The following is a 72,089-nucleotide window of genomic DNA, read 5'->3' as shown; positions in this document are numbered from 1 at the left end:
TTGTAAAATTGCAAGACCAGATAGATTCCTCCCCAGCCATACCCCTCCAAAACGGATATGGCCGAGACCTCCTCACTGCAGAGAGGGGAGGCTGTGTTGGTTCCTGCATGAGGAATGCTGCTTGTCAGGACACGTCAGAAAGGTCTGCTAACCTCTGAAGACAAAAAGAGAACTCCTGGCAATCTTGTTTGACTCACAAAGTTGGCTCCCTGGGGTCCTACCTATAAATACCCCTTTAATTCCTTTATTCTTTGTGTCTCCCTAGGTCAGCTCCTTATACCAACTGTAATCCAGCTCATTCGGAACACAGTTCGGAGCTTCACCCAACAACACATCCCCCAGGTCCTTCCTCTAAAGGAGACTCGTTGAAGACAACACCAAAATACCTCCAACCCCTAAACTCCTTTCTGTACCCCTTCCTCTCCAGTAGGAAGCAGTTTTCAGAGATTACAGCACCCTCATTCCTTAAAATAAAAAGTGGGAAAGAAACCCTCAGAACTCTGACAAACGTACAGCTATTTGGAAGACAGAGAAAGAAAGAAAGGCAGAAACCAAGTTGCATGCTTGCAGCCACCCCTTCCCATACTCCTGTAAATCCTCATGACCATAACAAGGGTCCCTCGAAACTGTGTGAGAGGGGCTGACTTCCGGTCAGACTCCACTCTGCTCCAGTAAAATAAAACCTGTCTTTCATCCCTGAACTGGCCTCCTCTCCTTGCGGACTCTGGCAGGACTCTATCCCTAAACCTCATGGAAAGTGGAATTATGCTCTCTTCCTCTCTGTCTCATAGTTGAGGTACCACATTTACCTCAAATGATGAACATATGCTCCGTGCTTAGGCTAATGGCATTAATAAGTGGGAAGTAAAGTCAATTTAGAGAAGAGAGACCAGCAGGAGCCCAGTCAGGAGACACTGTCCTAGAGATGTGGTCCAGACCCGTGTGGACCCATCCAGGGAGTGAGAAGTGGCCACACACTGTGTCTGATCAGAAGTTCCTGCTGTCAGCTTGGGTGCAGAACATGAGGTGATTAGTCAGGTTTCTGGTGGGTGCTAGGAACTGTGTGCATGTCTTAGTCAGGGTAGAGAAAGATTAAGGAATCACTGACCTAAAGTTAAATATTACAGATAAAATTCCTAAATAAATGCATAAAAATGGCAATAAAAGTCTAAATTATTTTTCAGCCAAAGTACAGAGAATAGGTACTACACATGTGAAGATAAACAATTAGTTTTCTGTTCATTCTATTAACAAAACAAGCCACAGGGATTAAAGATAGCGCAGTCAAAATACAAAAATCTAAAAATATTTAAAAATATGTGTGCCTATACATCCCTAATTTTTGAGAACAGAATGTACATGGGGAATGAATAGTCTCTTCAATAAATGGTGTTGCTAAGACCTAATATTCACATACAAAAAAAATTGAACTTGGACTCATATATTAAATCATACCAAAAAAATCAACTCAAAATGGATTACAGACTTACATGTAAGACATGAGGACATATAACTCCTGGGGAAAAAGCACAGGGGAACGTCACAGACACTGGTATTGGCAGGGATGTCATGGCTATGACACCAACAGAACAGGCACCAACAGCAGAAATAAAGAGGACTGAATCAAACCAAGAGGGTTCTACACATCAAAAGAAACACCCAACAAAATGGAAAGACAAGCCAAGGAATGGAAGAAAATATTTGCAATCCACACATCCATTAAGGGGGTAATATTCAAATGCTTAGGGAAAGCAGACTCATTTGAAAAATAGGGAAAGGAACTGAAGCAACATGTTCCCATGACAAATGGAGAGTTGTCACAGAAGCACAAAGCATGTGTAACAGCTCTCCTCATCAGGGGGTTGTTGATTTTGCAAATCAAAACCTCTGTGGTGTGGACTCACACCTGGAAGGGGGCTTTTTAGAAAGGTAAAGGATAAGTGCTATCAGGATGTGAAGAAAGGGGAATACTGAAAAATTCACAGGATGGAAAACAATATGGAGAATCCTCCAATAAAAATAAACTAGTGTATGATGTGGTAATCCCATTTTGGGGTGGGAAATAAGAAAATAAAATCACCATCTCTAATAGGTTACCTACGTTTCCATGTCCATTTCAGCATAATTCACAGTAGCCAAGATAGGGGAACTATTGAAGCTGCTCCAGCAGATTAATGGGTAAGGAAAATGTGATGTGGGTATAGAATAGAATTTTATCCGAATGGATGGACCTAGAGAACATTATGCAAAGTGCCATATACCAGTTTATACAGGACAAAGCAGCCTGAGATTTGCGATATAACCTGTTCTTCCTAAGATATCTTACATAAGCTTTATTAATTTCATGACACTTTTGTAAACTATGATCTAGCCCATCCCTAAAGAACTGAAGGTCCTGGGAATGTAACCATGACAATTCATTGTTTATCTGAAGAAAAATGGGTGCTCTTCAGAGATTCAAAGGTTTGTTTGTTTGTTTGTTTGTTTTTAAACAGAGCTTTATGTTGCTGGGCTCTAGTATTCCTCATTTCTCAGCCTTCTGGGTACCTGAACTGCAGGCAAGAGCCCCCACACTAGATTTTGTTTTTAAAATTAGAAGCTAAATTGGGACCAGGAAAGTGTTGCTTAAACATTTCCCATTAAAACTCATGAAATGCATATCCTTGATGAGTGGACAGAGCGGAGTAGGGTCGTGGTGGAGATAGACAGGTAGTGAAACCTCTAGGCATTATTCTGTTAAAACTTTGGCTACCTTTGTCCAAACACTCCTATAATAAGCAGATGTCTTCTTTAGCCTTCTAGAAAGCCAATCAATGAAATGCCTTGAGCAGCTCAAAATACTATCGTCATGCCCTTTCTCCTCCGCTGGCCTGCTTTTGCTGGGACTGGGCCATGGCCTTCTCTGCGTTCCTGTGTACTTAACTGTGCTCCTTTGTCTTAGTAGCCATCAGTTTGCTTGGGAAGCCATGTTTCATGGTGTGTTGCACTTCCTTGAAGAAATGCGTCAGGATCCTATTCCATCTGTTTCAAATTTCCCTTGAAAGCTCCGCTCTTGTCTATAGCTGATCTAGGTGTAGTGGTTTTGGCAACCATCAAGTGGAAAGGTTGCTCAACTTTAATTTTCCAGTCAGAATTGTGAAAGCTGAACGAGTTGAGATCCTTGTGATGGTAGATATTATTTCTACAGTCAATCATCAATCCTCTTGAAGAAGGGCATGAGGTTAATTTTTCCTTGATGTGGATGGTCTGCTCAGGCAAGTTGCATGTTCAACGTAGTTTCATTCCTTCTTAAAGCAACTGCTTTTTAGGGGACATTGTCAACATCTGGAAAAGTTCAGAGGGCCTCAGCCTCTGGTTTGCTGTTATGGACCTGACAAACATGCTTTATTCTGCATGAACTTTAGAGGAAGATCAGACACAGATCACCTTCACATTTGAAGGCCAGGGATACATACCTCAAGAATTTTTGAGAGGATATTGTTGAGAGGCTCAACAATTGTCACTTGCTCATGGTCTGTGTCAACAGGGTCTAGCTTCACTCCCACTGCACCTGACACACACCTGTACAACTATAGAGGACGTCCTTCTGGCCAATAGCCCCTAGAGGAAGTTGTAAGTTGTACAAGGCAACCTCTCCTTGTCCAGAAGGTTGCCTTATAATATGTGAGTCATCCTCTCCTCAGCTAAACACTATTAAATTTAATGTGTCTAAGGTTTTTCTTTAAAGACACTCTTGAGAAGATAAACTAGTAAAGGTTTTGCTATGTAGGGATATAGTCTGTTCATGGGACAGGCTGTGAGACCATCCTGGGTAAAGGAGAGCATTATATCATAAGCACAGCATTCCCTAACAAGGAGAAGATTCTGAAATAGGCAGAGAATTCTATAATAGGGAGAGCATTTTGTAATAGGCAGAGTTTTATATAGTAGGCAAATCATTCTGTAATAGGGAGTACATTCTGAAATAAGCAGAGTTTTCTGTAATAGGGAAAATATTCTGTAATAGGCAGAGCATTCTGTAATACGGACAACATTATGTAATAGGGAGAACATTTTATAATAGGCAGAGCTTTCTGTAATAGGGAGAGAATTCTGTAATAGAGCATTCTATAATAGGGAGAACATTGTGTAATAGGGAGAACATCTGTAATACACAGAGCATTCTGTAATAGGCAGAGATTTCTGAAATAGAGCATTCTGTAATATGGAGAGCATTCCATAATAGGCAGAACATTCTGTAATAGGGAGAGCATTTTATAATAGAACTTTCTGTAATAGGTAGAGCATTCTGTAATAGGGAGAACATTCTGTAATAGGAAGAGCATTTTGTAATAGAGATTTCTGTAATAGAGCATTCTGTAATAGGGAGACCATTCTATAATAGGGAGAACATTCTGTAATAGGCAAAGCATTCTGCAATAGGCAGAGCATTCAATAACAGGGATAACATTATCTCATAGGAAGAGCATTCTGTAATAGAAAGAGCATTCTGTAATAGGTAGAGAATTTTGTAATAGGCAGAGCATTCTGTAACAGGCAGAGCATTCTCTAATAGGGAGAGCAAAGTATTCTCCCTATTACAATACCCTCTTCTAATACAAAGGCCTCCAGACTCCTTATTGCAAACAGGCTTTTTGAATAGTTTATTTCCTCTTACCTAAGTCCAGTTATTTTTTAAAAATTTATTAAATTTGAGTTCCTTGAGTTTCAGAGAAAGCTGTGCTGTGAAAGAAATGAAATATATTACCTAGATAAAATATAGGTTTTATACTTTTTTTTTTTTTGAGACAGAGTCTCATTCTGTCACCCTGAGTAGAGTACCAAGGTGTCATCATAGCTCACAACAACCTCAAACTCTTGGGCTCAAGAAATCATCCTCTTAAGCCTCCCTAGTAGTTGGGACTACAGGCACCCATCATAACACCCAGCTAGTTTTTCTAGTTTTGATAGAGACAGGATCTCAGTCTTTCTCAGGCTGCTCTTAAACTCCTGAGCTCAGGTCATCTACCAGCCTTAGCTTCAAACAGTGGTAGGATTACAGGCGTGAGCCACTGTGCCCAGTCTATAGATTTCACAAGTAATGAACTGTATATAGAAAGCCTTTTTGAAAATACCTAAATTCTCCAAAGGAATTCTAATATTTTTCTTTTAAACGATCTATGAACCAAGTGTATGGTGCCCCATGATCATACTAATGTACACAGCTATGATTTAATAAAAAGAAAGAAAGAAAGAAAGAAAGAAAGAAAGAAAGAAAGAAAGAAAGAAAGAAAGAAAGAAAGAAAGAATTTTAGCTGGCAAAAGTTCTATGCTAAATGTCTCAAGCAGTCAATATTTTTGGCTTGAAATGTTAATATGACTTTTTGAATGTTAGAAATCAAACCTGAATTAAAATGACATAACATCATGTATCATAGCAGTAAGTTGAAATATTGAAAGAGATTTCAGAAGTCTAATTATCCTTAAATGATTATGCTGTGCTTATTTTTTATGTTTTATGCATCCTATTTCACTCTTGTCAGATACTAGGTATTTGTATCTTGTCAGATACTGAGTATTTTTATTTCCCCTGAGACAAGAGGCAGACTCCCAGGATGCAGGTCTCAGGCCACTGAAAATGGCCACATGGGATAAATGCATCCAACACCTGCTCCCACTGCTGCCTGAGATCTCAGTCTGTGCCCCTTGCTCACATCGGTGACTGGTCCACCCATCCTTCCTCTGCCTTTACTCCCGAGTGTACTATGGCATCGAGTTAGGTTCTCCCCCAAATATGACCACAGAGACTACTGTTCCTCTGTCACTCTTAATTTGCTGAATTTTGAGAGCAGAAGAGACCCTGTTCTCCTGATGGCACCAAGCTCATAAGCAACTGCCAAGAGTTTTTGATGATCATGTTAAAAAGTGAAATCGAGACAGACAGCAGTGATTTTTCAGTCACAGCCTAGGCAAGTGGTTACCTACTGACTCCAAAAATTATCTGGAGATAAACTGCCTTTCCCAGAGTGCCTGCCAAATACACCCACACCCTTCTCTGTGTTTTTACATGCAAATCTCTTATGCATCTTGTCCAGACAAGGCAAACATCTGCAGCATTTTGCTTTTTTATATCTTGATTTTCTTTTAAATTCTGATTTAGATGTTCAGTTCAACTTTATTGTATTTGTAAAAGAGTCATAAAATTCCTCTAATAAGAATGGTCACAAGCTGCATTTTGTTGGTTTCTCAAATCATGCTAAGGACAACCTTGAGCTCCTGCCTCTTAGTGTAGGGTATTGACGGTTCGCATTTATTCTTTTTATTTTTTATTAAATCATAGCTGTGTACATTAATGCAATTAGAGGGTTTTATATACAATTTGAAATACTTTCAACAAACTAGTTAATATAGCCTTCTCTGCATTTTCTTAGTTATTGTGTTAAGACATTTATATGCTACATTTAGTAGATTTCACATGTACCCTTGTAAAATGTACCATAGGTGTGGTCCCACCAATTACCCTCCCTCCACACAACCTACCCCCTCCCGTTCTCTCCCCTTCATCTTTCCCCTTCATCTTGGGCTGTAGTTGGGTTGAAGCATTCATATGGAAGTGTGGATGCTTATAAATTGGTTTCCTAGTAGGGCTGAGTACATTGGATACTTTTTCTTCCATTCTTGAGATACTTTGCTAAGAATATGTTCCAGCTCCATCCATGGAAACATAAAAGAAGTAAAGTTTCCATCTTTTTTAAGGCTGCATAAAATTCCATGGTGTACATATACCACAATTTATTGATCCATTCATGGGTCGATGGGCACTTGGGCTTCTTCCATGACTTAGCAATTATGAATTGGGCTGCAATAAACATTCTGGTGCAAATATCTTTGTTATAAAGTGATTTTTTTGGTCTTCTGAATATATACCTAGTAGAGGAATTGCAGGATGGAGTGGCAGGTCTATTTTTAGATCCCTATGTGATCTCCAAACATCTTTCCAAAAGGAACGTATTAGTTTCCACTCCCACCAGCAGTGCAGAAGTGTTCCCTTTTCTCCACATCCATGCCAACATTTATGGTTTTGGGGTTTTGTGATGTGGGCTAATCTTACTGGAGTTAGATGACATCTCAAAGTGGTTTTGATTTGCATTTCTCTGATGATCAAGGATGATGAGCATTTTTTCATATGTCTGTAGGTCGTGTGTCTCTCTTCTTCAGAGAAGTTTATATTCAAGTCCCTTGCCCACACTGAAGTGGGATCACTTGTTCTTTTTTGCTAATTGCTAATACGTTGGAGTTCTCTGTGGATCCTGCTTGTTATACCTTTATCGGAGACACAACCTGCAAATATCTTCTCCCATTCTGCTTGCTTTACTTACTGGGTTCTTGGCTGTGCAGAAGCTTTTTAGATTGATCAGATCCCAGTAATGTATTGTTGGTGTTGCTTCAATTTCCTGAAAGTTCCTCCCCATAAAATATTCTCCCAGGCCGATTTCTTCAACTGTTTTCCCTGTACTTTCTTCTGGTATATTTATAGTTTAAAGTCTTAGTTTAAATCTTTTATCCAATGAGAGTCTATCTTTGTTAAAGGTGAAAGGTATGGGTACAGTTTCAGTCTTCTACAGTTCACCAGCCAGTTCACCCAGCACCATTTGTTGAATAGGGTTTTTTCCCCCAGTGAATGTTTTTGATTGGCTTATCAAAGATCAAATGATGGTAAGTAGCTGCGTTCATCTCTTAGTTCTCAATTCTGTTCGATACATCTACCTCTCTGTTTTTGTTTCAGTACCATGCTGTTTAATTACTATCGATTTATAGTATAGTCTGAGGTCTGGTAGTGTGATTCCTCCTGATTTGTTTTTATTTCTGAGTAATGTCTTGGCTAATTGAGGTCTTTTTTTTTTTCTGATTCCATTTAAAATAAAGTATTGTTTTTTGAAGGTCTTTAAAATGTGACAGTGGTGCTTTAATAGGAATTGCATTAAAATTGTATATTGCTTTGGGTAGTATGGACATTTTAACAATGTTGATTCTTCCCAGTCATGAACATGGTATGTTTTTCCATTTGTTAACATCTTCAGCTATTTCTTTTCTTAGAGTATCATAGTTCTCTTTATAGAGAGCTTTCACGTGCCTTGTTAGGTAAACTCCCAAATATTTCATCTTCTTTGGCATTACTGTAAAAGGAATAGAGTCCTTGACTGTTTTTTCAGCTTGACTATTGTTGGTATATATAAAGTCTACAGATTTATGAGTATTGAGTATGTAACCTGAGATGCTGCTGCATTCCTTGATCACTTCTAAGAGTTTTGTAGTCGAATCCCTGGAGTTTTCCAGATATACAATCATATCATCTGTGAAGAGTGAAAATTTGATCTCCTCTGTTCCTAATTGGATGCCCTTGATTGTCTTTTCTTGCCTGATTGTGATGGCTAAGACTTCCATTGCAGTGTTAAAAAGCAAAGGAGACAATTGGCAACCTACCCTGGTTCCTGATCTGAGTGGAAATAATTTCAGTATAACTCCATTTAATATGATATTGACTGTGGTTTTGCTGTAGATGGTCTCTATCAGTTTAAGAAATGTCACTTCTACACCTATTTTCTTAAGTGTTTTGATCATAAAAGGATGCTGGATATGATCAAAAGCTTTTTCTGCATCAATGAAGAGAATCAAATGGTCTTTGTTTTTTATTTTGTTTTTGTGATGTGTCATATTTATAGATTTACATATAGTGAACCATCTTTGAGACCCTGGAATAAAACCAACTTGGTCATGGTATATAATTTGTTTGATGTGTTCCAGCATTCTGTTTGCTAGGATCTTATTGAATATTTTTGCATCTATATTCATTAAAAATATTGGTCATAATTTTCTTTTCTTGGTGGGTCTTTTCCTGGTTTGGGGATCAGGGGATATTTGTTTCATGGAATGTGTTGGGAAATATTCCTTCTTTTTCTATGCTTTGGAAAAGTTTATGTAATATAGGTACTAGTTCCTCTTTAAGGTTTGGTTGAATTTGGATGTGAAGCCATCTGGTCCCAGAACCTTCTTTTATGGAGACTTCGTATAGTTGATGCTATTTCTGTACTTGATATAGGTCTGTTCAGCATTTCTATTTCTTCCTGGGTATGTCTAAGAAGGTGGCATGCTTCCAAGTATTGATCAATTTCTTTCAGATTTTCATATTTCAAGAATAGAAGTTTTTGTAGTATTCATTAAGATTTTTTGAATTTCTGAGGTGTCTGTTTTTATTTCGTCTTTGTCATTTCTGATTGATGAAATTATGGATTTTAATTTTCTATTTCTGGTTAGGCTATCTATAGGTTTATCAATTTTGTAAAACTTTTCCAAAAATAACTTTTTGGTTTATTGATCTTTTGAATAATTCTTTTGTTGTCGATTTCATTGAGTTCAGCTCAAATTTGGTTATTGCTTTTATTCTGCTGGGTTTGGAGTTGGAGTGTTCTTTCTTTTCCAGTTTCTTGAGATGTCCCATTAAGTTGTTGACTTCCTCTCTTTCAGATCTCTTAAGGAAGGCTTTCAGCACTATAAATTTCCCTCTGAGGACTGCCTTTGCAGTATCATAGAGGTTCTGAAAATTTCTGTCTTTATTATCATTCTGTTCCAAAAACTTGGTTATTTCCTTCTTAATCTCGTCTTTGACCCAGCTATCTTTCAGCAGAAGGTTGTTTAATTTCCATGTCTTTGTATAAATATTAAGATTCCTGTTATTGGTGAGTTCAATTTTTATTCCATGATGATCTGAGAAAAGACAAGGAATAATTTCTATTCTTTTAAATTTGCTGAGGCTAGCCTTCGGGCCTAAGATGTGATTAATTTTGGATGATGTTCCATGGGCTGATGAGAAAAATGTGTATTGAGTTTTGTTAGGATCAAATGCTCTGTAGATGTCTATTAAATTCAATTGTTGTCTTGGGAAGTTTAATTCCAAAATTTCCTTGTTTAGTTTATTCTTGGAGGATCTTTCCAGCACTGCAAAAGGGGTGTTAGGGTCTTCGTTATGAATTGAGGAGCATTTTGATTGGGTGCATATATGTTAATAACTGATATCTCATCATGTTGAGTGTTTCCCTTAATAAATATGAAGTGACCATCCTTGTCTTTCCTTACTTTTGTTGGTTTAAAGCCTAATCTATCTGTAAATATATTTTCAACCCTTTTTTTGTTTGTTTCTTTTCCATTTGCCTGGACTATAGATGTCTATTCCTTCACCCAGAGTCTATATATATCCTTTAAGATAAGATGAGAATCTTGTATGTGGCAGATATCTGGCCTGAGTTTTTGTGTCCAGACAGCCAAACTGTGCCTCTTTAGTGGACAATTTAAGCTATTCACGTTAATTCAGAGTATTGGTAAGCCTGCTGGTATTTTGGGTGTCAAGTTTTTTGAAAGATGAGTGGATGTTTAATCCTTTTGCCACTGTGGAAGCTAGGTTTTGATCAATAATTTCTGAGTGAGTTTACTTTGGTGCTAGAGCATTGTGGTGGTCATTATGGAGGATGGGTCTGAAAATATCTTGAAGAGCTGGTTTAGTTATGGCAAATTTCTTCAACGTGTGAATGTCATTAAAGTTTTTGACTTCTCCATCATAAATCAAACTCAGTTTAGCTGGATACAGGATCCTGGGCTGAAACTAGTTTCCTTATAGAAGATTGAAGGTTGATAATCATCCTCTTCTTGCTTGAAAAGTTTCAGCAGAAAGATCTACAGTCATTCTAATATTCTTCCCTTTGTAAGTTATGATTTTCTTGTGTCTGGCTGCTTGCAGGATTTTCTCTTTCATATAAACTTTGACAAAGTTAATTATAATGTGTCTAGAGGATGCTTTATTTGGATTGTGTCATGCAGGGGTTCTGAAGCTGTCTGTTAAATGAATTTCAGTATCTCTTGCTATGTTTGGAAAGTTTTCCTCTAAAATCTCTTGGAGTAGAGCATCTGTGCCTTTCAGATCATTCTCATCTCCTTGAGGAATTCCAATAAGGTGAATGTTTGATTTTTTGGAGCATTCCCACAACTGTCTCTGGGAATGATCCATCATTGCTCTCCACTTCTCTTCATCTCTGGGCACTTGGGAGCATTCAAAAGCTTTGCCTTCAATATCAGAGATCCTTTCTTCTGCCCGCTCGGTCCTATTTCTGAGGGATTCTGTTGTATTTCTCAGGTCTTCGAGGGATGCAACTTCTTGCCTCAATTTGTCAAAATCTTTGATGATTTTATCTTTGCATGCTTGAGACAGCTTTTGAATTGCTTCTTGAACTTCTAATTCCAATTTTACTTCAATTCTGTTAATCTTATTTGCTATCCAAATTCTGAACTCAATTTCTGTCATCTCAGCTATTTGTTTAAGAATGGATCTTCTGTGTGTCTCCCTTGTCATGCCTTGCAGGAATAGATCTACTCTGGTTATTCACGTTGCCCAAGTTTTTCTGCTGTTTCCACCCCATAATTATTTTTCACCATTTGTTTAGACAGGTAAGGTGGAATTAAATTGAGGGCTCCTGGAGATGTAATTAACCAGCCTTTTACCAGAGTTCTGGGACTGTCGACTGCAGCTTTCCCCCTATGGCTTTACCAAGGTCCCATTCAGTACTACAGCCTGAAACTCTGGGGTCCCACTTGGTATGATGTGGCTAGCTGAGTCTTTCTTGTATTTAGCTAGACTCTGACCAATCCCAGTGGGTCAGTGACTTTGGGTTGAAATCTCAAGCTGTGGAGGAATACAAGCAATTAGGACACCCTGCCCCCTACTGGCAATAACTGAGAGAGAAGAATCAGACCCTGCTCTAAAACACAACTAGGGTATAACCTTGAAGAGTCCCCAGTTGATTGCCCCAGATTAAGAGTTCCAAACCAAATGTCCTGCTCAGCACAAACACAGATCAAGTGGGAGTTTTCAAAAGGTCTCCAACAACTGACAGCAGGTATCCACTGGCAGTTCAAGTGTGACTCATCCCAGTGGTCTGTGGAGTCTGAAAGGCCTGCCCAGCAAAAGAATTATTCCAGGGAGGCTGGTGCGTCACTGTCATCCCTAGTCACTGTTTACTCCATAGGGCTGCAGCCAAGCTCTCTCTAATACTCAAGTACACCAGGTATTTGCACCTAAGTCAAAGAGGAGACAAGGCCTCCCTGACCCGGTCATCTCACTGTGTGATCTGGAGGTGGGAAGAGTTCAGTCCTAATTCCCTCCAGTGATCATTAGAAACTGGGGAGTATTCCACGTGTGTCTGTACCCAGCTGGGGGTTACCGTGGAGGAGTGTGGTTCTCTCCCTCAGAGACGATGCCTCTGCCTTGGCCACACTACACCTCTAGAATTCCTGCAGGTCAGGTCAGGTTCCCTCTGTGTTCCACAGAATTGTGAAGGTGTCTCTCCCAAATTTGACCCCTTGAGAGGGACTGTAGAGCTGCCACCACTGTCAGGGGTGGTGCTGCCGATCTCGGGTACTGCTGTATGCCAGTTGCAGAAGCTGGGCAGGGAATCAGGGAGCTTGTGGGCAGTGCCTGCTGGGAGCAGAATTGGGCGGAATCCCGGCAGTCCCTGGTGGTCGGTGGCACAGTCCTGCGCTATGCTCTTTCCAACACAGGGCAAGTTTCTTTCCCCTTGTGACTCCACACCTCTATTAAAGTTACAGTTTCAACAAAACTGCTCCACAGCCCATGAGATGCCTGCACTAGCAAAAATCTGCCAGACCCTCCAGATTCTGCAGAGCGTAGTCTTCCAGACTACTGGAGAGGGGGGGAGGGTGGACTGGTTGGGAGAATATTAGATCAACTTTTGTCCCAGGCAAGAGACTGCCTGAGCTTGCAGTGGTATCTCGCTGCGGAGAGAGTCCAGCCCTGAATCGTTCTCTCCCCTTCAGTGAAACAAAACATCCTCTGTTCACTAGTCACCTCAAGCATCTCTCATGGTGGAGGGGAATGGTTCCCATCCTCTTTGGGATGATTTTTGTACTCGAAATTTGTTTCCTTGGGATAATGGATAGGAATAATGCAAACCTATCACTCCTCTCTCCTGATCTTCCACTTTATTGAGTTGGTTCTGTCCATTACTTCTCCCATTAGACGGGAGCCTCTGCTGAAAGCTGGCTTCAGTCAGCCATCTTACCTCTTCCTGATGGTTTGCATTTAGATAAAGTTATTCCAATGCAACTATTACATCGTTTCATTATGCACTGTATATATAATTGCTGATTAGATAATAGGCAAATGCAGTATCATATACATTCATCGATAATTTTTATTTTTAGCTTGGAATAATTTCACAAAAAAGAGAGAGTATGATTCTATATTTTAATTATGCTGCTAGTTATAACTGAAATTTGTCATAAAATCTCCATTTGGATGTGTTGATGAAGAGGACTGAATAGTCCCTCAGACCCTCCTCTTCATTTAGTAGTCTTCCATGTCCCCAGCACAGAGAGCTAGCAGTGCTTTCTCATAATGCCCCGAAGCAAAGTTCTGAAAAGACAAAATATGATGCACTTGAAATAAAGTCATTTATTCTTTTTTATTAAGTCTTTTGTACATAGATCATAAATACATTTATGCCCATTTCCGTGTGTTGATTATTTGTACAAATTGGAGTGCTTACATCATACTAAACAGCAGAGCTTTCATCTCATTTACCCAATTATAGCATTAGGACATAGTGTTTCTTTAAAAGAAACTCAATTCCTCTGAGCTGCATTATGACAGAACCATGGGCTGTTAGCCTTGCCAGAATTATTTATTTTTCTCATTGAAACATTTAGTATTTCCTAAACATTAGTCTCAATGTAAGTTGTTGAAAAATAATAGCAGTTATAAGTAATAGTATGCAGTTTATATAAAGTTGATTGAATCGACTATATATCATTGTATATTTATATGAATAATAATTTGAATGAGAATTTAATCTTTTATTCAACTTAATAAGGAAGTGCCTTAAGATGATTATTATAACAAATCAGTAATTGTAATTACTAGAGAGAAAATTGACACTACGACTTAAAAGGTTTTTAAGTTTATATTTACTAATGCAGCAATTCTACCTCAAGAAATATATTAAAGAAAGTTATTATTAATGAATGATGAGAACAAATATTTACACTAAAAATATGTACAGCATAATATTATGAGTAATAGCTAAAACTGAAAAGCAATATATAAATATGAGAGGTAGTTTATATACTTTACAGTTTTATACAATGGGATACCATGGTTCAATAAAAATATCCCGGTAGTCAGTAAAACATATTATTATTTATGTGTTCTAAGAAAAAGAAGATTCAAGCTTCTGTAACAATTGTATAATCTGGGTGGCTTAGAAACAGTAGGAATTTATCTCTCACAGTCCGGAGGGTGGCAAGGTCCAGGTCCAGGTCCACCAGATTGAGTTGGTGTTTCCCGAGGGCTGCTTCCTGTGGACAGCTGCCCCCTCACTCTAAATTCACAGGGCAGAGAAACGAAGGCACTGCCTTGGGCCTATCTTATAAAATAAATACTTCCATACTTCCATTTATGGTATCCACATTCATGACTTAATCATCTCCTTAAGGTCCTGTCACCTTGGGGATTATAATTTCAGCACGTCAATTTTATGGGCACACAAATATTCAGACCATAGCAGCGCCTACCAAAAAATTTTGTCAGTGATTGTCTATGATAGAAAATTAAAGAAATTTGTATTTTCTTTTTGCTGTCTTCTACGGTTTCTATATTTTCCCAAAAATTCACAGAAAAAAGTACATATTATTATAAAACTGATCTTTGTCAAAAATCAACTATCAGATTAAAGTGTTCTTTTACACAAAGTTGTGTAATTATAATTCACTACTTTCAATGCATATGGCAAGTGCATTAGTTATATCCAAATGTTAGCAGACACTGAGTTGTGCTTAATTACAGAAAACTAATCATCTAGAGGATACATTTTGTATGACAAGGATTTCTCAATGGAAAATATTTATTAACACTTGAAGAGTTCGGGGCTTTGAAGGTGCAAGTGAGGAGAGTAGACTTCTCTTCACTGCTCCATCACTTCTTACTCTTGGAGACCACTTTACCTTCCCAAGAACCTACAAAGTCTTCTGGATCATGTGGCATCTTGGTTCTTTGGTCAGTGAGTTGTTTCTGGATCACTTTTTCACTAAACTCAAAAGCCATTCCTTGCGATTAAAAATTTCAGCGGAAAACAATGTCAACAAAGTAACAGCACCTAATTATGTGCAAAATATAAGTCAGGACATGTTCTTAGGTCACTGTGCCTTCTTTAACATCTGATCATACTTCAGAATTCAGTTCTTCAAGACAATTACTGGGCATGAATACTGTACATGACTCTTTTATTTTGCTTCGAACACATCAAAGAGGAATCATTTCTGACATTGAGGTGAAGCATTTTTCTAACTTGGCACCTGTTGGTCTGGAAAGTGTCTGCAAAACTAAGGTGAATTATCCCTGTCTAAATATTTATTTAACTGTTCAGATTCCACCATGAAGTTTAAATGAAGCTCATATCTAAGTTACAAAAGAGATAAAACACAGCCAAAATAAATTATGTATAGAAGACTTACTTTGATATCATGAAATAGAGATTTTCCATATTGCTCTTTGTAATGTTTTCTTATGGTCAGCAAGTCTATTTCACTTCTGGCAATTAGAATCCTGATTATGGTTTTATTATGGAAACCAAAGTCCTACAAAATACAGAAAGTGGGGATGAAAACATGATGCCCTTAAGTAAGTGCCCAGTGGACGCACATCTTTTTTGAAGCTTCTCTCACTGTATCCCTCACCCACTAGCATCATTGTCCACCCTGCACCCAAGTCAGATCCTGAGAGCCACCTCTGTGATTCTTCTCTCTCCCTTACTATGTATTGAAAATAAATGATTCTCTTCTATTTTACTATTTAAATGCTTTTTAATCTCTATTCTAGTGCCACCACCTCGACTCTGACCAGTGCCATTTCACCCTATTCTGTAGTAGTTACTTCCTCTTTTCAGCCTTGCCAACCTTCACACTACATTACAACGTGCAAACCTGATCATGTGGGCTTTCCAGGTGAAAATTCTTCCTGGGGCGTGAGAAATCTGAACCTCAGTTAGATGCACATTGATAGGTCTAAAACTGCAATTATATTTTCGTTATTCTATTCATTATTTAAAAATTGTAAAAAAAAAAGTCCAGGCTCTTCAAATATTTGTTTATTTAAATTCAAATACTAAAAAAATGCAAACTCAATGTTTGTGCACCTACCCCAGAAGTAATGTAGCCTGATACATTCAGTTTCAAATTATCTTTCCAAATGGAGGAATGATGACATCTGGCGGCCAGAAAACATACTCTACTTTTTAAAGTTTGAATGTTTGGATGCAGATCTACTAAAAAACTTTTAATAACTTGAAGTGATTGAAATGAATGATATAGCCAAGTGTCAAAATTTAAATTATATATTATTCATTTAGACTAAACTAGAGAAAAATATGAATGTTTTCTTTGGTTTGGGGGCAGCTGAAAACAGCTTTTCAACTAATATTTGACACCTGAAAGTCTTTATATTTCAAAAATTTGATTTCTTGAATGTACAATCCCTCTGTTTATCTCCAAACAATTTATGAGTATACACATCTTACTTTCTGCCTTATATCACACGCACATGGCAAGGATGCAGTTTTTTTTATTATTAGAGTAAGTAGCCCTGAATTTGGGTAGTCACTCACAAGTAAAGCTTTATTCTGTCATCGCAGTACTTGGCTCTTTGGAGAAGGAAACTGTTGAAATCATCCTGTAGCATTGCTCAATACACTATTTCACATACATTTTTAATCAAATTAACCTTTTCTACTTGGAAATAGAAAAAAAGAAAAGCAGAGGACTGTGACCACCATTGATCATCCTCCTACATTCTGAGATTGCATAAGGTCATCTGGACATAAGATATATAATAAAAGATTCTTGGGCAGCACCTATGGCTCAGTGAGCAGGGCACCAGCCCCATATACCAAGCGTGGCAGGTTGAAACCCAGTCCCGGCCAAACTGCAACAACAACAAAAAATAGCCGGGCATTGTGGCGGGCACCTGTAATCCCAGCTACTCAGGAGGCTGAGGCAGGAGAATCGCCTAAGCCCAGGAGTTGGAGGTTGCTGTGAGCTGTGTGACGCCACGGCCCTCTACCGAGGGCAATAGAGTGAAACTCTGTCTCTACAAAAAAAAAAAAAAAAAAGATTCTTGACCAGTAGCATTCTTTCCCAGCATGTTGGCTACTTTCCAGAAGTTTTCCTGCAAAAATCAGTTTGAGAAATAAACACTCTGGTTTAGTTTGGCCTTTTTTTTTATTTTTTGGATAGAGTCTCAGTCTATTGCCCTAGGTAAAATGAATGCTCCAAAGGATGTGTGACTGACTATCATACTAAAGTATGGAAAACATCCCTATTTATTTGCAAAAATAGCTTCAGAGTTTATTGTAGTCTAGCCATCTCTTTAAGCACTTTTTGAAAAATAACACTTTATGTTTCAACCCAGCGACATTATTTTGAGGAATACAGCAATTTCTTGCTTAGAGTTAGCAATGTTTTGAATTTTCTACTTGATGCCATGCTTTGTACTTGCATATGTGTGATCTAATGGGGCTTTGGAAATACGCAAAAACATTTGAATTTACCAGTTCCTGTAGGAGTTAAGCTCTAGACTACATAGGACAATAGACCTCAGAGAACCATATTTCAATACTTTCTGTATTTTGATATAGAAAACAGACTGTCATGCTTATTTGACTGGTATTATTTTTGGTGTAGAACATAATTTTTTTCTACCTTGGGTGTATTTCCTTAGACATGCATGTGTTTATATTCAAGTTCAAAAAAAGAAATCAAAAGTTAAGTAATGGAAATAAAATTAATCTTTCGAGAAAATAGTCATAATTTCTGGAGAAATTTTAACCATATGCATGTTTCTTACTTACATGGATTGCACTATGTAATCTATTAGCAAAATAGGCTGGTTTGTCTCGAACACAAAGAACTAGAAGAAATCAGAGAGTAAAGAAGAAACATTGAGAATGATATTATGCATTTTCTTTTCTTTAACAACTTAAGAAACAACAAAAACACTTTTTTGTCTGTTAGGAACCTCGCACTGCATTGCAACTTCAACTCTTATGATAATATTAACACCTTAACCAGAGAAAAATATAAAGCAACAATACTACAATATTTCAAGAAGATTTTCACTTGGTCTATCTTCACCTCTTCAATTCCTTCATATGGTCTAATGAAAAAAAATTATCCTCTTAATCTGAAAGCTTCAAAGAGATCTAAATTTCAGCATTATTACAGATTTTTATTAGCGTAGGAGTCAGTGTGATGCAGCCCCCACACACTTCATTCTTCTTGAATGCTATTTTTAAGTTCCTGATAGATTTGTCAGTAGATCTGAAGTCTCTTAAGGAGAAACTATATGGATCATAACTGGTCTGGACCAGTTTTAGACGTCATCTAGAAGAACTGCTATGGCATTGGAGCACCTAGCACGTAATCAACAAATGTTGTTGACGAAGGTCAGTTGATGGTCATAGACATTCAATAGTGTTTATCTGAATCAATAAACAAAGTAATACTTGAATGAGTAATACACCAGAGGCTATAACTTCCGGCCAAAACAAAATCACCATAAGGGTGTTTTCTGTGTAGTTCAAGTAATAACTTTAGATAATGATGTTTTCTCTTCTTGATAGAACCCCATAATTGCTCTTAAGTTACTGTTAGAAAGTAAACTTCTCCAGGGAAGGGGCTATTGTTGTTTTGCTGTTCTCTCTGCAGTGCCTAAATCAGTGACCAGAACAGTAGGTGCTCGAAATGCTTATTGAATAACTAAATGAACCAGTTAAAACATTTCTTAGTATTTCTGATGTCTACTTTTCCTCTCTTATGCCCACTGCTTTATGGCAGTGGAAAGAGAGCAATCTTGAGATTCAGAAACCTGACTTTTAGCCATAACTTTGTTGATAAGAAGCTGATAGACTCTGGAGCAATCACTTAACTGCCTTATGGTTTGCTTGTAAAATGAGCAATTTTGATGTGATACATGTATATAATTACATTTTGTTGACAATTTGCTGGAAATGTCCATGTTATTCTCACAAAACAGACATAAATAGTCATATCTTGTATGTTATTTTAGGGTTTTCCCAAAACCCATTCAACCAATCTTGTGGAACCATTTCTAAAACTCCTCCATCAGATAAGCTATCACATTGTCGTCTCTCAGCTTCCATGTTCATGTCTGTCTCTGTCATTCTAGGAAGGGAAAGTCCCAATATTCATTTATTCAACAAATATCTGCTATGGGGATATTCTTACGATAGTAGATTATTCATCTACTATGGGGATATTTCACAAGGACTCCTGAACTTAATCCCTAAAATGTGTGCTGTCAAGCCACCGTGCAGCACAAGATAAAAGGCAGGTAGTTTTGCTGTAGTTTTTCTGATATCACCTATGGAGAGACATCTTTTTTCATTTAGGAAAGAATAGGGGTGGCAATAATGGTGCAGCTCTCCTAATAGTCTGAGGGAATCATTATGTGCCAAACCTCTTCTATGGTAGGATTTACTCCTAAAAGTAAATATATAAGAGACAGTGACAAAAACAAAAACAGACAACAAAAAGCACTTTTCTTCTTGCACAGAAGAAAACCACATGGCTAGCATTTCTCTGCTCTTGGCCAAGGGAATGGAAGTCAGTAAATGCAAAGTGTACTGAACACTCTGTGTACTGAACTGTGAGCAGCCAGGCACAGAGTGTCTGAGACCTCCATTTCCGTGTGTGACCTCTGACCCAGTTGGCAGGGAAGAGTCTCCGTTCATTACAGTCCTAGTTATCAGTCTGTGTCTTGTATCAGGAGCTGGTGAACTTTTCTTCTATAAAGTTCGCACTCCTTTTAAATAATGAAATTCAGGGGAAAATGACCTCAGTCAAGATGTTACTCATGTACTTTTCATTCAGTGAGAGCCAGGCAGTTTTGTGCATATGCAAGGGTACATGTCAAATCTATTAAGAGTAGAGCATAAATGTCTTAACTCAATAAGTGATTAAGTGAGCTAAGGCTATGTTAAGTATACGCTGTAAGTATTCCAAATTGCACATAAAATCAGAATATTGTACCCCATAAATGCAATAATGTACACAGTTATGATTTAATAAAATAAAAAGACCTGCTGTACTCCAAATAAATTATCACTTACCAATTGCAACTAGCAGCTCCTGAAAGTATCCATCATAGCATTCTCTGATGGTATCTACTATGTCTCGCCCAGAAATACTTTGAAATTCCTGGAAAACTTCACCATATTGGGTAAGTCAAAGGAGGTTTTGTAAATATTATAAATTTAAATTTATATCCATTAGCAAATATCCATTAGGTTGCTATACATAGTGAAGATATTTTCTCTAACTGAAAAACACTAAAGCTATTGGTTTTGTTTGATAGGACTATTGTCTGAAACAAACACATGAACTCTGAATCAGCAGAGTCAGCATAAATCCTGAAATTCAAAGACATGTTATTACTCTGGTCCCCTGGAGAGCAACTGCTACTTCTAGGGAGACCATTACCTCATTTAATTTAAATTGAGGGGAAGCAGGTGTCAAAACTTTAAGGACCAATTTTTTAGGGTGTATATAATAGACTTATGTCAACAGTAAACTTTCTACTATAGCTTAAATATTACAATTAAGTATAAAAGTCCTCAGAGCAATGATTGAAAGAATGATCATAAATTCCAAGAAATGGATTCTGAGAAATGGAGAATCATCAATCATCTTTAGGGCATAGATTACAGTTTCTTTTCTTTTTTTTTTTTTTTAATTTGGCCGGGGCTGGGTTTGAACCCACCACCTCAGGCATATGGGACCGGCGCCCTACCCGCTGAGCCACAGGCGCCGCCCCACAGTTTATTTTCTTAAAATTTTGCTAAACTAAGCTTCCTCATTCCAAGAACTTACTTATCCGGCTTTATCCCAGGAAACTTTTAGTTCACATTCATTCTTACAGCAAATTAGAAGCAAGGAGGTTTATTGTTATGATGATGATGATGATGATGATGTTATTACCTCTTATTCATATATAAAGTAAAGCAGTGTGACTTAGGTTAGAGGAGGCTATCTTTAGGGTTTATTTATAGAATTTTGTGTGTTTCATATACAAAAAAAAATTTAAATAAGGGAAAAAGAAAGATGCAACACTTTAAGAAAGTCAAGCAAAGTACAAAGTAATCTGACTGCATCCTCTAAGACCAACAAGTCACTACTTACACCCACAAATCAATAATAATAACCTTGATGTGTTAAATTGTATCTACTACACACTTTTCAAGATAACATATAATATGCATGATCAAAAGTAGCTTATATATTTGAGTAAGTTCTTCATCAAAAAAAGAGATAATGTGCTCAGTATTTGAATGTTACATAATTCAGTCACTGGAAAAAATGATGGAGAAAATTTTATCCCTTAGTGACATCAATAAATGGTGTGTGTCACCAATTGTAACTAGCAGCTCCCGAAAGTATCAATTGTAACATTCTCTGATGGCATCTACTGTGTCTTGCCATTGGAGATATATAAATAAAATTCAAAAATACCGTAAGTACCTTTGAGATGACTGACTTTTTTCTCTATTTCTATGCAACAATTTTATTTTTAAAAAACAATATTTAACTAGTTGCTTTTCATTATATAATCAGCTGAATGGCTTAAAAGAACCCCCCTGAATAGTTACCTAGCCACAGCTGCTGGTAGCTCTTGCTGCACAGGACTACCTGCAGCATGGTCTTATGCTCCCCTGTCTTCTGCTGGCAGGCTTCCCACAAGACCTGAAATGGCACACCCAGGCAGTAGCAAAGAAGCACGCAGACCACTGTACAGAGGTTCTCTACAGTCGGGCTGAGGGGGTTCTAGTTACCATTGCATCCTGGGCAGCCGAGGCAGGGTCTGCATAGCCTTCTTCTCTGGTTCCCTGTGAAGTAAACGCAGGTTTCCCTCATAAATGTTCTTAATACCAGACAGGATTACTGGGACGAAAATCTTTGAACCAAACTGTGGTCATCCTAAGAAAGTTCTGTCATTATTTGGAATAAGATAGTTACCATTTCTTAAATAAACTAGGAAATTTATTTTATTTTTTTGACAGGGTCTTGCTCTGTTTCCCTGGCTTGAGTGCTGTAGTGTCATAGCTCATAGTAACTTCAAATTCCTGGGCTCAGTCAAGGAGGTCTCAGCCTCCTGCCTCAGCCTCCTGAGTAGCTGGGACTACAGGTACCCGCCTCTACACCCAGGTAATTTTTCCATTTTTAGTAGAGACAGACAGGGTGATGCTCTTACTCAGGCTGGTCTCCAACTCCTGACCTGAAGTGATCTTTCCACCTCAGCCCCACAGAGTATTTAGGATTAGAGTGCTAGCCCTCATGCCCGACCTAATTTGGTGTATGTGTACAGCAACTGTGAAATTCTCTGAAAGAAGCCAAGGTGTTTCACTTTTCCAAGTCTCCCTGCAGTATCTTTCCTTTTTTTTTTTTTCTTTTTTTATTAAACCATAGCTGTGTACATTAGTATGATCATGGGGCACCATACACTTGGTTCATAGATCGTTTGACACATTTTCATCACATTAGTTAACATAGCTTTTGTAGCATTTTCTTAGTTATTTTGCTAAGACCTTTACATTCCACATTTACTAGGATTCACATATACCCTTGTAGGAGGGGGACTAATGCAGTATCTTTCCCATCAAATCAAGCACCCACTGGCTGGTAGTGGGCAACAGGAATAGGTTTTAACATTATTAGACAGAAAAGGCACAGAGAAAGAAGTCTTCCTCTAATTTACAAAGTCTGATTTATGCAACAACAAAATCCAGAAATCCAGACTTTGTGGAGAGAGAATACTTTGTAGATTTTTTTTAGCTCCTGCCCCTTTTATCATGTAAACCACAGATAGGGTCCAGTTGATCTCTCAATCAGGAGGGAAGGTGGCTAACAAATACAGGACCCAGAAGGCCCTGAGGAAAAGAGGGGAGAGGGGAGAAGGAGGAGGAGAGGCCTCCTGTTAAAATTCCATCCTCAGTGTTGGAGGTTAGGCCTGGTTGGAAGAGTCTGGGTCAAGAGGATAGCTGGCTCACGAATACCTTGGTGATGTCCTCCCTGTGATGGGTGAGTTGTTGCTTCTGAGTCTCCTGCCCCTGGAGCTCCCTGGAAAGCTGCTCATTTAGCACACTGATAGTGACACAAGAAAAAATTTTTTTTTCTTCTGGGCCACAGTGTTTTATTAGGTCAAGAGACATATGAGTTATATATGATTCATAACCCCCTGGCTCAAAACTAGTGTAAGTTAAATACAACCCACATGACAGTTCATCTATTGAAAGGAGTCTGGCACCCACTTCCCTCTCGCCTGCTTCCTTCCTCTAGCCACGCAGTGCCCACTTCCCATCCATCACCTCCACCACACCTGGAAGTTTCCAGAAGTCCTCACCAGAAGCAGATGCAAGCACCAGGCTTCTTGTGCCGCCTTCAGGACAGTCACCCAAAATAAAACTACCCAGCCTTGGGTGTTCCTTTTTGGCAACACAAACATGGGCTAAGACATCAGACATCAAAAGAAAGAGCTGAGCTTAGAAAGTAATTGGCTAGTTTGCAAGTACAAACAAAAGAGGGGGAGAGAACATTTAGAAATCTGTAGGTTCTGAGAGTTAGAAAGGAGAACCACTTCCTAATCTAAGCAATGTGAGCTCAGATTGAAGGTCATTTCAAAGGCAAAGGCCTTCATGGCTCAACCCTGCAGAAAGACCTAGCTAATTTTATTGTCTCAAAGAGCCTCCAAGGTAGTGCCTTTGAGTTGTAAAAAACAAGAAGGAGCACAGCAGGTGAGGGGTGCAAGGATGCAAAGAAATAAATCACATTTGAGAACTATATCTGGGAAAAAACTTCAGATGTGAGGTCATACAAGGAACTAAGTGGAAGCAAGCAGCGCATGAAACTTTTTAAAGTCTTTCAGGGATTCTCATTTTCAAAGATATCACAAACCCAGATTAAAGGAAAGCAGACTACTTAAGCTTTAGAAAAACTGTGAGGCTTCTAAATTTCCAAAAATTGAGCTGTGAAACAGGTATAGCTCCCAAGGAAGACATAAAGGTATTCTTTGACTTCCTTTTTTTAAGAGACAGAGTCTCACTATGTCACCCTGGGTAGAATGCGGTGGAGTCACAGCTCACAGCAACCTCCAACTCCTGGGCTTAGGCCATTCTCTTGTCTCAGCCTCCTGAGTAGCTGGGACTACAGGCGCCCGCCACAACGCCAGGCTATTTTATTGTTGCAGTTGTCATTGTTGTTTGGCCGGCCAGGCTGGGTTCACACACTTTAGCGGTAACCCCTGAGCTACAGGCTCTGCCCCTTGACTCACACGTTGATGAATGCCGCCCTTCCTTCCGCTGTGAAGTTGAAAACGCGGTTCATGCGTCTAACCGGCAAACCCCGCAGCTTAGCCTGGCCTCCCAGAACACTCAGATGAGCCCCCAGCTGGACAGACTACTTCAGCACCAAGCTTATTTTGTAATGAAGTGTTGAAAAGCTGAGTGTCTCATGTAGTTTACTGAATACTGTCCGTAACACTGAAACTCTGACGACCACGCGCTATGGTGAAGTAGGAAAATGGGAGGTGAAACAGCCAGGGCGGGGTCAGGAGCCGTGGGCGCTCCCCGCACCTGTTCCTGTGAGACCGAGATGATGAAGAACAGGAAGGACCTCTCAAAGCTTGTCAGTAGGAGCCACAGAAATGTGTAGGGTAAAAAAATCCCAGGAACTCAGGTATGGAGACTATTGGGACTAGCGCAGGGCAGAAAAAGGAACAGTAAATAGCGGTGCCCTGGGTGCTGTTCACGCCAGCGCCACCTGTTCCTGAGGACCGCGGGGCGCTCACCTCGCCTCCCCCTGCTACCCTTTGGACCTTTCTCTGTAGAAGGTACTACTTCTCCACCTTTATTCATACTGAAGGGCGAATAATTTATTCTTTTTCTTTAAAGGCAACTATTTTACTTTTTTTAATTTCACATGCTCGTGTACAAAATTCTACTTGTGCCTTTCAGTGAAATTTTTGTAAATACTCAGTTATATTTTGGATGTATAAAGGTAAGATTTAGGGATGCGTAACTACTTGTTTCGTTTTAAACATACATCACACACACACACACACACACACACCAAACCAAAATATCGGCTTTCAAGACATTTTCCCCAGAGGTGGGCTTCTAGATCTCTTTCAGTAATTAAAAGCTGAACACTGACTCCCTTTGGCTTTGCCTTCCTGAATATCTTTGCTAAACAGAATGGTAGGCACATATGAGAGTGTGCTGAAAATGACAGAAAATTATATCTTAAAAATATTATTCATATTACAATGCTAAATAATATGTAGACTGTTTTAAAGCAACGTTAATTGAATGGAAATAATTACATACCATTTAGTCAATACAGATGAATAAGATCTATGTCAAAACCAAAACCTAATTTTAATTTGAAGTAATGTTCCTATTTGGGATAATATATTCCAGTGCCACCAAAGTTTACCAGTAGCACCGAGGATCATAAATGGCATTTGGAGTCTGTAGGATTCAGATAAATTCTGGACTTCTACTTAGTAGCTCTTTAGACAATCAGAGAGCTAGAACCTATGTTTCTTCATTTCTAAAATGGTCCTGAGTATTTATACTGCAAGTGTCTTGTTGTTATTAAGTGGGAAATATGCTTGTCTCCCTGCACAATATGAGGCGCGTAGCAGGGATCTAGAAAAGCTAGTATACCCCTATTTGGTAGTTTTTAAAAATGGAATTAATTGCTAATTACAGTAATAAATTGTAACTTTATAATTCTAATCATTTAATTCCTCTGAAATATATAATTATATATATATATAATATTTGAAACCATTTTAAGTAAGGGAGACTTCTAATTTTTTGAGAATTAGGGCTGGTACATTAGGCATGCTTTCTCTAAAGCCAACTCAAGTTTCTAGCTGAGTAACTTCAACATGGCTTCAGTAAAAGTCATTACACAGAATTTACTACCAAACTATAATATACTTGAATTTTCTCTTCTATGTTTTGGAGGTGATATATATCTAGTTCTTAATAGTACAAAATGGCATGAATTTTGGAATGCCATACCTGGACCAAATTGATAAGGGTGTCTCTGAAGTGTCCGGAGGTCTCTGAGTAAATGTCCTCTTGAAGGTTACTGCTGTATTCTGTATAAGAAACCACGTTAAAGATGTGATTTGTTATGGAACCACGAATCAATGTGCTTTGGATAAGTTAATGTTCTCCAACAAAGTGCAGGAAATATTGCCAATCTCTTGACATTTCTTTGTAAATAAACTGTCCCCAAAGAAAGGTGCCACCTAGTGGCAATGTAGCCATAGGTCTATTCTTTAAAAAGTTATCTTTACTCCAAAATTAAAAAACAGACTTGAGAGTCATTTTATATTCTCCAGTTCTCAAAGTTCAGAGCTTTGCGTTCTGTTGCCATAGACTTCGACAGAGTCCAGCACTTTTCTCCGGTACTCATTTTAATATATTAAGGGAAAGTTGTTACTTCATTCCCCTTGAAAAAGTCTTCTTTTTGTCCAAATGCAACAGAGGTGACTGTCTGAAACATTTTCTTAACATTCAAGGTTATATAACCAGAATGTAATGGAATTTAAGGCATTAAGTTTTTTGTGAAAATCAATATAATTGCCCTGACAACTTTTGAATATGAAAAAGTTTGGTTTTGAGGAATATTACAAGGCTAATGAAATTTATGTAAAGCAAAGTAAATATATTTATGAAGAAAGACTTCACTGAGAGATCTCTGCACTTTGCTTTATTTTGTCTGTTTTGTGTTAGAGATAAAAACTTCCCCTGAGCTGAGGTGCAGGGAACTTCCCTGTCGTAATGAAAACATTCTCCTCAGAGAGACTTGTAATTTTTTTCCTGAATAATTTGCTTAACTTGATTGGGGAAATGTTTCATTTTAGCACACTGACCATCAATTTTACTTAATAGGTTAATTGGTCTTGTGTGTTAATTGGTCTTATATTTCAAATATAAGAAAATTTTTCAAAATATATGAACTAGAATATTTTATGTGCTATTTAAAAATATGAAGTTCATATATGAGTGAAATATATTCATTTATATATATATATATTTCCTTACGCAAACCGTAGGCTTCTCTCATTTGAAAAATTTCTCTATTTGTTCTTGAGGCTAATATATCAATGAGGCAATTCTCATCTGTGCCTGCTCCCTGGAAAAATAAAAGAAGAGAGAAATATAAAAGCATTTTTATTGGGAATAACAGCGCACCTTATGAAGAGCAGCAGGACCCAGCATACTCAGGGTCTGCTGAGTATGGCAGAAAGGAAAGGATGTTTGGGACAAAGACTCAATGTCAGTCTGGCTATACCATTTACTTAGGAGATAATACATTTATTATCTGAAGGACACTGTTCCTTCCTTTACAATAAAACTGCATATGTATTTCTAAACAATGTGAAAAAAATGTTTAAGCAATGCTCACGGCAGTGAGGATTTCCATTTGCTGTCGGAATATCAGTTTTTTAGTAAGATGCAATTAGAATATAGATATTCTCATTTTCCAAGAACATTTTAGGGATCTGTCTCTTCTTCTCCCTAGATGTGGAATTTTGTACCATTTGCCTGAACATTTGCTTTCCGTGGTGTCTTACAGTCATGTGCATGTAGTGGCTTGTGACAGCGATTTTACAGACAACACACCTTTTCAGAAAAGCACATTTATCCTTAGCCTTCTACAAACTGTTGATAAAGTATACCAGCCTCATCTAAACAACAACATGTGACCTTATTCTTGTAATATTTAGTCACATAATTTTGCAAGAGGTAGAAATCAATGAGATATTTATTAAAAGTGATTAAAGTTCGGGTGGTGCCTGTGGCTCAGTTGGTGGGGTGCCGGCCCCATATACCGAGGGTGGCGGGTTCAGGCCCGACCCCAGCCAAAACTGCAACCAAAAAATAGCCGGGCGTTGTGGCAGGTGCCTGTAGTCCCAGCTACTCAGGAGGCTGAGGCAAGAGAATCGCTTGGCCCCAGGAGTTGGAGGTTGCTGTGAGCTGGGTGAGGCCACGGCACTCTACTGAGGGCCATAAAGTGAGACTCTGTCTCTACAAAAAAAAAAGAAAAAAAAAGTGATTAAAATTCACATGAATTTTAGGCAATTCCTATTCTGATCAGTAAGCGTGATGGCTGAAATCCATGTTCCTGTAAAAATTTTTTCCTGTTGCCACTTTCCTGTTACACACTGTTCACCTATCATGGATCTGGTCATTGGCAAGCATCATAGTGGAATATTTCAACACTTGTGCAGGAGTTTCATATCAGCATTTGGAAGTAAAGACCCTCCCTCGCTGTTCCCCGTCCCTATCTAACAAAATCTTAACAGATCCGTAGCCAATTTATTTCATGGACATGACTTTCCCATAAGAAAGGGGTATTATAATCCTACAAAAGTAAAACTGTGATAGATTTGAGCAATTGTTTTTGTAAAAGACTAACTGAAGTTCATAAAAATAAAGATGTTACCTATACACTATCTGAATCAATACCCTATTTTGACTTGAGCTAAATTTTAACACATAATTTTAAAAGATTTACATGATTTTTAACATATTTTTCTCAATATGAAAATACATATTGAGAACAGGCAGATCTGAATAGCCTTGGAGGCTTAATGATTCTTTCCTTTTGGTAGCTTAACGTGGACCTGGCTCAGGAAGTCTGAGTCTGTAAACAGAACTGCTGACTCCAGCCACTAGTTTCTGGAGGCCCCACTTGCTAACAAGGCCACTTCCTCTGACCATGTTATTTTCACTGTTACATCACTGCTTAGATATTCCCTCTGCTCTCTTTAATCTCGTACATGTATAGGAGTGTCAGGGAATAATTTCCCCTCTGGGAATATTGGCCAATAGCTGTTACAGGTTACTTTTGGGTCAGATCACCTTCATGGCGTGCCAGAGTTCATGAGCATCATAAGATGGTGGGGGGTACATGAGACCAACCATCACCTCCTTGAAGTGATGTGAAAGCTTCTCTTTCAGATCCCCAATCAGGTCCTATGGAGGAAAAAATAAATATTTTTATTACATCAGTTCCTAAACCAAAGATGGGATAATTGGAGAAAATTTTCTAGGAAGATTTACTTTTCCACATCATTTTACATAAATGTGAAAGCCAGAATCTGGAATTTCTCATTGATTAAGTTTTTAGGGCCAAAACTGAGCAAATCCAAATCTGTGGTCTTTCCAGGGTTTAGTAATTTCTGCAATTCTATTTTTTATGTCATTTTTGATTAGCAATCAATGTATTATTCAGAAAAGATGCTTTAAAGTTGTATGGTTATCTAAATAATTTATGAAGCAAGAGAATAAATATAACATTTTTGTCATCTGTTAAAAACTTCCTATGTCTTAAATTTATTTTTGAGTTAAAAGAGTTTCTATTTTATTGAGATACAATACACAAGGTCTGACAATTAAGTTTGTGAATTTGCCATGTGCACTTACATTGGAAGCACTGTACAAACAACTTAGTGATGTTTCATAACCTTGGTATATCAGTCAATCATTGTCTCTCAGCTGTGTTCATGTTGTCATGTGGCGGTGTCTTTCTGAGAGGCATTCGCTATTGTTGTGTGTTTTGTGTGAGTTTGTGATAATGTCAGAGCTTGAATTAGAGCAACAAACAGTAAATTTCTTGTTAAACATAGCAAGAATGAAAGTGAAATCAGGAACACACTAGCCCAAGTTCATGGGAATAACGGCCCGAAGAAAACAGCAGTGTACAAATGGATTAAACGTGTTTCTGAGGGGAGAGAAAAACATCACCAATGAAGAGAAGTCAGGGCTGCCAGTAATGAGCAGAAGTGATAAAAACGTTACAAAAATTCATTGAATTGTGAGTCAAAATCTTCAGCTGCCTGTGAAAATCATAGCAGGCCAATTAAATCAATAGATAAACAGGAAAATCTTAACTGAGAATCTGGGCATGAGAAAGGTGTGGCTCTTGCATCACAACAATGCACCAATGCACACAGCACTTTCTGCAAGCCAGTAAACAAATATCTGTATTGGAACACACTCCCTACTCACCTGATCTGCCCACACAATGACTTTTTTCTTTACCTGAAGTTAAAGGAAATATTCACAGCTAGAAGACATTTTGATGACATTCAGGACATCAAAGGTAATATGACAACAGCTCTGAGGACCATTCCAGAAAAAGAGTTCCAAAATTGCTCTGAAAGGTGAACTAGGCACTGTCAGTGTACAGCTTCCCGAGGGGATACTTCAAAGGTGATGGTAGTGACATTCAGCAGTGAAGTATGTGGCAATTTTTTTAGGATGGGTTTGGAAACTTAATTTTGAGACTCATATGTACAATGAAATGCACATATTTATACATTTGTGATGCCATTAAAACAACCAATATATTAAATATTTTCATAACATTCAGAAATTCTTGTGCCTCTGTGCTGTCTATTCCTCTTTTCAACTGAGATCTCCAGGCAACTATGATTTGTGTCATTATAAATTAGTTTGCATATTTTAGAGTATTTTATAACTGAAATTAAGCACTATATATTATTTTTGCCCATTTTTATAACTCAGTATAATAACTTTTGATATCCACATGTTTTATATGCTTCAGTATTTCATTTTTATCTCTAGACAAGTAATATTCTGCTGCTGTGTGGCTGTATCACTGGTTAAATCATTCACATGGTGATGGACATTGGGTTGTTTCAAGATTTTAGCTATCATAATAAATCTGCTGTAAGCATTCATGTACAAATCTTTTTTGAGAAAGAGTCTCACTCTATTACTCTGAGTGGAATGCTGGGTGTCATACCTCACAGCACCCTCAAACTCCTGCCCCTGCCTCCTGAATAGCTGCCTGATCTTCCTGCCTCTGCCTCCTGAGTAGCTGGGACTACAGGTTCCCAACACGATGCCTGGCTAGTTTTTCTATTTTTAGTAGAGACAGGGTCTCCCTCTTGCTCAGGCTGGTCTCAAACTCCAGAGCTCAAGCAATTCACCTGCCTCGGCCACCCAAAGTGCTGGATTTACAGGCATGAGCCACAACACCCAGCCTTCATCTTCATAAAGTAACATGTTTATTTATATTTATTTAGGAAATCACTAAAAGTGGAATGGCTGGATTAAATAATAATTGAATGTTTCACTTTTTAAGAAACTGCAAAGAGTTTTCAAAAGTTGAACCATTTTATATTCTCACCGGTAGTATATCAGTGAGTTGTTGCATCTCCTCACTGACCCTTTGTATTATTATTATTTTTTAAATTTTAGATTACTGGTGGGTGTGCAGCAGTATATAATTATTGCTTTTAACATCATTTGTGTAATAATTTTAAAGAACTCCTGGAATTATCCTTACAAGTCATTGTATCAAAAATTATAGCCAAGGAATTATCTTTTTCATATAGACAATTAGTGTTTTAATATTTCTCAGAATTACTGTTTTGTTATTAACTAACTTTTAATTGGTAAAAATTTCCCAATTTAACAGGAACAAAAATATAAAACTCTTTAATATTGGATAGATATTTCACTCTAAAAAAAATTTTTGCCAAATGAAGATATAACTGTTACAAAAACTTTCTGATAATGTCACGCAATTTAACACATGTTATTGGAGTCTGATAAAATGGGAAGGCATAAGAGATTAAAAATATCAAAAGCATAATAGCTAAACATCTACCAAATTTAAAATAAATTATAAACATAACAATATCCAAAATTCTAGCGATTGCAGGTACAATAAACACAATTATAGGTATACAACTTACATAAAATTGTTATATTATTTAAAGATAGACTTTCATAAATCAAGGGTACATTTTACAAACCACAGTGCAAAATTTAAAAAGCTAAACACAAAAATACAGGTAATAAGGCATCTAAAATGAGCTCCAAACACAAGTTGAATTAGTCTAAAAGAGGCTAAGAAAAGAGAAGAGACAATATGAAATTTAAATTTAAAGTAAGTAATAGATGGTGGTGGGTCTGCTCAACCATTTGACAGTTGAGTAAAAGCTAACCGTGAGCTGAGTGTGGCAGCTTATACATGTACTTCTATTGCTTTGGAATAGAGCAAGATTCCAAAGCAGCTGAGTGTGGCAGCTTATACATGTACTTCTATTGCTTTGGAATAGAGCAAGATTCCAAAGCAGCTGAGTGTGGCAGCTTATACATGTATTTCTATTGCTTTGGAACATGGGACCAGGAGTTCATGTCCAGCCTGGCAAAAGAGTGTCCTCCCATTTCTAAAACCAAAAGTAATAATAATTCAGCTGAGCATAGTGGCTGGTCCTGTAGCAACCTAGCTACTTGAGAGGCTGAGGTAAAAGGATAGCTTGAACACTGGAGTTATTTGAATATCAAAAAAAGTACACTTCTGAGAAAAGAAGATTTCTATGGATGAAGAGGGGTATTTCATGCCGATAGAGTGTCAACTCATAAATAAGAATAAAATACTAAATGTATATTTACCAAACAACAGAATTTTGAAATATATTAAGAAAAAAATGACAAAACTGAAAGAAGAAACCGACAAAAGAAATCTTCCATTGCTGATATAAAAGTTAGAAAATAGGTAAATGGTAATAAGACATAGTTTTCAATGTCAAACAAATTGATATTTATAGCACACTGACCAGCACAACAGAATACACATTCTTCTCAAACACACATAAAACATTCATCATGTGAATGTGAAAATAAGTAATCTCAATAAATTTATAAGAGTTTAAATGATCTCCAGTATAATCTCTCGTAAAATTAATAATAAAAATATATCTGGAGCATCCTAGATATTTGGAAATTGGACAACATACTTGTATATTACCCAAGGATCGAAGAATAAATCACAAGGAAGTTAGAAAGTGCTTCAAATTCAATGGAAGGACAGAACATGCCAAACTTTATGAAATGTGGCTGAGACGATGCTTGAAGATAAATTTTTAAACATTTATAGTAGAAGAAGAGAAACATAAAATAAATTACCTTAGCTTTCATTTCAAAAGATCAGAAAAACAGAGTAAATTAAATCCAGAAAAAGAAGAAAGGAAAATATCTATAAGTGCAGAAATCAATGATATAGAATTATATAGTATTAACAAAACTAGAAACTGTCAATAAAATCAAATTCAAAGTTTCTGAAAAGTTCAGTAATGTTGGTCAAACTCTAGATTGGTAAAAAAAAGAGAGAAAGAGAGAAAATACAAATACCAATAAGGGAGACACATTTGCATGGCAGATACGTGTATTACAGGCATTAAAGGATAAGAATATCACAAACACATTTATGCCACTATATTTTAAAAATTTAGTTGAAATGGACAAATTATATGACAGACATAAATGACTAAAATTGATTCAGACTTGAATAGAAAATCTGGATTACCCAATATTAGTGAAATAAATTAAATGTGTAATGAATGCCCCTCCCCTAACTCTCAGGTGGAATCACTGATATAATCTATGAGGCATTTAAGAAAGAAGTAAAATAAACCCTACACAAAATCTTGCAGAAAATAGTGGCTAGAAGATTTCTTATTTTATCGGATATGGCCTCATTGCCCTAATGCAAAAATCAGAAAAAGACTTCACAAGCAAAGAAATTGAAGACTGATATCCCTTATGAACATAGACACAAAAAATGTCTTCTCAAATATTTAAAAATCACATCTAGCAATACATAAAAATATGACACATAATGATCAAATAGGGTTTTTCCCATGAATGTAAGTTTGGTTTGTATTTAAAAATTAAAAAATGTAATTCACAATTTTAGCAGTATAAGGAAAAATAGGTACATGATGATATCAAAGATACGGCAAAAACTCTTGAGAATTTTTAACACACAATCATAATAAAAACTCTTTCCAAAGGAAGAATAGAAGGAATCTTCCTTAAGCAGATGGAGGGCATATGTGAAATTTCCATACCTGAGATGATACTATTGAGAACTAAATTCTACTTCTTTTTTTTTTTTTTTTTTTTTTTTTGCAGGGGCTGGGTTTAAACCCCCCAAGTCCGGTATATGGGCCGGTGCCCTACTCCTTTGAGCCACAGGCGCCAAGAGCGAAGCAAGGATATTTGCTCCTACTATTCCTACTTAAACTGTATTAGAGGTAGACACCTAAAAAAGAACAGTTAAAATTTTGAATCATCTGGAAGAAAGAATAGGAAAAAACTTTTGCAACTTGGTGTAGACAAAAAAATTTTAGACAATACATAAAAGTACAAACCATAAGTGAACAGAGTGATGAATTTGTATGGCAAGTGAAACTTTAATCCTTTCGAAGGAATGTTTAAGGGAGTAAAAGAAAAGCCACATATTGTTACTTCACATATCTGATAATAGTCTTGTGCTTAGAAGATAAAAGAAACCCCTAAAACTCAATAATAATAAAACAACCTGATAAAAATGTGGACGCGAGATTTGAACAAATATTTCACCTAATAAAGCAGATAATTTGGAAATAGGCCCATGGAATGATACTTAGGACAGTAGTGATTAATCCAATAGAAATTAAAACCACAGTGAAATATCACTGCATATTTTCTAGAGTGGCTAAAATTTTAAAAAGACTGATGATATCAGGTTGGTAAATGGATTATTTGCAACTGTCATTTTGTCATTAATGGGAATGTAAAATATTGCAGCCACTTTAGAAAACTGTTTTGTAGTTTTTTATAAATGTACTTAAAAATGGACAAGAAATCCACTTTTAGCTAAAATCAACAAGTATGAAAATTTATGAACATGTGGCACATGTGTGTTTATAGCAACTTTGTTCATGGTAGCTGATAATTAAAAATGACTCAAATTACATCAAGAGATGAATAATTAAAAAAATATTCATGTATTCATATGCTTGAAAAATACTCAGCAATACTAGGGAATGAACTACTAACACCCATAGCAACAACTAGGGATCTTAAAAACACTATGTCGAGAAAGTAAATTCAGACACAAAAGAGCATGTATTAAATGAATCCATTTATATCGCAAAGGTGATCTATAAAGACCAGGGGAAAGCAGGCAGGTGGTCACTTTCAGGAGGATGGAGGGACATGGCCTGAAAAGGGACAGGGATGATGTCTAGGGGCATTAGAAATGCTTGGTGTCTTGGTTGTGCTTGTGATCACACTGTGCTAAAGTGAATGCATTTTATTTTATAGAAATTATACTCCATATTGTGTATTTTTTATTTTACAATGTTATTTTGAAATCTATTAGGTGAATATATATGGTCTAAATCCTCAACTTATTTGTTTCTTTCAAATAGATTTCCTACTGTATTTATGTGCCATACTACTTCATCCCTGGTTTCATATTATTAATCCAAGTAACTTAGCAATTTTTAGCCTTTTTCCACATAGGTATGCCTTGGAAAAAGTATAAAGGCCATCATTAGCATTGGTACCATAGGGCAGGGGATGGAGGCCCATGAGAATTCTAGGTGAGAGGAAGAATTTGTAAAGTTGTTCAGGTGAGTTTAGTATAGTATCCTCTCTGAAGGTAGAATGCTTATTCCTTTCTTTTCTTTTTAATTTTTTTAAATTAAAAAAATATTTTAAATTTTTCAATGAAATTTTTTTTTAATTTTTTTGAGTTCTGGTGTTTTTTTTTTTTTTTTTTTTTTTTTTTTTATTGTTGGGGATTCATTGAGGGTACAATAAGCCAGTTACACTGATTGCAATTGTTAGGTAAAATCCCTCTTGCAATCATGTCTTGCCCCCATAAAGTGTGACACACACTAAGGCCCCACCCTCCTCCCTCCATCCCTCTTTCTGCTTCCCCCCCCCCATAAACTTAATTGTCATTAATTGTCCTCATATCAAGATTGAGTACATAGGATTCATGCTTCTCCATTTTTGTGATGCTTTACTAAGAATAATGTCTTCCACTTCCATCCAGGTTAATACGAAGGATGTAAAGTCTCCATTTTTTTTAATAGCTGAATAGTATTCCATGGTATACATATACCACAGCTTGTTAATCCATTCCTGGGTTGGTGGGCATTTAGGCTGTTTCCACATTTTGGCAATGGTAAATTGAGCTGCCATAAACAGTCTAGTACAAGTGTCCTTATGATAAAAGGATTTTTTTCCTTCTGGGTAGATGCCCAGTAATGGGATTGCAGGATCGAATGGGAGGTCTAGGTTGAGTGCTTTGAGGTTTCTCCATACTTCCTTCCAGAAAGGTTGTACTAGTTTGCAGTCCCACCAGCAGTGTAAAAGTGTTCCCTTCTCTCCACATCCACGCCAGCATCTGCAGTTTTGAGATTTTGTGATGTGGGCCATTCTCACTGGGGTTAGATGATATCTCAGGGTTGTTTTGATTTGCATTTCTCTAATATATAGAGATGATGAACATTTTTTCATATGTTTGTTAGCCATTCGTCTGTCATCTTTAGAGAAAGTTCTATTCATGTCTCTTGCCCATTGATATAAGGGATTGTTGGCTTTTTTCATGTGGATTAATTTGAGTTCTCTATAGATCCTGGTTATCAAGCTTTTGTCTGATTGAAAATATGCAAATATCCTTTCCCATTGTGTAGGTTGTCTCTTTGCTTTGGTTATTGTGTCCTTAGCTGTACAGAAGCTTTTCAGTTTAATGAAGTCCCATTTGTTTATTTTTGATGTTGTTGCAATTGCCATGGCAGTCTTCTTCATGAAGTCTTCCCCCAGGCCAATATCTTCCAGTGCTTTTCCTATGCTTTCTTTGAGGATTTTTATTGTTTCATGCCTTAAATTTAAGTCCTTTATCCATCTTGAATCAATTTTTGTGAGTGGGGAAAGGTGTGGGTCCAGTTTCAGTCTTTTACATGTAGACATCCAGTTCTCCCAACACCATTTATTGAATAGGGAGTCTTTCCCCCAAGGTAAGTTCTTGTTTGGTTTATCAAAGATTAGGTGGTTGTAAGATGTTAGTTTCATTTCTTGGTGTTCAATTCGATTCCAAGTGTCTATGTCTCTGTTTTTGTGCCAGTACCATGCTGTCTTGAGCACTATGGCTTTGTAGTACAGACTAAAATCTGGTATGCTGACGCCCCCAGCTTTATTTTTGTTACTAAGAACTGCCTTAGCTATACGGGGTTTTTTCCGGTTCCATACAAAACGCAGAATCATTTTTCCCAAATCTTGAAAGTACGATGTAGGTACTTTGATAGGAACGGCATTGAATAGGTAGATAGCTTTGGGAAGTATAGACATTTTAACAATGTTGATTCTTCCCATCCATGAGCATGGTATGTTCTTCCATTTGTTAATATCCTCTGCTATTTCCTTTCTGAGGATTTCATAGTTTTCTTTATAGAGGTCCTTCACCTCCTTCGTTAGGTATATTCCTAGGTATTTCATTTTCTTTGAAACTATGGTGAAGGGAGTTGTGTCCTTAATTAGCTTCTCATCTTGACTGTTATTGGTGTATACAAAGGCTAGTGACTTGTGGACATTGATTTTATATCCTGAAACATTACTGTATTTTTTGATGACTTCTAGGAGTCTTGTGGTTGAGTCTTTGGGGTTCTCTAAGTATAAGATCATGTCGTCAGCAAAGAGGGAGAGTTTGACCTCCTCTGCTCCCATTTGGATTCCCTTGATTTCCTTGTCTTGTCTAATTGTATTGGCTAGAACTTCCAGCCCTACGTTGAATAGTAAAGGTGACAGAGGACAACCTTGTCTGGTTCCAGTTCTAAGAGGAAAAGCTTTCAGTTTTACTCCATTCAGTAAAATATTGGCTGTGGGTTTGTCATAGATAGCTTCAATCAGTTTTAGAAATGTGCCACCTATGCCTATACTCTTCAGAGTTCTAATTAGAAAAGGATGCTGGATTTTATCAAATGCTTTTTCTGCATCTATTGAGAGGATCATGTGATCTTTATTTTTGCCTCTGTTAATATGGTGGATAATGTTTATGGACTTGCGTATGTTAAACCAGCCTTGCATCCCTGGGATGAAGCCTACTTGATCATGATGAATGACTTTTTTGATGATAAGCTGTAATCTATTGGCTAGGATTTTGTTGAGAATTTTTGCGTCTATGTTCATGAGTGAGATTGGTCTGAAATTCTCCTTTTTGTTTGGGTCTTTTCCTGGTTTTGGTATCAGGGTGATGTTTGCTTCATAGAATGTGTTGGGGAAGATTCCTTCTTCCTCAGTTTTTTGGAATAATTTCTGCAGTACAGGAATAAGCTCTTCCTTGAAGGTTTAATAGAATTCTTGAGTGAAGCCATCTGGACCAGGGCATTTTTTAGTTGGAAGCTTTTTTATTGTTTCTTTGATCTCAGTGCTTGAAATTGGTCTGTTCAGGAGGTCTATTTCTAACTGGCTAAGTCTAGGGAGAGGGTGTGATTCCAAATATTGATCCATTTCCTTCACATTGTCAAATTTCTGGGCATAGAGTTTCTGGTAGTATTCAGAGATGATGTCTTGTATCTCTGTGGGATCAGTTGTTATTTCCCCTTTATCGTTTCTGATTGAGGTTATTAGAGATTTTACTTTTCTATTTCTAGTTAGTCTGGCTAATGGTTTATCTATTTTATATATTTTTTCAAAAAACCAACTCCTTGTTTCATTAATTTTCTGAATGATTCTTTTGTTTTCAATTTCATTGATCTCTGATTTGATTTTGGATATTTCTTTTCTTCTACTGAGTTTAGGCTTAGATTGTTCTTCTTTTTCCAATTCCATAAGATCTCTTGTGAGATTGTTGATGTGCTCTCTTTCTGTTTTTCGAATGTAGGCATCTAAAGCGATGCATTTTCCTCTCAAAACTGCTTTTGCAGTATCCCACAGGTTTTGGTAGCTTGTGTCTTCATTGTTGTTATGCTCAAGGAAGTTAATGATTTCCTGTTTTATTTCTTCCTTCACCCATCTGTTATTCAACAGAAGATTGTTTAATTTCCATGCCTTTGGTTGGGCTTGAGCATTTTTGTTAGAGTTGAGTTCCACCTTTAGTGCCTTATGGTCTGAAAAGATACAAGGTAAAATTTCAATTCTTTTGATTCTGTTGATATTTGTTTTGTGTCCCAGGATATGATCAATTTTGGAGAATGTTCCATGGGGTGATGAGAAGAATGTATATTCTTTATCTTTGGGGTGGAGTGTTCTATATGCGTCTATCAAGCATAGTTGTTCTAGGGTCTCATTTAAATATCTTACATCTTTGTTTAATTTCTGTTTAGAGGATCTGTCCAGCTCTGTAAGAGGTGTGTTTAAGTCCCCTGTTATGATGGTATTATCAGATATCATATTGCTCAGACTGAGTAAGGTCTGCTTCAAGAATCTGGGAGCATTTAAATTGGGTGCATAAATATTTAGAATGGAAATGTCTTCTTGTTGTAGTTTTCCCTTGACCAATATAAAGTGACCATCTTTGTCTTTTTTGACTTTAGTTGCTTTAAATCCACATGTATCTGAAAATAAGATTGCAACTCCTCTTTTCTTCTGAATTCCGTTTGCCTGAAAAATTGCCTTCCAACCCTTGACTCGGAGCTTTAATTTGTCTTTTGAGGCCAGGTGTGTTTCTTGCAGACAGCAAATGGATGGCTTGTGTTTTTTAATCCAGTCAGCCAATCTATGTCTCTTCAGTGGGGAATTCAAGCCATTAACATTTATTGAGATAATTGATAAGCGTGGTAGTATTCTATTCGTCTTATTTGGTGAGAGTCCATTGCTTAGTTTTATCTTTTGCATCAGTGTGGAGGTTAGGTTTTGTCCTTTGATTTCTGAGTTCTTACTTTGCTGCTGATCCATTGTGGTGGTCAGTGTGCAGAACAGGTTGAAGTATTTCCTGTAGAGCTGGTCTTGTTGTGGCGAATTTCCTCAATGTTTGTATATCCGTAAATGATTTGATTTCTCCGTCAATTCTGAAGCTTAGCTTAGCAGGGTACAGAATTCTGGGCTGAAAATTGTTCTGTTTAAGTAGGTTAAAGGTAGATGACCATTGTCTTCTTGCTTGGAAAGTTTCATTAGAGAAGTCTGCGGTCACTCTGATGGATTTGCCCCTGTAGGTCAACTGGCGCTTATTCCTGGAAGCTTGCAGAATCTTTTCTTTTGTCTTGACTTTGGACAGGTTCATCACAATGTGTCTTGGAGAAGCTCGGTTAGAGTTGAGGCGACCTGGGGTCCGATATCCCTCTGAAAGCAGTGTGTCAGACTCTTTGGTGATGTTTGGGAAATTTTCTTTTATAATATTCTCTAGTATGGCTTCCATTTCTCTGGGGCATTCTTCTTCCCCTTCTGGAATTCCTATAACTCGTATGTTGGAACGCTTCATAAAGTCCCATAATTCTGACAGTGAACGTTCTGCTTTCTCTCTCTTCTTTTCTGCCTCTTTTACTGTCTGAGTTATCTCAAGAACTTTGTCTTCTACCTCTGAAATTCTTTCTTCTGCATGGTCTAACCTGTTGCTGATACTTTCCATTGTATCTTTAAGTTCCCTAATTGACTGTTTTAGTTCCTTCAGGTCTGCTATATCCTTTTTATATTCTTCATATCGTTCATCTCTTATTTGATTCTGTTTTTGGATTTCCTTTTGGTTATTTTCCACTTTATTAGCAATTTCCTTCATTGTTTCCATCATTTCTTTCATTGTTTTCAACATGTGTATTCTAAATTCCCTTTCTGTCATTCCTAACATTTCTATACTGGTGGAATCATCTGCAGTAGCTACCTCATGGTCCCTTGGTGGGGTTGTTCTAGACTGGTTCTTCATGTTGCCTGGAGTTTTCTGCTGATTCTTCCTCATGAGTGATTTCTTTTATCTGTTTCCTTGCCCTAATTTTCCTTTCACTTCCTCTTGCTCTTTAAGTTCTTGTGCCTGTGGACTAAGGGTTACAGGACCAGAAGGGTGAGAAGGTTGAAGAGCAAAAAAAGGGGATGAAAGAAAGGAGGACCGAGTGATAAGAAAAAAAGAAAGATAGAGAAAGGAGAGGAGGTGGGTATAAGGAATATTGACAAAAAGAAGAGAGGCACAGAAAGAGGGAGACAGGGCAATATAGGTGTACAACAGGGTACTTTGACACAACCTTAAAAAACCCCCACCTTCTGGGGGTGCCCAGTTGCATGGTTCCCTTGAGGTCAGCAGCTCTTTGCTAACCTGATCAGACACAGTACCCCACCTCCACCAAGTAGAGAGGAAAGACAAAAATGCTATAAATCAAACCAAAAGAAGCAAACAGAAAACTTTATGGGGATAAAATTGGGTGAAAAACCAAATTATATCGGTAGAAACACTAGCAAAAATGAAGTTGAAGTTATTAAAAAAGGCAGCAATGGGAAATTATAATTAAACTAGGAAAATTGAGAAAGACAAAGGGATCTGTGTGGAAAAGATTGAAATTAAAAAAACAAAAGAACATCAGCAACGTCAAAATAAACAAACAAAAAAAAAACAACCAAACCAAAAAAAAAAAAGAAGAAAAAAATACACAACCAAAAACAAAGCAGTTTGTATATGTTATTGAATATTGTCTGGGCAACACGTGGTCTTCTGGGGTATGAGATGTTAGTCACAGTTCTGATACGACTGGAGGCTGCTGATTTCTCAAACCCCAGCAGGTAGACACCCTAAATCTCTCTTCAGCCTACTTAAAAGGCACTTTGAACTTGTAAACTTGCTGAGCAGAAGCTTTCCCAGCTTTCTTGCTGGAATCGCTGCTGAAGTGGCTATCCACTTACTCAGTGTGCCAAAACCGGTCTCACTCTGCCCCTGAGGGTTAGGGCTGCAAGGAGGCTCAAACCCCACCCTTAGGCTACTTGGTTGCTGGGTTACCAGCTCCCACCCTTTTCTCGCTCTGCGATCCTGAGGGCGGAGCTTGCCGGGGCAGATCACTGACAATGGATCCGTGTGACCCACCGCCAAACACTATTAGCTCCGTCTGGCTCAGCGGCTCAGACTGGGGCCCTAGACAACGGCCAAAGTTCTCCGCACTCCCACTCAGGCCTTCCCCAAGGCAGTTCAACTCAGTGCCAAGTCCAAGGACATCAAAACAGTTCACAGGTAAGGCCTTTCTGGTTTGCAGTCTCGCTGCTACTGAACTTACAGTTGTGGGTGGGTTTAGACGGATTGAACACACGCGACCACTTGCCGGTTTTCCACTGTTTTAGTCCTCCTCTTGGGGTCCAGAAGTCTCTTGCTGACTCCCTGTATCTTCATAGGAGTGATGATCGGCAGTTCCCACCAGCCAGAGATGCCTGGAGTCCTATCTCCCCAGACTCACGGTGCCCAGATGCAAGGAAGCTGTTACTCGGCTGCCATCTTGCTCCGCCCTCGACTAGTTCTGGTGTTTTTATTTGAACAAGCATAGTGAATATATTGTCGCAATGATATCATTGGTAACTACAAATTCTTTTTGTAATTTCCTTTTTTTTAAATTTCAGAATATTACATGCGTACATGTGGATTTTAGTTCTTTACTCCAACTTAACATCCCTGAAATGGTAAGAACAGGACACAGGCACGTAAGGCTGGGTTCTCATCTCCTTTGCTATGAAGGGCCCAAATGAGGCCTTGGGGGTGAGGCATTGAAACCTACATAATTGTAAAATTCATAAAAGAGACAGTGTTAATAAAATGAGGGTTCATGAAAAGTGTCGTTATAAGCTGAGCCTTGAAAGATGAAGTGAGCTTTGGTCAGACAAAGGCCTAGGTGGTATCAACAATCAACAATGTTTAAAGACAGAGAAAGTACACTCTGGGTATAGAATAAACTGTGCATATGAAATTTGCAGTTAGCTTTACATAAATGTTGAATTGATTTGAAATCTAATTATTTTACAAAGGACTTTGGATCTCAGTCATTCTGACCTTCCTTGTGCGGAGAGGAAAGGCCCTAATAATAAAATTTGACCAGGCTGGTCAGAGGGGGTCACGACTATGACAATCACTAGTAATTACTGAGTGCTTATACCTGCCAGACAGTATTCTTAGTATTAGAATAAGTATAATAACTAATGTAATACTATAGTAACTTGTTACAACCACCCTAGGAAACGCAGTCATCCCGCCATGCTGATGGAAAACCCTGCACACAAAGTTTGCATAAGGAGTTCCGTGAACTACAAGTAAGTGATGAAGCCTGGACTTGAAATCAAGCACCCCGGGCTCTCTTATTTCAGGCTTTTTTCTTATGGTATTTTGTCCACACAAAGCTACTGATGATACACTAGCAAGGTGATGAATATAGCATATAGGTGGTGACTATAGAATTCTTAGAAAAGAAATCTTGTGGCAGGGTGTTGAGCACGTGAATGCAAACAAACCAATTCAATACACCTTTATCTCAAGAGGCCAAGGTACCTGGCAATTGATGGAAAGGGAGAAACATTAAAATTATCATCTTTTCCACAAGCCTTCCTCTGTCCCCAAGTAAAGCTTATTATTTATTTGCAACCATTTTTTGCATTTTTTGTACTATATTTTGATAACCACACGGTATGATAAACGTATTATATCTGTGAATTTCTCCTCAAAGCCTATCAGGGCATGGACTTTCTCAAAAATTCTTCCAAATTCAGCATCTAGCTCTAGCACAGCTCTGAGCATACAAAATATGCAGAGTATTGAGTACACATAACACAACAGGAATATAAAAACAAATGGGAAAACTAATGAATGAATGAATGTGGAAAGTAAAACCCTGACTTACTTATTAAAGAAGGGTAATGTTCAAGCAGAAAATGAGTCAAGCATTGCAAAAGTCTCTTAATCTCTAGTCACATTTCTTTGATCACTACCCCCAGTGCATTTACCACGGCATCTTCAGTGTCTGTGTGTTAACACAATTTTGTACCAAAACCGAGTGCTCATGGCGGAGCCCACTGCAGACTGAAGTTGGCATGGCTAGGAGGTGGCGCTGGAGCCTTTGTCTTGTAACGCGGATGGGCACGCGCATGTACATAGACTGAACTGATTGGGTAAAAAGAAAAAAAAATTATGAAATAATATAATTTCAGGAATGTAAACAATATCAGATATGATCTAATGGCATTAGTATGTACAGGTGCCGAGGTAGGGTGTTTTGATTACAAGTTTGTTACCTGACCTCCCTATCAGCTTCCCTGTCTCCAAAGGGGAAATAATGAACAGCACCTACCTCACAGGGCTGGTAGAAATGTGAAGAGACTTAACTCGCATAAAATTCTTAAAATATTTTCTGGTATATAATAGGCATTCTAGAGTGTCTTACCTCTCCCCTCCTCTTTCTGTGTGTTTCTCTGTCTTTCTACCTCAGAGTTTTGACTATGTTTCTTCCAGCTTTTACTATGTCCGATTGTCAAGGAATTCTGTTGCCTCCACCTTACAAATATCCGCAAACTGAGGACTTGTCACCAATTTTGCTGCTGCAGCCGTGTCCAGGCTGCCATCATCATTCCCAGGACCCTGCAAATGACTTTCTCTTCCGGCCTTGTACCCTATGTTTTTTCCTCAACACATTAACAATAAAAATCAGATTAGATACTCATGTGCTCAGGATGTTCTTTCTCACTCCAAACTCCAGAGTAAACTGTTGTTTTATACAGTTGATCTCAGAAGAAAGTGAGTACTTCACATGTTTATTCCATGAAAAATGCTAAAGTCCTTATACTGGTTGACAAGACACAAATGTTTCTGTTCACTTCTCAGCCTTAGCTCCTCTTGCCTGTGGTTTCTCTACTTTAGCCACAGCAGGCTCCTTCCTGACCCTGGAATCACAGATATGCTCCAGTCTCTTTCCTTAAGCCCTTCACTTCCCTCACTTTGCCCTTGGGGTTCTTTCTCTAGGTATTCACATGGCGGGTCCCTCCCTACCATCTCAGTGAAACCTGCCATGGTCACCTTATTTAAAATTACACACCTGAACTCCAGTGCTTCCTATGTTTCTCACTGGCTTTTTGTTCTTTAATTTTATTTATTTATTTTTACCAAAGCACTTACTGCCTCCTAACGTGACATTTTTTACTGACACATTATGTGTCTTACCTAAGTGGAGCATGAGCTCCATAACAACAGAGCTTTTGGTCTGTTTTCTTCATGGCTATTTCACCAGCCCCTAGAACCGCACCTGCTACATAGTTAAGTACTTGAAAAACAGGCACGGAATAAATGAATAAGTGAATGAATAAATGAGGACCACTTGTAACTGAACAGTTATTTGCTTGGAGGCATTCCTGACAAACATCAGGCTGTCCTTACTCTTAAGCAGTCTCCTTTTCCTGGAGAAGGCAGAGAAATACAGGAATAGCAATGGCAACACATTGCAAAATGTGGGCAGGGCTGCAGTAGTGGGAATGTTCCCATCAGGACATCTGCAAGGAGATATTACTTTCAGTTGGGAAGATCAATATTGAGTAATGTGTTTAAATAACTGAACGTTGGCAAGTTCAAAGAAGAGCCTTCAAATAACCTCTGTAATTACAGTCTTAAATTCTCACTTGGAGTTGTATAGGCAACTTTAAAAATTCAAACTTTTGAGTGTGACTTTCCCCAGTGTGACTGCCTCTGCCCCCCAGTTTTCTAAAGACTTGCCCTAAAGGGAACTCTGTTGGAGTCACAGGGTGGCCTTGCATTAAGCTAATGAGTGTTTGCTTTGCAAATTGAGCTGTTCTGTGCCACTGTTGGAATTGCAGATTACCCAGTTCCAGCTATTCTGACCATTTCATTTAAGTCACAAATAAAAAGGCAATTTCTTAAACCGTATTCATTTTCTCTCTTTATGGATACTTGGGGCATATTCATTTTCTCTCTTTATGGATACTTGGGGCAAGAATCGAAGTTATGACTAACATTTCACTTGTCGGAATATGCTCGGGAACGGTTTCATGTGATTTAACAAATATGCCTTTTCTTATTATTATAAAAAATGATATTTACTGTTTAAACAATGATGCAAACCATATAAAATGAGACTTAGAATTTATCTTCATTCCACCCACCCCAGCAGTCACTGTGCAAACACTTGCACTATTTTACATTATAAAAATATTTGCACGGGTTCCTTTGTTACCTTGCAGTGGTGAATAAATAGTCTTTCAAACAGTTTCATTTTACAGATATTTTCAGTTTATTTAATTGTTCCATGTTTAGTGGATTCTTATTTTTTGGCTGATAATAATGATGATGATACTTTGGTCTTCTAGATAAACATGCTATATGAAAGCTAAAATTTGCCCCCTTCAAACACTAGAATAAAATATAACAACCATTTTTCCAACAGTGCATATGATCTTAGAAGACAGAGAAATCCCTCGGTATGAAAACCATGAAAATAATGAAAACTGGAGAATAAGCAAGTGAGCTGACCTTGGAGATGATCTTACAGATAATGAGTAGGCTTTGAGAACTATTTGTTTGTGGGTTTAATGCCCAACTTACGGAATTATAAGAGGACAGGAGAATATTTTTTGGGACAGTGTAACACAAGAAATTAAGTATGAAACTTCACATAGGAGGTTAGGACCTTCAAAAAATTGCACCGGCCAAAGTAACAGGAACAAGGAAAAATTATCATTCACCAGTGACATAAGGTTGACAAAAATTTCACCTCTCTCTGCCTGGGTTTTGAGCAGAAGAACTTTTTCCCTGAAAATTCAAAACTTCCCTGAGCTTGAAGTTCAATTTTCTTCTACCCTTACGACCTGAGTCCTCTATGAGAAGAAACCACCATATGAAAGTCAGTCCTGAGTAAATGCAAATCAATCTTCAGAAATCCTCCCACTACTTTCCAGAACAAAATAAAAGAGTCTCACTTTGGAAAAGCCAATTTTCAAAGTTGCCATGATGAAAATACCATGAAATATACTTAGAGACAATTTCCCTGGGTGATAAATAGTAGAATCTGTAAATGGCAGAATCAAAACCCATGAGTTTGAAATAATTAATAACAATTTCAAAGAATACTATAAAAAAATAACCTTTAAAAAGAGCAGATACAATTTTAAAATGCCAATATACACTTTAAAGAGTAGTAATAAACAGCTGGAAATAGAATTAATAAACTGGAAAAAATTTTTAAATGACAAGAAATTCCACAGAAATAGACAAGACATAGATAAGAAATAGATAATATGAACACGAGGTTAGTAGACTTGGAAGACTGAAGGAGAAGGAAAGACATTTGTCAAATAGATTTTCAGTGGGAGGGAATGTAGGCAATCCCAGTGATAATCCATGGTCACTTCCAAATTAACCACCTGGTGGCCTCCTTCCTCCCTAAGTAAAGAACCTTATTGTGAGTTCCTCAAAACTTACTGTGAGCTCCTCAAACTGTTGATGTAGCTGTGATTAACATGTGATCCACTGACAATGAAAAGGACATTGGTATAATTGTGAATTATGAAGTTTTACCAACTATTTTGCACACACATTATAAACTGCCGCCAATGACTATAACCTGTATAATGTATACTCCAAGGAACAGGACAGCGCTGCTATGAGGAGTCCCTCCCTTCTCCTGAACTTACAACAGCCTCCAAATTGCAGCAGACTCTGGACTAAGCCAGCTTTGCTGCTGTGTCTTCTCACATCATCTTCACATTTGGCTTCCAACAACCATTTATCAAATTATTTCTGCCCCAACAGCCTTAAGTTCAGTCAACACCAGAAACACACTGTTTCAAATCTCATATGATATGTGACTCCTCAGCTGTTTAAATAAAAATACACAAACTTCTTGACTACAACAGTGAAATTGCAGAATACCAAAGACAACTTTAAAGCAGAGGATAACAGATAATCCAGCAAACAAAAACAAAAAAGCAAAACTTAACTGTGAGATTTCTCAGAAGTGCCAATAAAAGTGAAGTTATATCTCCAAAGATCTAAAGAAAAATAACTAGAACTTAGCCTGGAATTCTATAACTATGTAAATTAATGTCTAACAATGAGGGAAAAATAAATACATTCTCAGGAAAGGACCAAATGAATTTAACATTCATTTGTTATTTCCAGAAAAACAAATAACTGCTAATGAATGTCCTTTGGGAAAATGTAACATGAAAATCAATGTTGAAAGAAATATGAACAAAGACAATAAAAGTCATGAATAAAACTAAAGAATCATTGACTTACTTAAACAGCAGCATAATAATGACTAATTTGGGGGAACAGAAAACAAGTAAAATAAAAATATTGGGCAGTATTAATATGCTGCCTAGAAATGGTCCTCAACTCTTAAAGGCAAAAACTTAAAAGATAGAGATGTTATCATAAGAATTGGGCAGAAAATGCCATAGAATCTATTTCAAACACTAACTCATAAAAAAAAAAGAAAATTGCCACATGTGGGTCAAAACAAAGTTAGTCAAAGCCTACAGCCCTTGGCTGTGGCCAGAAAGAATTGTGGCTCTGGTCACTAGGTCAAGAATTGACAAAACTGAACTGAAGCATAAGCTGTCAGAAATGATGAACTTGCCCCGTATACAGGACTTTGTGTAAACCAAAAACACTGATGTTCATTTGGTGGAAGTGCGCAAAGCTATCACACAGAAAACAAATGTGGGGTGCCTGCTGGTGCACAGCCACTCTCTCCCTCCCTCCTTTCCTCAACTATCTTTGCCTTCTACCCAACTTCTGTTGTTTTCAGGAGAAAAGTAGTTAGCGATAGGACAAAAGTCTTTCTGTCCCCGCTGTGGTACATGGCCATGCACCTTTATCTTTGGGGAGCAGAGTGGAGAAAAGTCTTTATGAACTTTGTGCCCAAGTCAGAATTCTCCCTAAACCCAGGGTACACCCACATTCAAATGCTGGGTCTGAGCAAGGCTTTGAGGGAGGGGAGAGAAGCCAAGGGACCTTGTGATGGGGACCTTTGGACTGATTCACTCTACTGTTATCGTAACCTCCCCCGTTAGATTTCTTGGTACTTATGTTTCATCTGCTGCTCCTGTGAACGCTCATCAGTGCCAGAGGGGAATGTTCCTCCAGGAAAACAGCCCCCTGGAAGAAGAGCTTCTGCCCATGGTGCCGCAACCCGTAATGACCACTTCCATCTGGGAGCCTCTGTGACAGGTGCTCTGCTGAGGACAGCCTCCAGAAAGGGAAGGCAGCGTCTCAAAGGTGCCCCGTCAGTTTTAAAACTGTTGCCTTCCTGACACAGCTTCCGAGTGAGTCACTTTTGCAAGCTTAAGGGCTTTTTATAGAAACAGAACTCCCAGCCTCTGGAGGCCTCTCATGCCCTTTGGTGTGGAGCAATGGGACTCAGTGACTGGCGAGGTGGGAAGAAACCAACCAGTCTGACTTGTCAAAGGGTAACCGTGCAATGAAGAACACCACCGGCCTGGCCCCTGAGCATCTTGGGTTTACAGGACAGAAATAGCAGGGACTCCTATAAAGGACACTTCAACTCTTACCCTGCGGCCAAAGCAAGTGCTGATTCTGGGAGACCTCTGTCTGTTGCTGTAAATGCAGTGGCCTGGCTCACGTGTAGCTCAGATAAGCTGGCACCAGAGAGCATTGCCCGGGATTCCGGGACTGGTCAACCCAGCAACAGCTATGCAGAACCACAAATGGTTGATTATGGCCCAGGGGCAGAAATCAAGCTTGTTCTCACAACCTTGGCCAGTATTCTCTTTGACATAACACTTGGAAAAATATGAACTGCATATTAGAGAAGGATTTCTTTCTTTTGTCTGTGGGGGGGAAAAATGTGGCTGCTGATAATAGCTTTCCTGTCATTCTTCATCCACAGTGAGTCCTCACTCTCTGAGGGACTGACTGGAGCCAGCTGCCGGTCAAGCCCACATTGCCCAAATTATGCCACTGTGCCTGCTTTGTCATCAGACTGCACATCATAACACACATGCCATCGAGAGCCATATGTGGAGAGTGTTCAAAATATCTGATGCCAAGATAACACCACTTTCCAGCCTGGTCACTTCTGTCAGAAGTTGATGCACCTTTTCATGATGAAGGCAGGCACAGTGGGCAGAGTTTTGCTCCTGCAGCTCTGGCAAATGAATTATATGAGACTATTACATCTCTCGGGGCTCCTATAAGACTGTGATTGTATCTCAGGGCTCCTGGTAAGACTGTGATTATTTCTCGGGGATCCCAAAGGTCTCATGACTGTTGACACTTCTTTAAGTTACAGTGCTGCCATTTCTGCTCAGTCAGCTGACTTCTGATGCACAGTTATGATCCTTGAAACCAGTCCATGGCATGTTTTATCTGTGCAGCCTACTGGGAATCTAAGTGCAGTGTGGTTTTTATTGCTATTAAATGCTATTGAAAACACATTAGAGTCTTTTGTAAATTTTTCTTCTAAAATTGGTTTTCACATTTCTGGCTTCAGTAACACTTTTCCAGATGTTTTTTTGATCCCTTCCATGTTCCCAACGATCCCTTGGCTCCTGGTACTGTTACAAGTTCATCAGCTTGGTAAGATCTCTGACTGTGTTTCTTTTTTCTACTTCTGGTCAACCCAGCTCAGTGTTTTGTTTCCAAATACAATATAATCCCTGGGAAAGAATCACGTCTTTTCAGCCTCTTTTCAGTAATGACCATGATGAAGGTGGAAGAGGGTCAGACATACAGACCTATCTTTAAAATTTGGAATTTCACCCTGATCAATCTTGAGCTTGAGGCTCCCTGCTTCCTCCTAAACACCACCCTCGGTGTGCTGGGTGGCAGCCCAACAAAGATGAATGTAGGAACTCAACTCGGTTCTGGTTCTGCCACCCCAACTCTCCTGGTCGTTCACAGTTCCAGACCATAACAACAATGATCACTTTAATGAGTACATTTAATAAGTGTGTGGGACATGGGGCTTTCTGGAATTTTTATAAAAGTGTCCCTGTTCCTCTTATATATAATGATCACTAATAAAAGTTCTAGGTGTTAAATGGAAAATAATAGGGAAAAAGGTGAAATTACAGCTGCTGGAATGGAGGCCAATTTTCTGGTGTTAGAGTTCAGGAAAACAACCTTGGCACTGGGTGAGGAGCACTCAGTCTCAGCATGTTGGCGCTAGATGGTGTGCAGGACCCCTGGGCTCACTGGCCAATCCTGCCTTGGATGATACGATCATCCTGGAATTCCTTCCTTCTCAGTCAAGGTGAGGTCTGCTCCATCGCTGAGATATCCTGCCGTATCTAATACTGCAAACCAAGTAGAAAGGTCACTACCAACACGGAGAGAGAACCCAGATTTTTTGGGTTAGGCCTGGCCTACTGATTTATGGGATTTATGCAGCCTATTGGGCCTAGGACCCTGGTGGAAGGGTATGTTTACCTCTCTCTTCTCCTATTAGTAGGACATTTAGTTGTTTGAGACAAATTGATGAATTTGTTCCCAGTCTGGGTTGGTCAGACTAATAAGAGGGCCTGGGGTTTAGCATACTCATAGAAAATTGTATCGGTAGTAGAGGTAGCATAAAAATGAGGAGTAATATTGTTAGGAGACAATTCTCCGTGGGTCTCCAATTTCTGAATGTTATGTAAAGTACCTTTCCAAGGAATTTGGCATAATCAATGGCCTTGGAAGTCAGAGATGTCTCTCTGATGAGCAAAAGTCAGGCATTCGTTTTTCCTTTTATAAATTATTCAGGCGTCCTACCCTCATGGTTTCTCTTCGGCAGTGAGACCTACTTCATACTGTAGGTGTTATCTGGCCATCTTCACATTGATCATGGGAACGGAAGCTCAGGGAAGTACTTCAGAAGTGCTGACACTCTGACCACCATAGTTAGTGTGAGTCACAGACTGTCTTTTGTCTCTGACCCAAGAGCCTTGTGCCTCTTTCCAGCATCTGTGTCATCTAGGCCGATTAACTTGCTACCCCATAAGTAGGTTGAAGTCTCATACTTGTGTCACAGTTCTTGACACAAGATTATACAACATAGTATAAAAATAGCCCATATATTTGAAGAAAATATTTGTAGTTTACAAAGCCAAGAAAGGACTGATGTAAAAATTATATAAATAACTACAAATCAATAAACAAACCACAAGCTACCAAAATAAAAATACACATGGATATAAAGAGCTCACTTAAAAAAAAGAAGAAACCAGCACATAAAAGAGACATGAAAAGATCTTCAACATTACCTTTTATCAGGGAAAATAGAAGTTAAAAGGATTCCATTTACACTCATAGGATCAGACAGAGTTAAGAAGTTTCATATTACCCAATCTTGGTGAGATTTAAGGGAAATGGGAAGCATTATTACAGGTGAAAATGTAAATTTATAGAACTGTTTAAAGAGTATTTTGAAGCCTGATAAGGCCTGGCTTCATCAGTATCTCTGATTTCCTTCCTTCCATCCTCCCTCCCTTACTCTCCCTCCATCCATCCTTCTCACCCTCCTTATGTTCCTACTTCCCTCCCCAACAGAGATTTGATATGTTATCCCAAGGAGAAATAACTGCCTAGGCTGTAACAAATTTACCCAGGTTGTTTCCTAAATTTCTAAAATTACCATTGATTATGAAAAACCGTTTTCAAATTTTAAATTTTTTTTCAATTTTTTTAAGTTTTCAGTTTCACCAAAGGGAGTATATTTACCCATTATGTATTTGACAAATATGATACATTATAAACTCAGTAAGTTAACCACCAAGGGACTGTGACAAACTTTTCAACACACTGAGGTGGTCAACATAAGGAACCAGGCCTACAGTACCTATGCCTGTGGAGGTGCGTGTTTTTTCTATCAAAATTAGGTCAACTTGAGAAGGTTGTCAGTGTAGGAAACTTGTCAACTATGGAAGTAGCTGTAATTGTACCATTTAAAATTATATTTAAATTATGTTTATAAAATTAATGTGTGATAAACTATGTAATGAATTTCAACTTCGGGGTCTAAAACGACATCTATCCCCCTTTCTTCCAAACTAAAAGTGAGGAGTAGAGAAGATACAATACCTATTACTAGTATTAATGATAGAAGAATTCTATCTCGAAAGCAGATCATTTTCTAGCCAGCTACTTCCTAGCTATGCTGACACTTCAAGTATCAATATTTCTAACCAGGGAGCAGAGGGGTGATAGCAAAATAATGTTATGAGAACAAGATGTGTTTGTAGAATGAATTATTTACACATTCACATCTGTTTATTATATACCAATTATATTAGTTTGCCCAGGCTGCCATAACAGACATATACAGACTGGGTGGATTAAGCAATGGCAATTTATTTTTTCATAGTTCTGGAAGATGGAAACCCAAAGTCAAGATGCCAGTAGATTTTCTTTCTAGTGAGGTCCCTTCCCCTGCCTTGCAGATGGTCGTCTTCTCTCTGTGGCACATCCCTGCTGTTTCTTCCTCTTCTGAGGACACCAGTCCCTACGATTGTGACCTCACTTAATCTTAACTACCTCTCTAAAGGGCACCTCCAGATACAGTCACATCGGGGGTTAGAGCTTTAAACATATAAGTTTTAGGGGAACACAATTCAGTCCATGGCACCAACTATAGTGTGCCTGAGTACTGGGATAGGTGCTGGGATACATTAGAGAACAAAACAGAAGAACCTCTGTTTTGTAGGCCTTGTGTTCTAGAAGGAGATGACAAGAAACAAATAATAATTACAATGAGTAAATAAATTATGTGGTGAGTTAGAAGGTAATAAGTATCATGGGCCAGTAAGAGCAGGCAAGGGGACTCTGGAGCACTCTCCTCGGCCTCAGGGAAGGTGACAATTTAAAATAGAATTGGCATGGTTGACCTTTGAGCAAAACTTTGCTGGACACCAGAGGATCAGTGGTATTGACTTCTGTCTTATTAAATCCAGCATCTATTTAGTTCAGAGGATTACTGAGAAGCTACTGAAGAGACAGTTTAGAGTCAGATAATCTTGGTTCAATTCGACATTGTGGGCAGGTCCACCTCTGCACGAAGTTGCATAACTACCGCTGGGTATTAAATGCACAACAGAAACCAACATATTTCAGAGCGGGTCATCCCTGTTTTAGATGAAAAATGAGAAAACTGCTTTACTGCTGAATGTGCACTCCTTCGGGAATCGCTGTCTAAGTGTCCCCTGCACGTTCACAAAGGCATTCCACCATTCCCTGGGTTCAACTCAAGTAGACTTGCTTCGGGGTTTATAATATTGATAAATGTGCCAATCATTGGCATTCTAAGCAGCTGTTCAGCAGAGTGGAGCGATTCGTTTCTGCCATGGGGAAGGCAGAGTTGATGAAACGCAGCAGCTTTGCACCATGTGAAATGGCCAGGAGGAAGTGTGCACGGAGCAGGGGGAGGATTATGCTTTACTGAGCAGCTGAGAAAATAATTCTGTCAACTCTCAATTATTCGTGTTCAGAAAAAATGAAACTGTCGATTATTAACACAGAAGATAATGTATACATTCTCACTGCAGACAAGGGAAGGTAGCAAGAGCTATCCATCAGCCAAATGGAAGAAGCGATTCTGAAAAGAGTGACAGCGGATGTCAAGAGGGCCTGGCGGGCACCAGGCAATGAACCTGGTCGCAGCCAGAGCAAGGAACAAGTGGAAAGGGTAATCTGGGCAAGTGTGAGCTCATTTTAACTACCGCATGGCTAACAAGAGGACATGTCCCTTTTTTTCTTTTATTCTTTAATGGAATAAGTAATAAACAAGTACAATATAATCCCTTATATTTACTTATTCTATAAACAAATTGCCTTTTCTATGTGAGACCCTGAGCTCCAGAGGGACTGTAGCCAAGAACCCAGTCCCTGCTATTCCAGGAGATGACAGTGTCATGGGCAGGACATAAAATGAATCGACACACGCTCATTCTGCAAGTGCTGCTGTGGAATTATGCCCAGTGATCTCTGGGAATCAACTGAGCACTTAACCCTGAGCAGAAGGCGGAGGTGGCAGGCCAGGGAGGGGCTCGAGAGCGAGCAAGCCTGGCCGCACCCTATTGGAGGACCCGCAGTCAGCTCTGCCTTCACAGTGTCAGTCAGCAAACACTAGCTAAGCAACCTCCCCGCACGTTGGACAGACATTTGCGCCAAGCCTGCGGATGAACAAGAAATCAGCTTTCAAGGTTTTAGGCTCTGGGAATGTGAAACAAATATAGACAAGCTCAGAGATCTGTCATCAGGTACACAGGAAAGTTAGGGAAATGATGCTTTAGTCAAGTGAGTCTGTTGCACTTGATTTGGGAGTGGCAGTGGGAGGATGACAGGTGGATAGCAGGTAGGATTGAGAATCAAGCCACTGAAGGCAGATGAAGCTGGATCAGAGGAGGGTAAGGAGCAGGAGGGGTTCATAGAGCAAACTACAGTTCAGTAGTTCCTCTGGGCTACTGGCCAGTGAGGAGGGCAGAGGGAGAAAGAGGGAGCAGAAACCGGGCAGGCCAGGCTTTGTAGCCTGTGAAGGCTTTGGGTTTATTGCCCAGGCATATGGAAGGAGGAAAGGGATAGACATTCAAGGCTGAAAGTGGCAAGTGGTATGAAGATTTAGATGTCGAGTGACTCTGGCTTGAGCTTGGGGATGAATTACAGGAGTAAGGGGCTAAGGGAACCAGTGAGGGGTTTTAGCATTATCTGGGCACAAAATGCTAAAACCAGTGAGGGGTTTTAGCATTATCTGGGCACAAAAACGGTGAAGACTCAAATCAAGAGTTTGTGAACGAGGAGAAAGAAAGAGGTGAGAGGAGGAGGGATGTACTGGACTTGATAATTGGTGGTATGAGTAGGGCATTGACAGGACAGGGGGCGACAGACCACCTGACCTCCAGAGGATCCCAACTGAGCTTTTGCAGGAGGTGTGGATTCCTCAGCCGAAGTGAGCATTTAACAGACTTTGAGACCTTATCTGTATGGGGAAAAGTATATTTATAGTAGAATATAAATTCTTTAATAGATTTTAACTTCCTTGAGTGTAAATACCTTATTTCTTCATTACTTTAATGTGCTTTAATGCAATTTTGTAGAACTTGACAATATTTTAGCCTAAACTTAACCTGATATATAAAAAGCACCGCTGTATGAGATATGTAAACCTCTGAGTGAGAAAAGGTACTTGAAAAATGAAATGACATCCCTTATAGCACTATACATATTAAAACAGTATTAGATTGCCAATGATATTATTTTTATATGTATTTTTTATGTTCTTTTACAAAAGAAAACTAGCACAAGTATCATGGGAACATAAGTTAAGGTAACAGTTTCATGTGTAAAAAAATGCATAACTGGTCTTTTTTTGGCTTAATTCAATTAATAGCACTACTAGTAGTAGCATTTATATTATTAATTCTTTCTAAAACTGACAGCTTTTATATAGTTGTTCAAAGACTAGGGTTTAGAGATGGACTCAATTTGTATGGACTAACTCTATAGAGAAAGTTTTATGATAGTGTTTTATCGATAATGTTCAGTTGACTAAGTAATTGCTATTTCAGGCCCTTTTGCCCCGAGGACTTTTTGTTCTGAATCTGTGATTGAAATGCATGATGAAAACAAAGAATCTTTAATGGTACTTATTTTGAAATTAGAATGTGATTACTTTAAAACACTATGGATAGCTTTATTGCCTTAAAGTATTTTTAAACTGCCATTCTTTTTTAATGGTCTCTGTAACTGCACACTGGAGAGAAGAACAGCTACTACAGAATTGTCTTTGGCTGAGAGTTTGGTGAAGACCTTCAGGGAATTGCAGGAAAAGATGATATTTTTTTACCTGGTGATCATTAGTTGTTTTCTGTGCCCAGAGCAACACTTTCAGCTTAATTGGACCAATTGGCAGTGTAAGGTCATCACAACTTTTCATGTGGGGATGCTGAATGATTTGGGGATGGGACTAGTGAGTTTGAACATCCCTCACACACACATGCATTTCATGCTATATATCTTACTCCTTGAAACATGTTAGAAGAATATGAACTGTTTCTGACAGATAATAAAGTCTGAAAGTCTTTGTGAAAAATAATATCGGTTTTCTGAGAGTGTGATTGACTCTCAGGTGATTGCCCTAGAAACAGGTCAAGATAAAGAGGCCTAACCTGACCATACATTCCCTGGTACGCCTCTGCAATCAGCAGCCTTTGTGCATTGCAGCGCTGGGTTAGAATGCCGATCAGCATGTCTTTGTCACAGTCTGAAAAAGAATAATATCGGAAGATTAGTAAAGTTGCTGCTTTTCAGCCCATTATCTAAGGATCAATGTCCAAGCATTACCTTTCACGCAGAGAGCAATTTAAAACCAATGCTGGAAATCACATTGAAAGAGGATACCCAGAAAAAGTAGGGTCTAAGAGAACAGAGGTCTTCTCAAGGAGAGCCCAAAGACACCCCTGGAGGTCCTTGCCGTAGTGACTCAGCTCTTAGGAATTTGTAGAAACCTAACTTCCTGGGACCTGGAACTAACACTTGCTTCTGCTTCTATAAAAACCAAGTCCACTTCTCCAGCTTGATTCAAACTGACCAATGAACCAGCCTGAGCCAGAGCGAGACCTGGTCTCTAAAAATAGTTGGGCATTGTGGCAGGCACGTGTATTCCCAGCTACTTCGGAGGCTGAGGCAAGAGAATTGCTTGAGGCCAAGAGGGTGAGGTTGCTGTGAGCTGTGACGGTGATGCCACTGCAGTCTACCAAGGGTGACAAGGTGAGACTCTGTCTCAAAACAAACAAACAAATACCAAACTGACCAGTGAGAAAGGTACCCATGGCTGGAACTTTTGACTGGAGATGAAAAGTAGAAGACTGAGCCAGTCGGGGAGTGTAGCCTTTTTAGACTCTAGTCTGCCCTTGCTCTGCCACCTGGAATAAAACCCTTCCTCTTTTAAACTTGATTTTTCCAGTATTCTTTATTTCTACTGGGCCTCATCAGCCTGCAACAACATAGCAACCCTTGATGAAGCCTGGGTTCTTCCTATCCCTACTTTTAGTGCTATTACTACAGAGTTCCTCCCTTCCTTTAAAAAGATGGAATAAAAAGTAGAGGGGGGTAAAGAAAATATACTCTTTCTTCATCCCTTTTTGCCCCTCCCAAAAAAGGCTTCCTTGACCTTTCAGCTGATTAATATTTGCATGGGCACAAACAGGATGACTATAGTTAACAATAATATATTACATTATATGGTTTTAAATAGCCAGAAGGAGGATATTGGATGTTCCCAACACAAAGAAATGGTAACTGTTTGAAGTGACAGGTGCACCAGTGACCTTGATCTGATCACTTACATGGGAACATCACCGTGGGCTCCATTAATATGTATAAGTCTCACATATCAATTAAAAATGAAAACTAATTTAGCAATAAATGAGCACAGCATCTTTTTATCGTACAATGTGAGAGAGAAGGCTTACAATGAATATATATTAAGGCAAAATGACTGCTTTTGTTCAGAACCTCCAGAGGAAGGAGCGGTGATGGAGAAAGAACTCGGGGAGGGCAAGGTGTCTGAACACTTGTCTCACCTGCTAGCCACTACCACTACTTTCAAAACAAAACTGACCACTAAGCTCCTTTTAAAAAGTTATTATTAGTATTAATCAGGTCTCATGCCACGAATCTACAAATTCAGCTACTTTTCCATCTGTCCCATAGCTTTATAACATAGAAAAATGTTACTTTAGCATTTTCTTTAACAGCCTCATGCACAGATCAATTTTCTCCTCTTTTTTCTCTGGCTATATCACATTATTAATATGTTAACATTATGCTCATGGCCAACAGCACTATAAGTCACACTTGAGTTTTCTTATGTAACACAGGTATTTTCTCCTGAATCCTTTTTTTGTGCACAGGAATGCTGGACGTCACTTCAGCTGTATGCTCAAGGCCATTTTAAGCAGTAAAATCACTAACAAAAAGCATAAAAGTGCAAAATTGTGGCACTAAATAGACTGCAAAATGGACTTGTTTATAGGATGAGAGCTAAAACAAGAAGGCAGAGTGTCAGCCCTTGTTTGATCTTGACTAGGAACAGTGCATTCTAGTGACGAAAATTTTTCCCATCTCTTCATGTCCGCAAATGACCATGAAGTCATTGTGAACATTAATTGGGTGGTTATAAATAAGTAAACTTTAGTGAGTGGATAAATTCATAAATATGGAGTCCATGAATAATGAGGATTGACTAAATGGCAGATGGGTAAAAGTAGCCTACTAGGCAACAAAATAATAATTACTAAAATTTCAAATTATTTCTAAATAGCACTGGATGCTACTCATCAAATTAACTTTAAATGTGAAGATACAGATAGATTAGAAATAAAGAGATGGAGAATGATATACCATACTATCAAAATAAAGAAAGCTGCAGTAGCTGTATTAATTTCAGAGCAAGAGGCTTCAGAGCAAAGAAAACTACCAGGGATAAAAAGGGTCACTACATAATGACAGGGGGGTCAATTCTCCAAGAAGACATAATAAGCCTTAACAGAAGAAATACAATTCTTTGCAATTTCGTTCAGAAAACAGAAGCAGAAGGAATACTTCCTAACTCATTCTATCATGGAATCATTACTTTAATACCAAAACCAGAGAAAGAAATTACAAGGAAAAAATAAAAAAACACTGATCAATGTCTCTCAGGAACACATATGCAAGACTCTTCAAAAAACTATCAAATCAAATATAACATTGTATAAAAAGAATTATACTTCACAATTAAGTGGGTTTTTATTTTTTTAATTTATATATATATACAAGGCTGGCTTAATATTCTAATATCAAATAATGTCATCCATCACATCCATAGGCTAAAGGAAAAAAATATGATTATATTGACAGATACAGAAAAAACATTTGACAAAATCCAGCAACTATTCAACACAAAAACTCACGGCAAACTAGGCATAGAAGGGACCTTCCTCAACTTGATAAAAGAACATCAAAAAAACCTATGGCCAGCATCAAACTTAATGGTAAGAAAGATCAGGAAAAAGGTGAGGATGTCCACTCCAAACAGCACGGAATGTTTCAAAAAGATTCGTTTTGACTTGTATGCTCTTTTTCCAAGATTTAGAAATGTAGGTTAAAAATGAATGTAGGTTAAAAATGATTCTAGTTGTTAAGGATCTCACAGAGCTCATGTGTCCGATGAGCCCTGTGTCTGATGAACCCTGTGTCTGATGAACCACATGTCCGATGAGCCCTGTGAGATCCTTAACAACTAGAATCATTTTTTAACCTGCATTCATTCAAATACAGTTCTAGGAATACATGGACAAGGGAAGCAGCTTCTAGTGGTGAGGAATTGGAAAGTAGACAGCAGTGCCAGGGAATGTTAAACTGAGAAGTGTTCTGTTTTAGATCATCAGCACATTTTCATATAACCTTAAGACAATTTCTGTTGAAACTACTCATTTCATTTACTTTTGAAAACATTTTTGCTTTTGAATTTTTCTAAATAAAACTCAGTAGACAGAGAAAACCTTAGAGAGGGATGTATCTTCTTCAATTGCACTTTGCAGGGTCAAACAGACGGATAGACATTTAAAGCATTTTGGAGCTGTGTTCTCGCGCTGGTGTGCTACAGTGGCCGGAACGCAATCAAAACCCAAACCTCTTGAAATACCCCAGCCTGAAACATTGACAAGAAACAAATTACGATGGTCAAAATGAACCCCTATTCTGACCCTAAAATTGCAATGATAAGAACATTGAAATTGAAGGAAGGAAAAACTTCTCAGTGAATAGATTGCTGAGCTCTATAGTTGAAACCAAAAATTGCTCTCCAGAAGAAAAAGTTAATTCATAACTTTTCATTACCTTGTCTTTTTGTTTTTCTAGTGATGATTTGTATTTTAAGAGGCATAAACTCATTGCAAATTCCTAAAGTCAACTTTGGAGAGCATATTGAAAGTTCTTTACTGTTTTCCTGTGAGATGCTGAATAGTGAATACAACACACAGATGTGAGTTAGTATTAATCACCTGTATGCCAGACTCCAAGCTCTGGGAGTTCACCATCAAGTCAGGTGAGACAAACACAAGCCCAGAGCAAATGAGACGAGGGACTGGAAGAGCAGAGCTGGGGGCAAGACTGTCCAGCTGGCTGCAATGTCAGTGCCCAGAGAAGGGCTCAAAACAGAGGTGCTTTTGAACAGATGCTTGAAAGAAGAGAATGCGGATGAAAATTAGATGAGGGAAGAAAATGCCATTCCAATCAGAGGGATTATTAGCCCAGTTTATAGGGATATTAAAAATAATTTTTTAAAAAAGCAGAAACCATTTTGGGGAATAACTGGAAGTTTGATTTAATTGGAAGTAAAAGTAGGGGAAAAAAACAGGGTAGAAAACAAAGGCAAAAGTCAAAACAGGCTTTCATCCTCAACCAAAGTGCTTAAGCGAAACATGTGAAGATTAAGTTTACAATTTCTAAAAGAAAATCTGTTCATCAGTATTATCTTTTTCTGTAATTTTTTCCCATTTCACTTCTTTTCCTGTTTTTTTGTTAAATCTATGTCTACCTTTTGTAAGGCATCAGAGATTTTACACTGACAGTATAGCCTGACAACAAAGTGGAGCAAGAAAAAATTGCAATGAAAGCCAGTAGACATGATGAGACTTACCAAAGCCTTGGAGTGCACCGCCCAGCATCTGGGCATCCATGATGGGGTTGAAATTGGGAGCTGGGAAGATGGTGCCTTGTACCTGGTGGGAACAATGAATGAGAAGGAGACTGTGGTAATTCACATTAAAGGTTTCCATATTTGTTTCCAGATAAATTAAATGAAAGTAGCTTCTATATGTTTGATTTACATACACAGAAGCCTAATGTTCTAATTGTGTGTTTATTTTCAAGAGCAGTCCATTGGCCTCCACTGTTCCATCATTTATTTTTCAGTAAGAAATCATGATACTAGAACCAATAGTAGAAACATTAAGAATCAAATTAAAAATATTTTTCTTCTTAACTAACAGTAATTATTTCCTCAGGAATTAAAGATTGTTTTATGGGAACTGAAAAGATAATTGTATGAGGGTGATTCATGTCATTCACAGGAATTAAATGTAGTACTTGCCACCAAAGCTTTTTGCACAAACAAGGCACTAAGATCTTATTAGAGAAAATTGAAATGTTTGAATTTAGATTACAGGATTCATAAAAATCCAAGTGATGCAGATGGAGTGGAGATTGTTCCATGAAAACTCATAGCTCAGAGGAAAACAGTGAAAGAACAACCCATCTGTGAAATACAATATGATTTACAAGTTTTTAAGAAAGCCCATTACTAATACACAGTCCTTAGAATGATGTGTCTGTTGGTGTTAGAGTGTTTTCTTTTTTCATAACTTAAAAAGTATTACCATAATGCTTTTAATTCTGGCTTATTTAAAAATAAAAATAGCACAATTTTTTCAATTAAGAGATAGGATGATAAAATACAATATGATACCCCTTGGCTTTATTACAAATTTCCACAGAATAAATATAAAAAAAAAATCCCAAGTAGCTGGGAGTGAAATTGATTTTACCCAGAGCAGAAGTATATAAAACACATCATCTTGTATACAAGTTACTATTATGTTTTGTATGTGACTTGTGTCATACTCTGTAAATTTTTTTATGGTTTCTTCTAGCTTAATTACTAGAATGTCTGCAGGACACAAATAAAAGTGTAATTAAGAAAGAATGGACTCCTGGGTGGGTCCTGTGGCTGAAAGGGGTAGGGCACTGGCCCCATATGCCAGAGGTGGTGGGTTCAAACCCAGCCCTGGCCAAAAACTGCAAAAAAAAAAAAAAAAAATTAAAAGAAAAAAAGAAAGCGTGGATTCGTAACAATGTGCAGTGACACCTGTGATATTGGCAAAGAAAGAACAATTTTTACTCTGGGCTGGATGAGAAAAGCATGTCCACAAGCTGTAAGCGAAGTTTCTTCAGTCATTGGAGACAATTCAGAGAAGCTGAAGCTGGGAGACTAACAGCATGAACTCTGTAATTCATTAAAAAAAAAATTCTTATAATCCCCTCCTTTTTGGAAAATCAGGCTGAGCAACTCCTGATTACAAAGAATTTTTGCTGATAAAAGAAAGCCAAGGTAGATAGAGGGGTGGGTGCTGCTCTGTGAGGCTGAAGTACAAAATGAAAAATCCGAGTATGCCCTCTAAGTGGCTCCTTTCTGCTCTCTCCACCCTAATATGTGACGCATTAGAATAACCATGACTCATATTGTTCAAATATAATTTCTGAAGACTTTTATCTTGTGACTTAATGGAATAAGGTATAGGTTTTAAAGCTTATAATTTGTGGCCATCCCATGACTTTCTCCCTGTACTGTTTGTCAAATGGGCTAATTAACCAGGAAGAATGAAATAAATATATAGTCACCTTTCCTCTATTCACTGGGAGTTTTACGATCCCAATGTTATTATATTTAAATTTGAAAAGGGTACTAGGTTTAAAATGTTACTTATTTAAATGAACAAAATATGTACATTTTTTATTGTAGAGGTAGAATGACAAAATAACTTTTCAGATAATTTTACAATCATCTGGAAAAGTAGCATTCCAGAGAAACCCGCATATCTAGAGAAGTGTCCGAATAAGACCTCTTCTCTGTGTACTGAAAACTCTTGGAAAAATGAAATTCAAGTCTTATTGTTATTCTTTCTGTCATGGTAAGTATGCTAAGAACTTGTGACTCTGGGCTAATGGCTTTCTGATATAAATATCAGATGATTTTACCTCTGACCCCATTTCTATATTTTAGGATGCTGATGGAACCTGTTCAGAGGAGAGAGCTTTCAACAATCACGTCACTGCTTCAGCCACAGACCTTAGGAGCGAAATCACAGACGCTGGTAGGATGGTACTAAATAAAACCAGCAGGTGATGATAATGTAAGATATAAAAGAAAGAGTCAGGGATAATGGCAAGCTTTTTTTTTTTTTTTTTAACTTTTTTTCCCCTTTGCCTGAGCTAATAAGAGGATGGAATAGACGCTTGGTTCTATGAAACTGAAGTCGGGCGTAGGCACCGGGCTGAGATAGAAATTTAACAAAAGAGTCTGTATCTTGATTGTAATGAAAGCCATGCTATTAGATGCTATGTGCAAAGGAGAGACCATATGTAGGAAAGAGGAGAGTTTTCAGAATTTGGCCCTGGAATACTGCAGGGAAAGGAGATTGTCAAAAGATGCCCAGACACCTAACAGGACAAAGAGAGAGCATGGAATTCAGCCCTGGGAAGGCACTGCTCACCTTCATAAGAGCAGTTTGGGTGGAGCATTTGCAGGAGAAGCCCACTTAGAGTGGGTTGAGAGACAGCTGGGGCGGAAAAACTGGATATAAGGAGAGCAATACACTTTTGAGGAGTTTTGCCGTAACATGGAGAAGTTGACAGTAATTGGTGAGAACAGTGTGTCTATGTAAATTTTCAACCATGACAGAATCTACTTACAAATAAAAATTATGCTGAGTTTAGCCAGATGTGGTGACTCACCCCTGTAATCCCAGCACTCGGGAGGCTGAGGTGAGAGGATTGCCTGAGCTCACAGGTTCAAGACCAGCCTGAACCAGAGTGAGACCCTGTCTCTAAAAAAAAATAGCCAGGCACTGTGGTGGGTGTCTGTAGTCCCAGCTACTTGTGAGGCTGAGGCAAGAGGCTTGAGCCCAAGAGTTTGTGGTTGCTGTGAGCTATGATGCCACGGCACCTACCCACGGCACTCTACCAAGGGTAAGGAAGCAAGACTCAGTCTCAAATAAAATAAATGAATAAAAGATTATGCTGAGTTTAAGAGAAAGTATATTGCTACTCAAGAAACTTTTGATGTTACTCAAGTTTATTCATAACATTTGAAATAATTATATGCACACATACATATGTGCATATGTTGTACATATATAAACATATAATATATGTATTTTTTTCCATTAGTAATGGGTATAAACTTAACCTCCTCCCTAGAAGCAGTGCATTGGGCTGTTGAAGACCAGATCTTTTGAGTAAGTAAAATTGGATTCGATCTTTGGCACTGGTACTTAATAAAACTGAATAACAACTCACATTCTGTGCTGCTGTCTCTCTTCCAGGCACTTTTCTTAGTACTCTATCTGCCAAATAATTCTCAAGAGACTCTTACAAAGTAGGTGCTATTATCACACCCATTTAACAGGTAGGGAGATTAAGAAACCAAGAGATTAAGTCCACTGTCCCAAGTCACATGGATCCCAGCAGTGAGGCTGGCTTTGAGTGCACGTTTAACATTACTCACAGTCACATTAGTCCAGCCTCTACATTAAAAACTATCTATGGTTGTTACAATGGAATTAAAAAAAATTAGTATGCATTTCACTTCAAGGAAAAAGTTACTACATTTAATTTTTTCAGTCCTAGACTTATTAGTTCCACAGAAGTTTGGTAAAACTCAAAGTCATAAACTAGCATAACTCATAACTTTTGTTGAATCAAAGTGTGTAAAGTTCAGACTGTGTAGCCTGGTGATAGTGAAAAGCAATCTAAAGTATGAATAACCTTTTAATAGTATTTATTCAGTAAGTCATACTGCAGATAAACAATCAAAGTCAGATTTCTTTGGACAGAAGTTTTTCCTCCCAGGAATTTCTTCCTCCAGAAAAGAAGCCTGCTTTGAACATGATCGTGCCTTATCAACGACATTTGCTCCCACAAGATGTGTTTTCAGCCTGCAACTGCTCTGATATAATATGCCCCAAATTTGCTTCTTATTTCCCAAGTGCTTTCCCTTCATTGTGTATAATCCATTGCTAAAGACTGATGGGTTAACTCCCCTCGAGGTAGAATGAGATGCAGAATGTCACATTGCCCACAGAAGACATTCCCTCCTATGAAATGCATAAATATTACTTAAAAATGTGCTCTTGAGCTGTTTCAGGGCACACTCATGAGTACAAGCAGCTTTGTACACATACTGTTGGCAATTTTCCCTCTTTTCTTGGTTTCACAAATAATGTTCTCTCTCTCTCTCTCTCTCTAGATGTGGCTTTGGAGTTAGATGGGATCTTATGTATCCTGGGAAAAGTACACAAGTGCTCTGAAACTCAGTACTTTTATATGGAAAATAGGACGATAATACTGTCCTTGAATGTAGTAAAGACTGAAAGTCATGTGTGTTAAACCACTCAGTAGAATATCTAGTACCTCCAAGAAGCATTTCAAAATTTTGGCATGTTAAATAGTATTCTTTAAAAAAGTTTGTGTATTAAATTGGACAAGACCCTGACGTACAGAAGACAGAAAATTATAATATTAATTTTTCTACTTTGTTTGTAATATATTATGCTATTTCAGGCATGAAATATATTATCAATGTTATAGTGCGTTTAATAGTGCTGTGATTAACATTTGTCTGCCAGCCAATAAACATGGTGGAAATAGGAAAAGGTATCAAAAGGTTAGAAAAGGGACCAGTATTAAAGTTACCTTAGAGGCCAAAAGGAAGGGCATTGTCAAAGGAATGAATTTATAGTAAATTAAATGCTGCTGTAGAAAATAGGGGGCTTGATGAAAAAACAGGAAAAACCAGTCAACAATTTCACAAGAATTGGGCAATATCCTGAAAAGGAAAGATTGTGAATTTTCCCTACTAGGGATACTTGGGTCTAGATCCTGGAGTGGGCAAATTTTTTAGCACTGTGTAATGAAATTTTCTCCATTCAAATAGGAATATTATACCAATATCTTCCTGAAACGTGGTTTAAATCTGACTAATTAATGAATCAAAACACTTTCAGGCTTGCAGTAATCAATTAATTAAATCTTGCTTTCAAGGAGTGGTCTCAGAATCAAGCACGTAAGTAAAATACATATGCCTGTTGTACCAAAAGTAAATTTACCATCTTAATGTAAAAACACCCTTATTGATTGATGCCTGATTAATTCCATAATTGTAGAAAGTAATTTTTTAAAATACTGTGTATGCTTATTTTATACCCAAATGTAACTACTTTTCTATGATATCTGCCTTTTTCTTAATGTATATGTAAATTGCCTACATTTTGTGACTGACAGTAAGGAACCACCTCAGGAGCTCTCAACAGTGCAAATCCATTTATGTCAAACTCAAATATCATATATAAGAATCAGAACTGCTGAGCAGAGGGGCTGAGAATCTATGTTTAATAAGCATCCTGGTCAGTATTATCCATGGTAAGAAATGAGAACTTTCTTGCTTACAGAAGAGCTTGTCCTTTGCTTAAGGACACCAGACAGAAACAAAAACAGATAAGATAGTAATCTTGGCCTCAAATATTGGTCTTTTTTTTTTTTTGGCCGGGGCTAGGTTTGAACCCGCCACCTCCGGCATATGGGATCGGCGCCCTACTCCTTGAGCCACAAGCGCTGCCCATATTGGTCTTCTTAACACCAAATTCTAACCACTTGGGCCATATAAATTAAGATAGAAAATTGCTTTAAAATATAACAAGATTGATTATATAAAGCCATTTTACTGTCTGTACTTGCTATGATTATACATAAAGTGTAATGTTTATTGCCAATAAAACTGAAAGAAAAGCTTAAAATTAATTTTCAGGTATGCTCAAATCCAACTCTTTATTATTTTTATTTTTATTAAATCATAGCTGTGTACATTAGTATGATCATGGGGCACCATACACTTGGTTCATAGACCGTTTGACACATTTTCATCACACTAGTTAACATAGCTTTCCTGGCATTTTCTTAGTTATTTTGCCAAGACCTTTACATTCCACATTTACTAAGATTGAAAAAGTACCCAATGTACTCACCCTTATTATGAAACTAATGTAGGACCTTCACATGAAAGCTATAACCCAGTTACAACCTAAGAATAGGGAGAAGGGGGAAATCCAACTCTTTAATCTCAGATTTTATTTATCTGCTTTGGAAGCATGGCAAATCATTGTGTACCTTTAAAATCTTGTTATCATGATAAACGTTTTATTATCCCTGAAATATAATTTACATATTCTCTAAATGTTTCATTTAAAAATTTGACATATAAATATTAATATAAGACAATACAGTACACAGAATTTAATGTTGATTACTTCTAAATAACTGTACTTGAATGAATGGAAAGGGATACAACAATAGGCTTTTTCAAATTAAATTATTTACCACATGGGCCTAAATTATCTTATACATTTTATTTCTCTGTAGTAAAATATAACTGCCTCACAACTAATAAAACAATTATGGTAACTCTCAAATAAAACAGTATATCCAGGTAACTCAATGGCTGTATTGGCTTTTTAATGCACTGAAATGATTCAGACAAGGAAGAACCCAAATGACTCAACTGTGACATACACTACATCAATAGCAACTATTAAAAAATGAACAATTTCCTTAAGAAAGCATGGGATTAAAATAAAAAATTATTTTAATTTCATATAAAGACAAAGAAATATGAAAACAAAAAATTCTATTATAACTTCAGTCAGAATTCTGAGTCATGTTACTTATAAAAGTCAAGGTAATTAGGGGAGCACCTGTGGCTCAAAGGAGTAGGGCACCAGCCCCATATGCCGGAGGTGGTGGGTTCAAACCCAGCCCCGGACAAAAACCTCAAAAAAAAAAAAAAAAAAAAGTTGAGGTAATTAAATTGGGTCTCTGGGATAGTATATTGTTTCAAAATTAACATAAAAAATTAATCTCATGGATGGAATTTCTAGGCCTTAAAATTTAATGCAAATAAATTAACACATTATTTCCTGTTGAAAATGCCAAGTAACACAAACATAAACAAAACTTTATTAATAAGGATAAAATATCAAAATACTGAAAAGAAATAACCATTATACTTACATAGTCCCCACAAAACATTTTGATGATAATGGATAATTTCAGAGTAAATCAAAAGACTTTCGATAAGTGAACGATTGCACAGGCTTCTTTCGCAGTGAAACCAGAACGAATTGAGGTTCACTATTCAATCAAATTTAAATAACGTTCTCAGTCTCTCAGGCAAGAAAATGTCCAAGCAATTCTGAATAGAGCATTTATACCTTGCTATCAGTCATAGGTGAGTGGGCAGAATGGTTGCACAAAATAAATAGAGTCATTAACCTAAGCCCTGGTTGTGTGTTGATTTAATACACATAAATTAGCCAACCAATGAAAGAAGTGTAATCTTTTGAAAAACCTGATGACTTAAGGAAAGGTAAGTTGATTAACTACAAAGTTAATGATTATATTTTGCTTAATTGTTGTTAATACGCAGGCACTTTGGGGTCCTCCAGCTCTAGCTTCATATTTTAAATTGCTAGGTTCTGTGTGCAACTGTACGACATTATAAATACTTTGAATACTGTATGATATGCTCTCATGTTAAAAAGTGACATATTTAGGACAGAATTCGTTACTCAGAAATAAAAGTGTTTGAGAAATATATTCACCACCATGTTTTGCACTTAATTTTCACATATATATTATTTTAATATTTCTATTTCTATTTTTCAATTATTCTTATGTTTCTATTGTATTTTAAGAAAACAAATTTTAGAAAAACCTTTGAAGTCCTAGGTAGTATTAGAAACCATCTATCCTTAAAAGTTTTATACATTTTTTCCAAAAATAAGAAAATTAATGTGCAATCTACCATTTTACTGCTATTTGCCATTTAGTGAACAATATAGTGTTCATTTACTCTATAAGATTTTAAGAGATCTTGAAGAATAATCGGTCATAAATAATATTGGTTGAAAAAACAGAATATTACAAGATAAGTGTTAACTGAACAGCATCCATAACTCCAAAATTACTTGATCCCAAATAAGCCCAATGTTAAAATATGAATAAAAATCCCTAAGCAGGCTGTCTTGATGATATGTGTATATAAATAATGAGCAGGACAAAGTCTGAATTATTGGTGGAGAATTCACCTACTGACATAGTTGGTACTTGATGCTATGACACACGTACAGAAACTGCCTGGTCCACAGATGTTATAACCTTGTAGGTCCTACTGTGTGCACCAGCATGTGTCTGTTTGTAAGTGTCTGAATCAGTTCAGACACTGCTTTCTTTGTACATATTTAGACAGCAGATAGCAATTATTAAATAATAGTTACACTTATCAAATATATAGGATTCAGAATTAGAAACAAAGGAAAATAAGTTTCCAAGTAAAATGAAATGTATTTTATGATTATTTAAAAATGTTACGGGACCTATGGTTTTCATTATAGATGAAATGTGTCAGTGTGAAAAAAATTGTCAAAATGTTTGAGGTGGATATATTTTCCCTAGCACTCCTAGATAAAGGCACTCAGAGAAAAGAGATTTGATAATATCTCCTAATTTTCTCTCAGAAATGGTTACTCGGCATATTTTTTTCAATCATCAGTATTTTGTAATTCAGCCTTGAAAACAGGACTTTAGTTGGAACTATGATGTCAGGTGTTTACTTTATAATATTTCACACACAAAACAATGGTACATGAGACAGTGTGATAAAATCTTAAAACTATTGAGGAGATTGTAGTTAATTAGATAAGTATGTTTGTATATTTGAAAATTTTTGTAATAAAAATTGTAAGTGTTTGGGTTTAATTTATCATTAAATTTAATTTTAATGATGTTTAAATTTAATTTAAGTATCTACTATCTAAAATATAAAATAAGAAATTCCATCTTTTCTAGCATTTTTAAATAAATATACATGTACAAATTAATTTAATCTTTACTACAACTCTATGGACCTAGGAATAATATTAGCAATATTTTAGTGACGAGGAAACTGAAGTAGTCAGTAGTTGAGAAAGTTGCCTGAAATTGTACCCTTGAAGTGGTGGAGTGGAATTTGAACTTGGGCAGTGCAACAATTTATGACTTCAATGCTATATGGATGCTGGGTTAAGGAATAAAATAGGCAACAATTAGAAAAGATGACAGTTTTCTTGATTCTGAAAGAATTACAGTATAGGTTAGTTACATAGGAATACTCAGTTGTCACGGCACCATTTGTTTTAAACTTTCTTTTTCCTCATTGATTTACTTTCATACATTAGTCAAAACTTATTTTACCGTCTGCAATGGCTATGTCACAATCTACATATGCAGCATTGATCTAGCTGTTCTTTCTTTCCTCAGTACCACACTGTCTTCCCTGCAGATTTATAATGAGTGAAGAAATCAAGCAATGTGAATCCTGCAATGTTGCTTGTATTCTTTTCCTCTTTCTCTTTCTTTTTTTAATTGCTTTGGCTAATGTAAGTCATGTACTTTAATTTTTGAATTTTTACAAACTTGTCAATTTCTTTTTTTAAAAAAAAAGTTTTTGCTGGAAATTTAATTAGGATTGCACTGAATACATAGGTTTACTTGGGGGTATAAATGTCAATATCTAGTTTTATGATCTATGAACATAGTATATCTCCCAATTTAGTTAAGTCTCCTTTCTTCAATATTTTGTTCCTCTCAGTACATTTATTTCAATCAGAAAATGCTTTATATTTTTGATCCATTGAAAATCATATATATTTATTATTTCTTAATTATTTTATGCCAATGAGTAAATATTGAATTCTACATATTTATGTTGTATTCCTGGACAAAGCTCCTTTTGGTCATTATATCTTAGATTTTTTGTATATTGTTCAATTAAATTTGCTAATATTTTCTTTAAATTTTTGCATCTAATATTCACAAATGATATTAGTCAGAAGCATTTTTTCTTTTTATTTTATAATAACTTTGTTCTGATTTATTGTTAGGGTAATTTTCAGCTCATAAAATGACTTGTGAAATATTTTCTTTATTGTGTATGTCAGTGCTAGTTATTTCTTTAATATTTGATAGAGTTCACCAGTGACAACACATTTATCCAGAGTTCTTTGTGAAAAGGTTTATTTTATTATGGATTCAATTTCTATAGCCATTCACATTCCTATTTCATGTTGTGTTCAAATGTTTTTAATAGGTATTTTCAAGTTTTGTCTCCTAAATTCAAATGTGGACCCTCTTAGAACCAGTTTCTATGGCTACTTTTCTTCCCTAATAGGTGTTACATTTGACTATTTTGTGAAATGTCTAGTAATTTTTATTTTAAAGCTGACCATTTGAAATAAATAAGCATTTTTTTAAAGTTCTGTCTCCAGGCTGGAGTACAG

The 72,089-nt window shown here is 37.6% G+C and overlaps 1 protein-coding gene across 2 annotated transcripts; it reads right to left on the bottom strand.

Annotated features, from left to right (window-relative positions):
* Positions 1-13,230: 13,230 nt before the first annotated feature.
* LOC128588008 (annexin A10) lies at positions 13,231-69,011 on the bottom strand. Of its 2 annotated transcripts, XM_053594572.1 has the most exons (12): positions 68,785-69,008; positions 61,583-61,664; positions 57,066-57,160; positions 29,055-29,168; positions 27,231-27,321; positions 26,199-26,278; positions 21,945-21,998; positions 21,762-21,855; positions 20,226-20,321; positions 17,946-18,004; positions 15,556-15,678; positions 13,231-13,459 (listed from the first exon to the last, which is right to left on the bottom strand). In XM_053594572.1, exons 1-12 carry the CDS (start codon positions 68,800-68,802, stop codon positions 13,391-13,393), a joined length of 975 nt encoding a protein of 324 aa, XP_053450547.1. In that variant the 5' UTR covers positions 68,803-69,008; the 3' UTR covers positions 13,231-13,390. The 2 variants fall into 2 exon arrangements, with proteins under 2 accessions (XP_053450547.1, XP_053450548.1); XM_053594573.1 differs by lacking the exon at positions 57,066-57,160 and having other exon boundaries at positions 68,785-69,011.
* Positions 69,012-72,089: the final 3,078 nt, after the last annotated feature.

Source organism: Nycticebus coucang, chromosome 6, assembly GCF_027406575.1.
Source record: "Nycticebus coucang isolate mNycCou1 chromosome 6, mNycCou1.pri, whole genome shotgun sequence".
In the NCBI taxonomy this organism is placed as follows: domain Eukaryota; kingdom Metazoa; phylum Chordata; class Mammalia; order Primates; family Lorisidae; genus Nycticebus; species Nycticebus coucang.
The sequence above is the reverse complement of the archived record's forward strand: the minus strand, read 5'-3'. Positions and strand labels throughout refer to the sequence as shown.

Bases quoted from the DNA above. Each gene is read 5' to 3' on its own strand.
- LOC128588008 (XM_053594572.1), bottom strand. The intron at 27,322-29,054 runs GTGATCTGACCC...TTATTTTTCCAG, and splicing joins AACTCTGGCACGCCATGAAG to GGAGCAGGCACAGATGAGAA. The intron at 13,460-15,555 runs GTAAGTCTTCTA...TTGTCTTTTCAG, and splicing joins CTCTATTTCATGATATCAAA to AACTTTGCTTCGGGGCATTA.